We start from the raw sequence: 71,628 nt of genomic DNA, 5'->3' as shown, positions 1-71,628 counted from the left end.
CAAATAGAATCATAGAATTGGCTGGGTTGGAAGGGACCTCAGAGATCATCGAGTCCAACCCTTTATTTTCTTTTTCTGGAAGAAAGGTAAAAAGTTTTTCCCAATGCAATTCCTTTAAGCCAGTGAACTGTCTGGTGAAGAACAATTGCTAGATTCTGAGTAGTGTCTTAGCAGAGGGCAATTTTAGAAATATTTCCAGTTACAGGCTTTCTTCTTGTTTGTAGAGGGGCATTTAAGACTACTTCTGTTGACTTATCTGGAAGTCTTTGTTAAAAAAACAAACCAACCAACCAAACAAACAAAAAACCAAAAGAAAAACCCCCCAAATTGCCTGTGCTTAGTAATGTAATTTCTTTGCAAAGAAAATGCAAGTGAAGCTTGTTGCTTTTAACTAACACTATTGATTTTTTTCTTAATTTGTATGCAAAGGGGAAGCTAGCAAATTCAAGTGTGGACATAAATGTAATGCTGTTATGTTCTGTAATGTCTTCTACATGAAGATCTTCAACCGGAAAAGCCTTAATAAATACGGCTTAAGGAATCCACAAGCATATTATGAGATGCAAGATAAATGAAGGTGGGCAAAGGTGAAGCTGAATGTTACATGAATGGCTAGGTGGTCTAAGCTGCTTTTGGAGCTGAGAATGGACTCTCTAGAAATACACATTGGATTGACAGAATGGCTGTACCACATTTGTTTGTGTTACATGATAAAGTCATCCTTTTCATACCTGAGCTTCCATATTGCATATGCAGGTACTATACAGTTCTGAAGGTCTGCCTGTCTCTTGGGATGTGTTATAATATTGGACTGATGAAGAAGTTCTGCCTTCTCTCCCCTCTCCCAAGGCGATGAACATTTGAAATACGCCAATATTTAGTGCAGGGATCTAGCTATACTCTGGATAAATTGATTCTACCAGATAATGTAAAGGTCTCTCCCGACTTGAAGGAAAAGGATAAAGTTGTGTATTGATTTAACTACAAGTTGTTGTGATTTTAAACCCATCTGGCAACTGAGCACCACAAAGTTGCTTGCTCTCTCTCTCCCCTGGTGGGATGGGGGAGAGAATCAGAAGAGTAAAAATGACAAAACTCGTGAGTTGAGATAAAGACAGTTTAATAGGGAAAACCAAGGCTGTGCACTCAAAGCAAAACCAGGAATTCATTCACTACTTCCCATTGTCAAGCAGGTGTTCAGCCATCTCCAGGTAAGCAAGGTTCCATCATGTGTAAGGGTTACTTGGGAAGACTAAATGCAGTAACTCCAAATGTCTCCTGCTTTCTCCTCCTTCCCCCAGCTTTATACGCTGAGCAGGAAATCGTATGGTATGGAATATCCCTTTGGCCAGTTGGGGTCCGCTGTCCCAGCTGTGTCCCCTCCCAACTTCTTGTGCACCCCCAGCCTGCTCGCTGGTGGAATGGTGTGAGAAGCAGAAAAGGCCTTGACTGTGGAAGCACTGCTCAGCGATAAGGAAAACATCCCTGTGCTATCAACACTGTTTTCTGCACAAATCCAAAACACAGCCCCATACCAACTGTGGTAAAGAAAATTAACCTAGGTCCTAGCTAAAACTGCCACATAAACCTTCAAGGCATAGCTCTCCTGTAATTTGATATTACTGCAGGCGTGTAAATCTGATGCTCCGGTTCTGTTGTTAGGCAGCACTGGATTTATTTGCTAAAGTAAGCTGGATTGAGTCAGACATATGGGTTATAAAAGAGGCAGGCTGGGACTGATTCTCGGGTTACAGGAGAAAATCCAATATCTCAGTTGAGGAATGGTCAATTCATAGTCTTGCCGGATCGTAACACCATGTTCCTTAAAAAAAAAAAAATTATAAAAATCTTGCTTCTTTATCATAGCAATGATGGTCCATTGAGATAGATCTCTCTATGCTGTTATCAGTCTCATATTGTTGCCACTCTGTTGAACCTTTGGAGAGGAAAAGCTGTGGGTATGACTGTTGGATGGTCATGGGGCTCTCTCATCCAGCAGCCTACTCTGGTCTGGTTATAAAACAGAAGTAAGGCTAGATTGCTGAAGCTGAGTCAGATCTGTCAAAATTTTATGAGGAAATTAGGCTAATGCATCTCTGAAGACTGCTTTTGCACATAAAATGAGCTGTTTCTGTTCAGTTAGTCTATCCATTGCTTTGTGTTTCAGTGGTTGCATTCATTACTGTAGCTGCTGAAGAAATTTCTATTATGCAGGAAAAAAGTTTATACCACTGAACAAGACGATATATAGTGTATGACAAAAATTGCAGACTTAAATGGATTTCAAGTAGTAACTTAGAAATAAACTTTGGACTAAATCCAGTTTCATATTATCAGTCCAGAACAACATCCTTAAGGCTTTTATAGTAAGATGAAAAGTTGAATAGGAGTGATTTGATAGGGAGAATTGGGGGAATTAAGATATTGGTCCAAACCTGAGAGAATACAGTTGAGGTTCTTGGGGTAGCTGTGGATTTGGGATTCAGGAAAGTTCTGTTCTGGCTTTATTGCTGACTGAGCTGGATGACTGTGGGGAAAACCATTTCAGCTTTGTCCTCTGTTCCCCACACCTGTGAAAGTGAGATAGCTTTACTGCTGGTTAAGTGCCTTAAACTATTTTGAAGTTTCATAAGAAATCGGCAATGCTGAGGGTATAAGGGTATTTTGCAAAACTACTTTCCACTCAGGGGAAAGATAATGAATGAAAGGTGTGTGTAAGGGTATTAAATTCTTGACAGTGTGAATATTCTGTAGCCTTCTAGATTTTGTTTGAAAGCACTGTCTTTCTGTGGCTACAGTTTCTTTTCCATTTTCTGTTCCATTTGAGCATGAAACTCTAGTTCAGTCTTGAGATGATCTTATCATTGGAAGGCTTGTAATTGTACATGTGTCTGTCACTCCCTTGCAAGTTTCTGGATTTTACTCTGTACATTTGTGATGGAAAGATCATTCTGTGTTTGAAAAGAAGTGTAGGCTTCCAGTCTACCCTAGTTCTTAAACTCCTCTGCTCCAAACTTTACTACAGTGCTGGGAGGGCAAATTTAATTGCTGTCTTACACAGAGAGAAAGCAGACCTTTTCATTATATTTTTTTTTTAAGTGAGGAAGTGTAAATCTTGAAACTAATTTTATATGGAAACAATTGGAATTAAGGTAGGTGGGTGTAGAGGTTATTTTATGATGCTTAGGGATCCGAGTATCTTGTCCTGGTTTCACTGGGACAGAATCACAGGCCAGTCATGGAGGACAGGCCATTAGTAGCCCTGAGTCATCTGGGAGCTCAAGTCAGGGCAGTGGCCTCAAGCTGGCTAACAGGTGTATGCCACACCACTTACCTCATGCTCATTATAGAATGGGGAGGTATGCTGAAGGTGGGGAGTTTTGTTTCCTGGGGCTCCTTCCTCTTGGCCTGCTGCTGCCTCTGCTATTCCTGAGGACTAGGCTGAGTATAAGCTTATATACTTTCTGTTGGTGTTTGCATTAGCTTTGTTATTTCATTAAATCTGTTTATATTTTGAGCCATGGGCTTCTTTTCCCAATTCCCCTTTTTGGCTGGGGAGGGATTCTTGGGTGAGAGAGCAAATTGCTTCATTTTAGCCCTGGATACAGGCTATATGAAGACACTTGTCTGAAAGTAGCTGGTGACTGCTGTGTAGCAGGGAGGGAGAAATGACACCTGTGATGTGGGAGGGCTCCCTTGTGAAGGTGAATGTAGCAACTGGAGCATTCTTGAAAGATTTGTCTCCAGGGTTGGGTAGTTGCTCTGTTTTCCTTCTCAGAAGGTGAGTATTGTCTGCATGTTTGTGTATCTTCACTGCTAGTAACCTTAGCTGTGCCAGTTGCACGCATAGAATGAACCTTGTTAAACAGATGTACTGACTCTCATTTTTTCTCTGTTGCTTGTGGCTTCCATTCTTGAACTTTTCAATCCGTTGTTGGACTGTAGGCTGAACCATATTTCCATTCAAGCAGTCCTAAATAGAAGGACCTTTTCTGTTTAAAAACTCCAAAATCAAGAGATTTCATGGGAAAGATGTTTTTGCTTAGAACTGGAGCGTGCTGCCTTTGGGTAGCGTACATCACTGACGTTTTCTAAAATACAACACAGCAAGCAGCTCATTTATTTATCATGCTCTATTATTGTAATATACCCACTATGGCTGAGGGCAACCTCGGTTTGACTTCTCTGCGCAAGGATAAATTTCTACTTTTCTACACCAGACAAGCTTGCTCTAGACAACTTGACTTCCTGTATTCCCAATGAATTCGGTTTCAGAAACGTACCTGGTGTGAGTACCACAATTTTGGTGGCCCTGTTCAGGTGTTTGCTGCTGTTTTCATATCACAGAATTGTCATGGGTGGAAAAGACCTCTAAGATGACAGCATCCACCAAAAACAAACCCACCAAAAACCACCAAACAAATGAGCACCGCCGCCCCCCCCCTTGCTCCCCATGCCCAGGAGTACGTCCTGAAGTGCCTCATCTACATGGTTTTTTAATACCTCCAGGGGATGGTGACTTCACTACCTCACTGGGCAACCCTTTCCAGTGCCTGAGTACTCTCTCAGTAAAGAAATTCCTCCTAATATCTGGTCTAAACCTCCCCTGGTGCAAGTTCAGGCCATTTCCTCTAGTCCTATTGTTATTTGCTTGAGAGAAGAGGCCAGCACCCACCTCCCTACCACCTCCTTTCAGGGAGTTGCAAGCAATAAGGTCTTCCCTCAGCCTCCTTCTCCAAACTAAATATTCCCAATTCCCTCAGCCTCTCCTCATAGGACTTGTTCTCCAGACCCTTGTCACAGTTTAATGCTGGGCTGGCAATTAACCGAATGACAGGTGCTCTCTATTAATCCCCCTCCCCTCCCTGATAAAGAAAGGAGAGAGAATAAGGGAGAGAGACTTATGGGTTGGAAACTAAACTACACAGCTCTAATGAAACAGTAATGATAAAAAGGGGAAATTACAAAATATATACAAATATACAGAAAACGATACCTCGTTCCTCCCCCTTTCCCCCAATAATTCTCATGTCACCACCGAGGCTGCAGGGCAGCCCTGGGAAAGTCCAGGCTGGACTTCTGGGGCCAGCAGCAGACGGCAGCTGGAGGCAGGAACACACAGAATCAGCCTGGCACGGATCAGGACCACAGGCAGATGAACGGACGGAATCCTCCCAGGATGCCAAAGCAAACAGGGACAGGTGAAGAAGGGCAGAGGCAAAAGGCCAAACAAAGAAGGCAGAAGAAGGGCTTTGACTCTCGTGATCCCTCAAATTTATACCGAGTATGACGTGTATGGGATGGAATACTCTGTTTGGTCAATTTTGGTCATTTATCTTGTCCGCCCCTCCCTTGCAGGTGTGACCTCTCTACTCCTTTTCTCTTTCTGGAGCCCAAAATGTTCCTCAGAACCGAGCAGTGGCCTTGGTTCTGCACACCATTCTCCAGCAGTAACTATAAACATTGAGCGTCATCAGTCCTAGAAGCGGACACTGTCTGAGGAACTTGCTGTTAATTTCAGTAAGTACAGCTACTTAGAGACTTGCCTGAAAGCAAAATTACGTGACAGAAAATTGGCTCTATCCTGGCCCAAACCAGGACAACCCTTCACCTTCACCAGCTTGGTTGCCCTTCTCTGAACTTGCTCCAGCAACTCAATATCTTTCATTGTCATGAGGGGCCCAGAACTGAACACAGTACTACAAGGACATTGAGTTGCTGGGATGGTGTTTGGTTTGGGTTTTTGTGTTGTTTTGTTTTTTTTAATTTTGCATCTGCTGTGCTATATTTAGAATCATAGAATGGTTTGGGTTGGAAGGAGCCTTTCAAGGCCATCTAGTCCAACCTCCCTGCAGTGAGCAGGGCCATCTGCAACTAGATCAGCTTGCTTAGAGCCCCGTCCAACCTGACCTGGAACATTTCCAGGGATGGGGCATCTACCACCTCTCTGGGCAACCTGGGCCAGGGTCTCACCACTCTCATTGTAAAAAATGTCTTGCTTATATCTAGTCAGAATCTCCCCTCTTTCAGTTCACAACCATTACCCCTTGTCTTATCGCTACAGGCCCTGCTAAAAGCTTTGTCCCAGTCTTTCTTACAGGCCCCCTTTAAGTATTGAAAGGCCGTGATAAGGTCTCCCTGGAGCCTTCTCCAGACTGAACAACCCCAACTCTCTCAGCCTGTCTCTGTAGGAAAGGTAAAATAAAATAAAAAAATCAAGCCCCTTGCATTCCAGCTGACCCTCAGATACTAGAGGAGCTGGGGGCAGCTGGGCTTAGATTCTGAGTGATACCCGATTTGGTGTTAATAGTCCAGTTTCACCCAGTACATATACTGGACTATGACGGGTCTGGATGCACTACTAACACTACACTATCCATCCAGTTGTGCTTGTCATGAACTATCATGGCCACCGTTAGCAAGTTTGGTCACATTCAATGAGAACTCTGACGGCTAGATTAATGAATAGTTTGATTTCTTGAAACAACAGCGCACAAGCTCTTTGGATTGCCAGTGATAAAATCACTGTCTGCAAAGTGGCGTGCAAATACCTAGGGTATGGGTAATACAGCCTGGCTACAAACACATTAAAAAGTGATTCTAGAGATTTATAAGATTCCCAGGGAGACGTCCGCTACAGTCAACTGTTTGGATCTTACCCAAAGGCATCTCGATGGGGGGGGGGGGGGGGGGCGGGGGGGAAGAGAGGCTCAGCCCGTCAGGTGGTTCCAGAGATCAGGGGTATGGGGTTGTCCTTGCAATGGTATCTTTCCTAACATCCTTCCTCTCTCAAACTATTGTCATACTATTTTACCTTACAGGTGGAGATGGAGTGACTCTAGTCATACATACCTTTATCATGATTGGTGCTAAGTTCTCTCGCTTTGCATTTAAAGGTATAGGCTAGAGAAAAGTCAGAGCACAAGCTCAGTGAGGGGTGGTTGCACCTTGGCCATGGGTAGCTTTGGGGGATGGAGGTGTGTTTTGGTATTATAATGAGATTATAATGAGCAAAGTTCACCTAAAGATTGGTATTTTGTCAAAAGGTGACAGGTTGTTGGCTCAGGATATCAAACTTGAAGCTGTTTTGTCCCATAGTACCTTTGGACTCCATTGTTGCCACAGAGCGTGGCCACAGTGCCTCCACTCTGCTCCACCCACCATGCAATTTCTCTTAGAGTTAGCACACCAAGTTCCCCTGATATTGCCAACATCTAGGGTTGCCTAGGGAATTGCCATGGTACGAACTTGTACATTAGCTGCATTCTACCCTGCTTCAGTGCTGCACCTTTCCTTAAAATGAGAATATAAGTTTAATTTCTAAGTCACCTCCAGCAATTATTCCACAGGAGGGTCTCCCAAGGGCAGAGCAGAGGGGTAAAATCCCCTCCCTCGACCTGTTGGCCACGCTGCTTTTGATGCAGGTAGGATACAGTTGGCTTTTTGGGCTGCAAGAGCACATTGCTGGCTCACGTTGAGCTTCTCATCAGCCAACACTCCCAAGTCCTTTTCCGCAGGGCTGCTCTCAATCTCTTCATCCCCCAGCCTGTATTGATACTGAACACAGTACTACAAGGACACTGAGTTGCTGGAGTGATTGTCACAGTTTTAGCCAGTAACTAACTGGGTGACAGATGCTCTCTGTTACCACCCCACTACCCTTCCAGGGGAAGATAAAAAAGGGGAATAAGGGAGACAGACTTCAAGGTTGGGGGAAAAAAAAACCCAACACACTAGAATGGGTTTAATAAAGTAGTAAAAATAATTATGAGGGTGAATTACAAATCTATACAAACATGTAAATATGGAACCCACACTCCTCAGTTGGCAATTACTTCCCCAACTGGACTCAGCAACAGATGGGGGTGCCCAAGTCTAGGGTCCCAGTGATGGTCCACAACAGCCTTGGAGTGGCTGAGCCAGTCCCACTCAGGGAGGCAGGGGATGGCAGTCTGTCTTGATGAACAATCCCTCCTGGGAGAGAATGGGATGCAGGAGCAACATGGGGAGGTATGACAAACAAGCAAACCCCAATCCAGCCAGCACCATAGAGGCCAGCAGAGGGTTCTTGAGAGCCATTTTATACTGAGCACCATGGGAAGGAATAATGTGATTGTTTCATTTGGGTCACCTGGCCCATCCTCTCCTCCCCATAGGGGAGCACAGCTGCTCCCCCCATTGTAGCCACCACAGCAACTGGCTGCTGGTGGGGTTCAAGACAGTCTCAGGTCAGTATGATTAGAGGAAATTTTTATCCCGGTTCTCTCAAACCAGGGTAGTGATGTAGCTTTTAGCTACATCTTGAAAAGCAAAGAAAAGATGTAAAGTCATGGGGGGTTTCCTGCTTTTTTGTTTAGATGATCTTTAAATACCTTACTTCCTACTAGTGACTGTTACATGCATGCCATTAGATTTGTTTTCACCAGTGCCCATTGAAAATTGAATGGAAACTCATAGTGGCGTTTGCTTCAAGGAGGGTCTGGTTTGTTCTTGTTGCTAAAAATAGAATATGAACCTTAATGTACCTTGTCTCCTAGATTATAGTAGGACTTGAAAGGAATTACTATAGATATACTTAAAACTTTTTTTTCTCTTAAGACAAGTGGAAGTGATGCTTTCCTTTTCCCCTTTTCCCTCCATTTTTTTCCCTGCAGAAGATGTATTTGCAACATGTCAAATGTAGTTTTACAGCAGCTTTATCCAAAGAGCTGGTATTAGTGGCTCAACATCATTGTGCTTTATGCAAGAGGAGTATCTCTCTGCAGCTGACTGTGCTGATTGTTTGCAGAGCTGTTAGAGGAACGAAGCAGAAGCAGTTGCTGCAGATTTTGGGGTGATTTAATCTATTTGGAGACTGCAGTAAATGAAAATGGGATCTATTTTGTACCGTAGTAAATTTCTGTGATCAGGTTTTTACTGTCAGTCTATGTAAGAGATCTTAATCGTGTAGCAATAATTGAATGCTTACATAGGTGGGAAGCTCTGATATGAGTATCTTAACTTTTGTTTTATTTAAGCAGCAGGCAGCTTCTATTTTTGTTGTATATTTTGTTGAGGCTATATACAGAATCCTTTCAGTTGCATTGAAACAAGTAGTTACAGTAAAAACTTAAACCCCTATCTAAAGCTGGAATACCTGTGATGCGTTAGAAATCAATCACTTGAATCAAACTGTTTTTTCATTGTAAAATCAGAAGTAGTTCATTGATGTAATATAGGCAGCAGAAAAAAACACCTTCTTTTAAAAGAAGTTGTGGGGCTTTTTTGTCTTTGTAGTTTTCAGAGTGAATGGATGCATCCTCAGTTCTGTGTACTTAGACTACACAATGTGTATTAGCAGGCAAAACGGAAGTTGCAAGATCAGGTCTCTCCTCTGAAAATCATAGATGTGCTGAATTGACTGCGGTTGATAACTTGAGGCATTTTGGTTTCCTCTGACCCGTAATAAGCGCATTTCTAATTTATCTGAATCTTAGGTGAGAGTTACTTCAGAGAATTCATGTGGTTTGGATTCTAGACATACTTGCACCCCAAAATGATGGATAGAGCAACAAGAGACCAGTTCTTGACAAATAGTTAAATTGGCTTGAGTTATTACTGAGCAAATTGTTCCAGGTACCGTTAACAGTTGGATGATTCCAGCTTGACCAGTCAGAGCTCTTTCAGAAGAAAATGAATGTACATATAAGCTTCAGGGGAAACACGAATAGAAGGTACACGGAAATAATAATTAAAAAACACCGCAACTCCTCAGCAGCTCCTCGTGAGTCACTCTTGGTAGGGGTTATTTTTTCTCATCTCTTGATGACAATGTCCCTTTCGTATTGCTTGACTGCATCAAGTCACACTTCTCTGCGTTCTTGTTGTCTGGCAGCACAGCTAAGTAGTCGTTCAGGTTTAAGCGTCAATGTCTTGGTCATCTCTATGCTGGCCTTTTGTCTGTCTGTGCCAGGTGTTTCTGTCATTGCTTCCGTTTTGTCACTTGTGTTTCTGCATCTTTGTGTTGGTTTTTTGTTGTTGTGGTTGTTTCCCTGTCCCCCCATTCCCTTTTACAGAATCACAGAATTGTCACAGTTGGAAAAGACCTCTAGGGTCACCACGTCCAACTGTCAACATCCCCCCCTCAATTAAAAAAAAAAAAAAAAAATTAATATCTGTATCACCATGCCCACTAGAGCATGTCCTGAAGTGCCTCATCCACGCAGTTTTTAAATACCTCCACCACCTCCCTGGGCAGCCCATTCCAATGCCTAACTACTCTCTCAGTAAAGAAATTCTTCCTCAGATCTGGTCTAAACCTTCCCTGGTGCAAGTTCAGGCCATTTCCTCTAGTCCTATTGTGGGAAAACAGTCTGCGGAGGCTTAAGGATTCCATGTACACATCAGTATGATTGTATGAAATCGTTTATTAACAACTTGCACTCACTTATATAGAGAAGCCTTGTTTACACCATCATATCATGCAGGTGGCTTTGTACTCCAATTACACATTCCATTCTCACGGAAACACTCTTCTCACATAATTATTTTCCTCTTCTGTTGCCAATTAAGCTATCTCTTTCCCATTAGCTCATTCTCAGAAAGCCTCTAACTAGGCCTCAATAACCATTAACCTAATGTGGCCTAAATTGAAGTAAGTCAGGATTGCTCACAACCTGTATATTTCTGAACTGTTTCTCCAACATCCTATCGTTATTTGCTTGGGAGAAGAGGCCAGCACCCACCTCCCTACAACCTCCTTTCAGGGAGTTGTAGAGAGCGATAAGGTCTCCTCTCATTCTCCTCTCCAGACCCTTCCTCAGCTTGGTTGCCTTTCTCTGAACTCGCTCCAGCAGCTCCATGTCTTTCTTTTAGTGAGGGGCCCAGAACTGAACACAGCACTTGAGGTGCGGCCTCACCGGTGCCAAACACAGGGCAGCATCGCTTCCCTTCTGCTGACCACACCAGTGCTGATACAAGCCAGGATGCTGACGGCCTTCTTGGCCACCTGGACCCACTGCTGTCTCATATTCAGCCCGCTGTCAACCAACACGCCCGGGTCCTTTTCTGCCAGACACCTTTCCAGCCACTGTTGCCTATGCCTGGAGCATTGCCTGGGGTTGTTGTGACCCAAGTACAGGACCTGGCACTTGGCTTATTGAGCTTCATACAATTGACCTCGGCCCACTGGTCCAGCCTGTCCAGGTCCCTCTGCAGAGCCTTCCTACCCTCAAGCAGATCAACACTCCCACCCAACTTGGTGTTGTCTGCAAACTTACTGAGGAAGCACTAAATCCCCTCATCTGGGTTATTAATGAAGATATTGAACAGGACTGAGCCCCGGGGAACACCACTGGTGACTGGCCAGCAACTGGATTTAACTCCACTGACTACAACTCTCTGGGCCCGGCCACGCAGCCAGTTTTTAACCCAACAAAGAGCATATGTGTCTATGCTGTGAGCCGCCGGTTTTTCTAGGAGAATGCTGTGGGAGACAGTGTCAAGGGCTTTACTAAAGTCCAGGTTGACAACGTCCACAGCCTTCCTTTGTCCACTAGACAGGTCAGCTGGTCATAGAACGAGACCAGGTTGGTCAAGCAGGACCTGCCTTTCCTGAACTCATGCTGGCTGGGCCTGATCCCCTGGCTGTCCTGCACTTGCTGTGTGAGTGCACTCAAGATGAACCTCTGTAATTTTTCTAGGAACCGAGGTCAGGCTGACAGGCCTGGAGCTCCCCGGATCCTCCTTCTGGCCCTTCTTGCAGATGGGTGTCACATTGGCAAGTCTCCAGTCACCTGGGACCTCCCTGTTAACCAAGACTGTTGGTAGGTGATGGAGAGAGGCTTGGTGAGCTCCTCTGCCAGCTCCCTCAATACTCTTGGGTGGATCCCACCCGGCCCCATAGACTTGTGGGTGTCCAGGTGCTGCGGCATGTCCTTAACTGTTTCCTCATGGATTATGGAGGGTTGTGCTGCTCTGTCCTCATCTTCCAGCTCAGGGGGCTGAATACCCTGGGGGTGGCTGGTCTGACTAATGAGGATGGAGACAAAGAAGGCATTGAATATTTCAGACTTTTCCTCATCACGCTGAGATCCTCTGCCCTTCTCCTGGGCTTTGGGAGGTGACAAAATGTGGAGGTGATAAATGCTCACAGTGCATCAGGAAGAGCTAGCATGCTATAAACTCAAATGTTACTTGAATCTAAAGTGTGACACTGTCTCTCTCTGGAAATGGTGCATTTCATTATTAGCTTGCTATTGATGTGCCTTAGCTAATTCTATAGTTAAAATAAGATGTTGCAATTGGCAGAGGAATAATTTCTGCCACTGCATTTTGAATTTATTGCAGGTGCTTGGTCTGCACTAGGGTTTTACTGCAGGATTGTCAACAAAAGCAAGATACTTTTTGCCTATGTGGGATATTTTGACACTGAGGAAACGTCCAAAGCTTTATGCAGCTCCAGATTGATATTCTACTGCAAAACTCCCTGGATGCTAGACATTACACATCTTTGCTTCTGTGGGATTTGTACACAATGCTACTAATGTCCCTGGAGCAAATTGATAGTGTCATGGTAACTTAGTGTTCAGATCAGCGTGTGAGATGGTAAACTTAGTATGTCCTTTAGACAGCCTGCTGGACAGAGGATATAAATTATCATTCTAAAAATGATCTCTTTGAATGTTCTTTTCAGTGTCCTTCATGTACAGTCTAGAGTAAGCTGCTTCTGGTAAATGAAGTAGACAGCATAAACTCTATTGCCTGTAGATAACTGGTGCTGCATTGAAAAAACTTTCTTGTCAGTTGAGGTCCTGTCATAGTTTGAGTACAAGGAACTAAAGAAGGAGGGCTTTCAGATTCTGAGAGGGGCGGAAGACAGAGAGGTCAATATTTCCTCCCATTTCCCTCCCATACTCTATAAAGGTCAGGCAGACCAGCAGCCCCCTCTCTTTTTTGCCCGCTCCTTCTTTCGGTGCTGTTCCCCTGTGCTCGTTTACCACCAGCTCGCCACATGCTCTCCAGAATCCACATCCATCGGGTGCTGGGAAGAGCCGTGGACCCCCCCTCTCCTTAGTCGTCCCTACCACAAGGGGCCCTCAGGCACCTATCCCTGCCAGCATCGAGATCGGGTTGTATATATATATATTTGTATACATTTGTATTTTTGTTCTTTATCCCCTATGTTATTGCCTTTCCCCTGCGCTAATAAATCTGTTTCCAATTTTCTTTTAATTTTCCAGCTTTAAGTCTCTCGTCCTTATTCCCCTTTTACCTTCCCTTTGGGAAGGTGGAGGGGGGGGGGGCAATAGAGAATAATTCTGTCCTCTGGTTTTTGGTCCACCCCAACTGTTAAGCCGTGACAGATCCCAAAGTAAGGAGTTTACTTCCTCTCATCATATTTTTGAAAAAATCCTTTAGAAAAGGAACACTTGCTTTTCAGCCTGAGGTAGTAACTAGAAGAAAGACAAACTTGGAGAAATTAAAGGAAGTGCATAGAGGCCTTGTCCCTAGTTCAGCTCCACTGTAATAGTAGTGGATGCTGGGCACCAATAGTACATGCTTGCAGGTGGTGCCTCAGTCTCTGGTGACATACAGAGGACTGGTGAGGTATGTGAAAGCTGTATGATTTCCCACGTGGCCTGGCTTTTCAATAATAACAAATCAAATCGACGTCTTAATTGCTACTCTCATACAGAGGAACTAGCAATGTAGCAGCTTGTCTGACAGTGTGATCTGGGTCTGAAAGGTGCAGCCTATTTCATGTGCTGTAGTCTGCCGTCTGGTCTGGGACTCTGGCACTGGGACTAATAAAGCCCATTCAGCTCTAGTAGTTGATATGCAGCAAGCAGTTGCCAGCTAGTGACAAAACCAGTTCTCTGGCTTAGTGGAGTGGTTTTGGATGTAATACAGCATTGAGATGGTGATGTGCTGAGAAAAACCTGGCAAACATCGAGCAGAATAACACATGGCACTTATGTACAAGGTGTGCCTGGAGTTGCTGGGTGTGACTCACTTCCCCACAGTCTGTTTGCTGTGTTTTGTGAAGTCTGGTTGCACCTGGGTAATCTTATTTGTACAGCTTTGACTTTAAGTGTGTGTTGAATTCCCATTAGCCAGTAGGGTTGGTTCACCTATTGATTTCAACATAATATAGAAAGGGACTTTTGCACAGCAAAAGGTACTTTCCTAAAGTACTTGGAACTGTCTCTTACTAACTCTTCCTGGCTCTGGATGTGTCGGTGGCTGCCAGGAGGAATAGCTAAGCTGTCTGTGTAATCCTTACCTTATGATCCTTTAAGGCAACATTTGCAGTGTGAATCTGCAATGGAAACAGCGAGGCTAAGAGTAAGATCTTGCTTGGGGAATGATGGGTTTGAATGTTAGACCTGCTCCAAGTTGTGCTTTGAGCGCTGCTGGTGGTGGGGGTGCACCAGATAACTTCATATCAGGGTTTAGACCCAGCTGGTACCAACCAGGTTTCCTCTCACTCGCACACCCCCCCCCCCCCCCCCCCCCCCCCCCCCCCCCCCCCCCCCCCCATGGGATAGGGAGGAGAAAATCCACCTAAAGGCTCATCAGTTGAGACAAGGACAGGGAGGTTTTCACTCCCCAATTATGGTCACCAGACAGACTCAACTTGGGAAGAGAAAAAAAATAATCTACCAGGAAAAAGAGAAAACATGACCAGATCTCAATACCTTCCCCCCACCCCTCACTTCTTCATGGGCCCAAATTCCTTCATTCCTGCCTCACTGTCAGCAGCACAGGGGGATGGGCAGTGGGGGTTTAGGGTCAGTTCACCACACATTTTTTCTGCCACTCCTTCCTCCTCAGGGGGAGGGCTCTTCACAGCCTTTCCCTGCTCCAACACAGGGTCCCTCTCTAAAACATTCTGGGATTCTGTGACATAAAGCTGCTGCCAGGGAGTGTCACAGGTGGAAGAGACCTCCAAGATCATCCAGTCCAACCTTTCGCTAACACCACAGTCAACTACTACACCATGTCCTTAAGGACCAGGTCCAAATGCCTTTTAAATGCCTCCAGGGATGGTGACTCCACCACTGTCCTGGGCAGGCCATTCCAATGCCTGACAACCCTCTTGGTGAAAAAATATTTCCTAACATCTAACCTAAACCTCCCCTGGTGCAGCTTCCATCCATTCTCTCTGGTCCTATCACAGTTCACTAAGGAGGCGAGGCTTTTTCCCTCCTTGCTCCAGCCTCCCTTGAGGTAGTTGAAGAGAGCTATAAGGTCTCCTCTCAGCCTCCTCCAGACTAAACACCCCCAGCTCCCTCAGCCACTCCTCACAGGACTTGTGCTCCAGGCCCTTAATGAGCTTCGTTGCCCTTTTCTGGACATGGTCCAGCACTTCTATGTCTTTCTTACAGTGAAGTGCCCAGAACTGAATGCAATATTCAAGGTACATCCTCACCAGAGCTGCGTACAGAGGGATGATCACCTCCCTATTCCTGCTGGCCACTGAGTTCCTAATACAAGCCAGGATGCCATTGGCCCTCTTGGCCACCTGTACACACTGCTGACTCATATTAAGTCAACTGTCAACCAATACCCCCAGGTCCCTTTCCAACTTACAGCTCTCTAACGACACTTCCCCAAGTCTGTAGCTTACCATGGGGTTGTTATGACCCAGGTGTAAGACCTGGCATTTGGCCTTGTTAAATCTCATACAATTAACCTTGGCCCATTGGTCCAACCTGTCTAAGTCCCGCTGTAAGGCTTCCCTACCCTCCAGCAGGTTGACACAGCCACCTAGTTTGGTGTCATCTGCAAATTTACTGAGAGCACACTCAATCCCCTCATCCAAATCATTAATGAAGATACTAAAGAGAAGAGGCCCCAGCACTGAACCCTGGGGGACACTGCTTGTGACCGGGCACCAGCCAGATTTAGTTCCATTCACGGCTACTCTTTCAGCCCGACCATCCAGCCAATTTTTTATCTAATGCAGGGTATATTTATCCAAGCCAAGTGTCATAAGTTTCTGAAGAAGAATGCTGTGCGAGACAGTGTCAAAAGCTTTACTAAAGTCCAGATAGACAATGTCCACAGCTCTTCCCTCATCCACTAGGCGAGTCATCTTGTTGTAGAATGAGATCACGTTAGTCAGACAGGACCTGCCTTTCATAAACCCATGCTGACTGGGCCTGATCACTTTGTTATCTTGTATGTACCGTGTGATGGTACTCAAGATGACCTGCTCCATAACCTTTCCTGGATTGTCCTTTTGGCCCTTCTTGTAGATGGGTGTTACATTTGCCAGTTTCCAATCAACTGGGACATCCCCAGTTTTCCAGGACTGTTGACAAATAATGGAGAGTAGCTTGTTGATCACTTCTGCCAGCTCCTTTAGTACCCTCAGGTGGATCCCATCTGGTCCCATAAGACTTGTGCACATCCATGCAGCACAACAGGGCACTGATCCTTTCCTCCCGGACTATGGGGCTTCATTCTGCTCCCCATCTTGGTCATCCAGTTCAGGAAGCTGGACCCTTAGGGAGCAATTGGCATTGATGAAGACTGAGGCAAAATGAGCACTAAGCAGTTTGGCCTTTTCCATGTCATTGGTCACAAGTTTCCCTCCCAGGTCGAGTAGAGAACCTCTGCCCACCCACTGTGATCTTCAGAGGCTACAGGTCCACATCTGCCCCACCACGGTCCTTCAGGAATTGCTCCACTGTGCTCCTCCATGGGCTGCAGAGAAATCTCTTCTTGGGCAATCTTCTCCCCCTCTTTCCTCACTCACCTTACTGACCTTGGTGTCTTTGCTCTGGCATTGCTCTCATCTCCCCCTCTCCTCTTCTCTGCAGGTCTTTATTTTTGCAGCTTTGTTTTCCCTTTTTTGAATGTGTTACTCGCAGAGGTGCGTCCAGCTTTCCATATCTGCTCAGCCTTGGGCAGAGGCGGGGCCAGCATTGGAACCGGGGGAGCTTCCAGCAGCTTCACACAGCCCACGCACAGCCCACCCCCCAGTCTGTGAGCTGGAGGACTTAAGGAACAAAGGGCAACTCTGATTCTTTGTCATGTATAATGTCAAAGGAGGACTTTGAAAATTCAGTTATTCAAAGAATGATGCTATGGTGTCTTGTGAAAGATCTTGTGATGTACTTCTAATCTAGCAAAAGTACCAGTTATGTTATTGAACATACCGTAAGCTTCCTGGAGCAGGGTTTTAGCTTACAGCCAACTAGACAACTAATTCTATCTTAAAAACAGCTCTTTTCTCAGGGCAGGCCTGCTCTGTGTTAAAAGCTGGGCAGGCACTTCTGTGTTTAACATTCTTGGCCACGTAGCATTTGCATCCAAATTTTAAATGTTGCTAGTAAAATTGTGTGGGCAGTGGATGAGGGCTATTGTTAGCATTGTTTTCCTGTGTGAATAGAATGAAAACTTTCTAATGGTACTATTTATCTAATAACTGTATTGTTGTATGTTTTTTTAGAGCAACAGGGATTAAGCTGAAGAGTAACAGTTCTATTTCCAGTAGGAAGGGTTATTCTTAAAGACAGGGGAGCCCGGGTGTGCTCCATGGGACTGGGATGAAGCAGGCTCTCACAACTGTGATCTGGAACTCTGCCTTGCTGATGAACCTGGTTGTTTCTTGGCTGTTTTTTTCATTTTCTTTGTTTTGCCATTTAGATTGTCAGATCCTGGGATAAGATTTTTGTCTTCAGTCAATTCTCAGAGGTATAAAATTATCTTATCTGCTTATCTCTCTTAGGAACAGAATAAACATCCTCTTCAACATGTCCCATAATCTGTAGATAAGATGCTATAGAACTGCATAGGCTTATGCTGTGCAATATGTATAAAGTTGTTAAAACTGTTTTTAAAATGTTTTGCAGGTTCTAAATGGCTTCTAATAAGTTGGGATCTGACTCTCATGGTGAGTGAAATTTGGTATCCTTGTCTCTTCAATGGATTTTGCTATTGCTGCTTACTAATATCTAAGCCTTAGACTTTCCATAGAGACTAATCTGTTTAACCTTGAGTAGTTTTTGTTAGGAACGAAGTGCCTTGGCTTCCTTCTTTAATAGTTGCTTACTGATGCTGTCTCTCTTCTCTGGTTAAACTGAAATTCAGCCTGTGACTGTTCCCTACATCTTTATGGCAGAATAATACCTCCCACTTGCCCCTTCAAAATCAAAGCTGAACTGCAGTTGTAATACTGATCTGACATTTGCTGAAGTGAACACTAGATCTGTAGCTCCTTTCTCTGAAAGTCACATGAGAAGTTGTATTGAAAGTCAATGTTTTAATTTCATTGAGCTATGCTTGCTTTTTTCTCAGCAATGATGTGTTAGGACTAATCTGATTCAGCAGGCAAGTGAAGAGTGAAGAGCATATAATCTACTATATTTTAGATGTATACTTTCATGCAGATGATTGGTATCATAAAAGATATTTGTATGTATATGTGCTTATCTTTTAGAAAATGAGGTGTAATTTTGGAGGATTAATATTTCTGCTGAACATTGAAGTTCAGTTTGTTATATATAATGTAGCTTCTTCAAATCAGTAATCATTCAAGGCAGTAGTGGGAGGTTCATGTGAAATTTCTAAATCGATTTTTCATGGTATAGAAACTTTTGCTTTTCAAAATTAAGCCTTGGTCTTCCTGGATAATCTTTTATATAAGAGGGTCCTTACGAATTCCATTTTTCCTTGACCTTTATATTCAGTCTTGCAAGTGTAAAGTTGAATTACAGAATAAGAAATGCTTCACTTAAATACATGGTTAAGGGTTAATAAAAATGTCCTTTCAAAACTTACTTTTTAGATCGTCTCCTTTACTGTGGCCCAATGATCCTGCTGCAAGACAGTAAGTTCTTTATTAGATAGTTGCCACCTCTTCAGCAGTTGTTCTCTTGAATCTATGAACATTCCTGAACTGTTGTGAGTGTTTTTATTATCTCTTCTGCTTTCTAAACCAGACTAGCAAAACACTGCTTAGAGCTAGAATTCCACCTGTCTTAAATATTTTCCAAACCAGCAGTGTGGTGTTTCATGCTTCCAACTTCAAAATACCAAAATCAAAACAAATGGTGCTGTAAGCTGGCTGGTTGTCTACTCTTTTGTGTACCGTCTGTTCCTAATGCTACAAGTTACACTGTCACAATACTGTTTCTGAGGAGCAGTGGAACAACTTCCTTGGCTTATTATGTGTTAATAAATCAGCAGGGCAGTTTTTCTCAGTTTTCTCCAGGGTTGTTAAGAGTTAATCCCCCAAGTGTATTTTGAATTACTATAAAACATGTAGACCAACAGCTACCTTCAGCTTAGTGTCTCTGACAGGCTGATTAAATCAGTCAGCATAATTGATGCATCTCTTGTACTTATTGAGCTGCTTAATGGAGGCAAGAGAATTGTTGTTGAATTACAGAACGGTTGAGGTTGGAAGGGACCTTTGGAGAACATCATGTCCAAACTCCCTGTTCAAGCAGTCACCTAGAGCAGTTTGCTCAGGACCATGTTCAGATGGAGATGAAGATGGGAACATAAGGTATGGAGAGGAAGTAACTTTTCCTGTCTAGAAGGGTATTCTTAGCATATACCTAGAACTATGTCTAAGCATGTAACTTCAAATGCTCTCCTGTCATTTGAATAATTGGAAGTTCAGGTTTAAGTTGTAGTGATTAGTGTCATCTAGAAATGCAGCTCTCATCTGTTGCACCAAAGACATGGGTTATACCAAGTGTAGTACATTAATATTGCTGTTGTATTGTCACTGTCATTATACAACATGAAAGCTTTTAACTCCAATTTCTGAAAATTAAATTTGTTTTGTATGACCACAAAAAAAGTTCCACTTGGTTTCAAAACTATTACCTGTTCATAACCAGTAACTGGTTTTACTGAAATATTTCCGTTTTGCTACCAAACTGGAGGATGCTTGCATGAGTTGGACAGTGATTTCTGCATTATGCTAAAGTGGAAAGAAATCTTACTTTCACGCATCTTTGGGCCAGGAATATCATATAGTACATGGTGTCAGAGATCAGACTGACACAGTTTTGCCAGGGCTGTTCTCAGAACTTCCTCAATATGCTTATAACTGCTAAAAGTATGAAGTGGCTAACAGCCATATTAAATAACAGTTAAAAAACCCCTTTAATTACTTCACTTGAACATGTGACTATTGAAATAGTGGCTTGCATAATACTTCCTTTACGTAGGTTTTGTCATTTAAAACAATTTGCACCCTTACCCATCAGTGTGTTTAGGCAGAAGGTCATCTGTTTCCAAAAAGAAAAGGAGTCTTGACTTTCTGGATCAGATTTTAACTTCACTAGAGTAGTACTGTTCCGATTGGGCTGGAACAAAGTGACTATGTGCATCAATGTTTTGCTTCAGAAAGACTTAGCCACCAAATGTCCTAAAACACCTAGTGTGTTTCTTAACATGTGCTTGCAGGTTTTGTAGCAGAGTTGTTTTCAAGATGAGGTTATAGCAGTGGTCAGTATTAAAAATGGTATAATGGGAAGAAACCAGAAGATATTTATTTCTTAGTCTAGCCTCTGAGATTAAACTGGCAGCTGTCAGTGCAGCCCATCTAGTCTAGGTGTGTTTAGGTTTTTTTACTGTACCAAGTGTTGCTATGTAAATAACACAATGTGTGCTTGTACCTACCCTCCATAGCTAGTATCTATTTCAGGCAAACAAGAAGGCTGTGCAAGAGGAGGTGTCTGCCACTTACTGTGTCAATAGGTCTAATAAGACAAGTGTTTGCACACTGAAGAATTTGGGCTATGAGATTGGTTCAGAGAGCTAATCCCGCTTTGCTTGGATCATCCTGCTTAGAGTAGGACTTGTGGCAGTGGGACTAATCAGGGCATAGTAGCAGCAGTCACGCCAGCCTCTGAGCAGTCAGATCTGGTTGTCTTTGACCTGTCCATGATTTACCACTCTTGGCACAAAGGCTGCCACAGTTGCTATTTCTGTATAAGGAAATACTGGTATCTGGGTTTTCAAATTGTCAGCTCAAATATTATTTGTATGCCATATTGTAAATAGTGGTGTTGATGGCTAGTGAGGTGCCATCTGAATTCTGTGCTGTGTAATGCTTGAATGTGTGCCTCTCAGTAAGGATCAGTGAAAATGCTATTATATTCTACCTGGAGCACTTTTTCATCCTGATGGTGAAGGTGGGAGGTAGGTTATTCAGCCTGATAGTTTCAAAGCTGGAGGAAATATCACCTGTGTCCGGCCAGTGTGGTGAGAGCTCAAGTGATGACAGCACATAAACATTTAACTCAAAATTAACAGGATGTTCCTGTTTTAAAAAGCTGTTCTCATCCTTTTGGAGCCTGTGACTGTCTTTTTGTAGATAAGTCAACAGTAAACAAACACAAGCAATACTTAAATAGTCATCTGAATATGAAAATAGGTCAGATAAAAATGGCAAGCCACAGCTCACTGAGTATGAGGTTAGTCACTGAATGCTATATTAATGTTGCCACTAATGTCTTTTTGGATCTGCAACACTCAAAGTTACAAGTGCTAGAGGAATGCTTCAGATTGTTATACATAGCCAGAAACCATGCCAAAAGATTAGACCAGTGATCCAATAAACCCCTTTCAGTTAATTGAGAAACTGAGTGCAATTTAAATTGTTGGGGTTTTAATACTTATTCAGAGTAGCTCAAGGAAAGCAAACCTATAGTCTGACTTCTTGGGAGTGGTTGAGCTCTAAGTGATTCTGACTCATAAGTTTGCAGGATGCTTGAAGGAGTTTTGTCCTAAAACACTTTTTAAATACCACATGTAAGTGACATATAAAGGACAGATGGGACAGATGGAGGACCATGCAATAAGTCTGGGGCCTCTCATTGGAGTGATCATAAATCAGACAGCTGATTAAGTTAGATCACCTTGTTTCAAAAATCAGAATTGCTTTGCTTAATAGTCTTGAGCTATTTCACTGTGTTTTGGTTAAAATGGAGCTTCTAGACTTTGGGTCATTTTGCGCTTGTGACCACTTCTGTCCAAATGTTTCTTCCTACTTGTATGCCAAAACCTGGATTTTAGTTTGTCTTAGATGCTCTAAAGTTGGGTTATTTTAAAGCCCGTTTTGAATATGATAAAAACAATGGATTTTTTTTTTATATAGAGACATAACAAAATACAGTGTTCAGGAGAGTTTCAGGTTCCAGTTATGTAGGTATAGTCTTGTCACAAAGCAAGATAAAATGTTTGGTATATTGACTTTAAAATCTGTTCCATTGTTGTGCTGTGTGTTTGTTCTGTTTGTTTTTGGTTTTTTTAATAGTTATGATCTAGAACATTTTAAAAAACCCCAAACAACGAAACCCACTAAAACTGAGGCAATGAAGCCCAGATTCAGTGTGTTTCTGATTGAGCAACTTGCTTTGTATTGAGTCACCTGATGTAGTTGGGGCAGCAGAGATAAAAATAGCTCCAAAAGACAGAAATTTATTAATTGAATGCATTAAACTTGTAAGGTTTTTTGATTCATTTTCTGCTTCTGATCTTAGGGCCTTTCAGTTATCTTGATGATGTCCCATTTAGAATAGGAGACAAATTCAAAATCCCATCAAAGGTTGGATTGCCCATTGGTTTCTGCCTGCCTGATGCTTCTCGGCTTGTCAGAGAAGCCCTGGTAAGTAGTGTTTTGCCTTTCTGGTCTATTCCTTCTCACCCTTGGCCCCCCAACGTGTGATGCTGTAAATTGCAAGTAGTCACAACTTCCACACGTGTTCAAATGTTAGTCTTGTCAGTCCTGTAGTTTAATTTTGTATGCCAGGAAGTAGTTACAGAAGATCTGTTAGAATGCATAGAAAGATAAAAATATGATAGGCTGTGCAAAAAGTTTCTACTTCGTATCACTTTAAAAAGCCTAATAGCATTTATGCTATGGGATGCATCCAAGAGTGTTGAGAGAGCTGACTGATGCTCTCCATCATTTTCGAGAGATCATGGCAAACAGAAGAGCTGCCTGAGGACTGGAGGAAAGCCAATGTCACTCCAGTCTTCAAAAAGGTCAAGAAGGAAGATTCAGGCAATCACAGACCAGTCAGCCTCATCTCCATCCCTGGAAAAATGATGGAGCAGCTCATTCTGGAGGTCATCTCTAAGCACATGGAAGAGAAGAATGTTATCAGGAGTAGTCAGCATGGATTTACCAAGGGGAAATCATGCTTGACTAATCTGATAGCTTTCTATGATGTTGTAACTGAATGGGTAGATGCAGGGAGACCAGTGGATGTAGTCTGCCTTGATTTCAGCAAGGCTTTTGACACAGTCTCCCATAACATCCTCTTGAGCAAGCTCATGAAATGTGGGATAGAAGAATGGACAGTGAGATGGATTAAGAACTGGCTACACAGTAGAGCGCAAAGAGTGTTGATCAATGGTGCAGAGTCCAGCTGGAGACCTCTAACTAGTGGAGTCCCCCAACAATCAGTGCTGGGTCCAGTCCTGTTCAACATCTTTATCAATGACCTTGATGATGGGACAGAGTGTCTTCTCAGCAAGTTTGCTGATGACACAAAACTGGGGGGAGTGGCTGATTCACCTGGAGGCTGTGCTGCCATTCAGCAAGTTGGGGGCAGACTGGAGAGCTGGGCCAAGAGGAACCTAGTAAGATTCAACAAAAACAAGTGCAGACTACTGAACTTGAGAAGGAATAACAAAATGCACCAGTACAGGTTAGGAGGTGATCTGCTAGAGAGCACCCCCATGGAGAAGGACCTTAGAGTCCTGGTGGACAACAAGTTATCTGTGAGACAACAATGTGCTCTTGTGGCCAAGAAGGCCAATGGTATCCTAGGGTGCATTAAGAAGAGTGTGTCCAGCAGATTGAGGGAGGTTCTTCTCCCCCTTTACTCTGCCCTGGTGAGACCTCACGTAGAGTACTACATCCAGTTCTGGGCTCCGCTGTTCAAGAGGGACAGGGATTTACTTGAGGGAGTCCAACAAAGGGCTAGGAGGATGATGAAGAGACTGGAATACCTGCTTTATGAAGAAAGGCTGAGAGACCTGGGGCTTTTTAGTCTGGAGAGGAGAAGACTGAGAGGGGATCTAATTAATGTGTATAAATATATGAGGGCTGAGAGTCAAGAAGGAAAGGACAACCTCTCACTTGTGCCCTGTGATAGGATGAGGGGCAATGAATTCAAGATAAAGCACAGGAAGTCCCACCTCAACATAAGGAAGGATTTCTTTACTGTAAGGGTTACAGAGCCCTGGAACAGGCTCCCCAGAGAAGTTGTGAAGTCTTCTTCTCTGGAGACTTTCAAGACCTGTCTGGATGCATTTCTGAGTGACCTGTCCTAGTTTTGGTCCTGCTGTGGCAGGGGGTTGGATGCAATGATCTTCAGAGGTCCCTTCCAACCCCTGACATTCTGTGATTTATTTTAGTGTATCTACTTTTAAAAGTACAATGTTTTTGTCTAATAGTTATAGGTCTAAATGTTACCTTGACTGAATTTGAGTAGCATTTAAGAGGAAAATTGGAAAGAACACCCATGCTATATATGGCTTACTTGCAGAATCTTGTTTGAGGGTAACAAGTGTTTCTATGATCATATTTTATGGATTCTCACAATAGTGGCACAAAGAAATAAACTTCCAGTTCTTGTTTTCTGTGTGGTTTTGAGTGAGAATTCTTTTCAAGGTGTAGTGCAAACAAGTTACAGCTTGGTACAGATGTCCTCTAGGTCTTTGGGGAGCATGTCTCTATTAACATAAATTCTTGATAGCATAAAATCAATTCCTTTAACATAAATGGTGAAAGTCTAATCTCCAAATGCAGATTATGATATAGGAAATTTAATTGAATTATGTTTTCTCATTTGGATCTATGATTTTCCTTAGTCCAAACTGATAATTGTTTTCATTTCAGCTGAGACAGATTGCAGTAGACAGTTCTACTTTTTTTTTGTTTTCCCCTGCCCTGCAACTCATCCACCTGAGAACTGAATATATGAATTACCCTATGCCATGATCTTTCCATTATAACAATTTGTGTTGGGTTAGTGTGGTGGTGTTTTGGTAGCAGGGGAGGGGTCCCAAAGTTGGCTCCTGTGAGAAGCTGTTGGAAGCTCCTCCAGCTCCAAAATCTGTCTTTGCCTCTGGCCAAGGCCAAGCTAAAGGAGACTCTAATGTCCTATTGCTGGCTTCCTTGTGTTGTCTCCATTTTCTTGCCAAGTTGTGGCTCAAGTATAGTATGCCCAATTGGACTGCAACATCTTGCATATGATCACAGAACCACAGAATGTCTTTGGTTTGAAGAGAACTTCAAGATCATGCAGTCCAACCTTTGACCGACACTGTAAGCTCACCACTAAGCCATGTCCCTAAGGACCAGGTCCACACACCATTTAAATACCTCCAGCGATGGTGACTCCACCACTGCCCTGGGCAGACTATTCCAATGTTTGTAAGCCCTTTCAGTGAAAAAATGTTTCCTAATATCCAACCTAAACCTCCCCTGGCGTAGCTTCCGTCCATTTCCTCTGGTCCTGTCACACACCACCAAGGAGAAGAACCTGTCTCCCTCCTCACTCCAACCTCCCTTGAGGTAGTTGAAGAGAGCCATAAGGTCTCCTCTCAGCCTCCTCTTCTCCAGACTGAACACCCCCAGCTCCCTCAGCCACTCCTCACAGGACTTGTGCTCCAGGCCCTTAATGAGCTTCGTTGCCCTTTTCTGGACATGGTCCAGCACTTCTATGTCTTTCTTACAGTGAAGTGCCCAGAACTGAATGCAATATTCAAGGTACATCCTCACCAGAGCTGCGTACAGAGGGATGATCACCTCCCTATTCCTGCTGGCCACTGAGTTCCTAATACAAGCCAGGATGCCATTGGCCCTCTTGGCCACCATCCTCTGCTACCCCTTCCACCCCTTATTCCATACCATTTGTGTCATGCTCCAATCATTACTATCTCTTATCCCTAAACATATCTATACACAAATTACTACTATCTCTCTGTGCTAAAATTCACTAAGTAATTCAGTCTATGATTGCAGATGTTCATCTATTGTTGCAGATTCTCAAAACAAGGAGCAATTTTCACAGTTCATGTCCATGGTCCACAAGTTGCAGGTTGCAGATGGTAACTTCAAGGAAGTTATTGGATGCCAGCCGATGAACCTAGTTCTGGTTTCATCACCACAAAATCATCCTGAAAAACACTCATGGAACACTGTTAGTTTATGCAACAATTCACATAACAGTAGTTAATGTGGGATACACGTTCATGACTCTCAAAGATTCCATGCATTACTGATTAAGCTAGACAAGCAGAAATTAGGAATTCTCACCTAGTGTTAGATTCCCTTGTGGTACACATTGTACTTCTCCATCTTTCATCATCACCCACCAAGTGTGTCCAGGCCCTTGAGCGAAAGCAACCGCACGAATGGGTTTGCCTTTGCCCGAGGCAGGATAAACCCGAACTGTTTTCCCTAGCAGATTCTTTTCATGCACCACAGGCACTTTGTCCCCATCTACTGTGTGTAGAAGATCTGACTGAGCAGGACCAGCTCGATTGATGGAACCCCTGGTGTTAACTAACCAGGTAGCTTTTGCCAAGTGCTTGTCCAGTTTTTGAAAGTTCCACCACCCATTGCCTTTAAGGTAGTTTTTAACAGTCCATTGTACCTTTCAATTTTACCAGAGGCTGGTGCATGATAGGGGATATGGTATATGCGCTCAATGCCATGTTCTTTGGCCCAGTTATTTATAAGACTATTTTTGAAATTAGTTCCATTATCTGACTCAATCCTCTCTGGTGTACCATGTCTCCACAAGACTTGTTTCTCTAGGCCCAGGATAGTGTTCCGGGCTGTGGCATGAGGCACAGGATATGTTTCCAGCCATCCTATACTTGCCTCCACCATTGTAAGCACATAGCGCTTACCCTGGCGGGTTTGAGGCAGTGTGATATAGTCGACTTGCTAGGCCTCCCCATACCTATATTTTGACCATCTCCCTTCATACCACGGAGGTTTCAACCTTTTAGCTTGCTTGATTGTGGCACATATGTCACAATCGTGGATAACCTGCGCAATAGCGTCCAAAGATAAATCCACCCCTCGGTCGCGAGCCTATTGATATGTTCCATCCCTGCCTTGATGACCTGAAGCGTTGTGGGCCCATATGGCTAAAAACAGTTCACCTTTATGGTTCCATTCCAGATCTATTTGGAACATTTGAGCAGCCGTATCTGCTTGTTGGTTGTTTTGATGTTCCTCATTAGCTCGATATGAAGGTACGTGGGCATCTATGTGACGCACTTTTACATCAAGTTTCTCTAACCTAGCAGCAATGTCTTTCCAGAGTTCAGCAGCTCAGATAGGTTTATCTCTACGTTGCCAGTTGTTTTGCTTCCACTGCTTTAACCACCCCCATAAGGCATTTGCTACCATCCATGAGTCAGTATAGAGATAAAGTCATAGAATCATAGAATCATAGAATTGGCTGGGTTGGAAGGGACCTCATAGATCATCAAGTCCAACCCTTGAACCACCGTTGCGGTTGCTAGACTATGGCACTGAGTGCCACATCCAGTCTCTTTTTAAATATCTCCAGGGACGGAGAATCCACCACTTCCCTGGGCAGCCCATTCCAATGCTTGATCACTCTCTCGGTAAAGAAATTCTTTCTAATATCTAACCTCAACTTCCCCTGGCACAACTTAAGACCATGCCCTCTTGTCTTGTTGAAAGTCGTTTGGCAAAAGAGCCCAACCCCCACCTGGCTGCAACCTCCTTTCAGGTAGTTGTAGAGAGTGATGAGGTCTCCCCTGAGCCGCCTCTTCTTTAGGCTGAACAGCCCCAGCTCCCTCAGCCTGTCCTCATAGGGTCTGTGCTCAAGTCCCTTCACCAGCTTGGTTGCCCTCCTTTGGACCTGCTCCAAGATCTCGATATCCTTCCTAAACTGAGGGGCCCAGAACTGGACACAGTACTCGAGGTGTGGCCTCACCAGTGCTGAGTACAGGGGCAGAATCACTTCCTTGGACCTGCTGGCAACGCTGTTCCGGATACAGGCCAGGATGCCATTGGCCTTCTTGGCCACCTGGGCACACTGCTGGCTCATGTTCAGCTTCCTGTCGATCCAGACTCCCAGGTCCCTTTCTGCCTGGCTGCTCTCTAGCCACTCTGTCCCCAGTCTGGAGCTCCTCATGGGGCTGTTGTGACCAAAGTGCAGGACCCGGCACTTGGCCGTGTTAAACCTCATCCCGTTGGAATCAGCCCAACTCTCCAGTCTGTCCAGGTCCCTCTGCAGAGCCCTCCTGCCTTCCACCTGATCGACACTCCCCCCCAGCTTAGTGTCGTCTGCAAACTTGCTGCTGATGATGGACTCAATTCCCTCCTCTAAATCATCAATGAAGATATTAAACAGAACTGGGCCCAATACTGATCCTTGGGGGACACCACTAGTGACCGGCTGCCAACTGGATGCAGCACCGTTCAGCACCACTCTCTGGGCCCAGTCCTCCAGCCAGTTCCTAACCCAGCACAGGGTGTTCCTGTCGAAGCTGCGGGCTGACAGCTTTTTCAGGAGAATGCTGTGGGAGACGGTGTCAAACGCTTTGCTGAAGTCCAGGTAGACCACATCCACAGCCTTCCCCTCATCTACCAGGCGGGTCACCTGATCATAAAAGGAGATCAGGTTGGTCAGGCATGACCTGCCCTTTCTAAACCCGTGCTGGCTGGGTCTGATCCCTTGCCCATCCTGCAGGTGCTGTGTGATTGCACTGAGGATGATCTGTTCCATGACCCTGCCAGGCACTGAGGTCAGGCTGACAGGCCTGTAGTTTCCTGGTTCCTCATTCCGGCCCTTTTTGTGGATTGGCGTGACATTCGCCAACTTCCAATCATCTGGGATGTCCCCAGTGAGCCAGGACTGTTGGTAGATGATAGAGAGAGGCTTGGCGAGCTCTTCTGCCAGCTCTCTCATCACCCGTGGGTGAATCCCATCCGGTCCCATAGACTTGTGGGGATCCAAGCATCTTAGTAGGTCACTGACTGTGTCCTTCAGGATTACAGGGGGGCTGTTTAGATTCATGTCACCTTCTATAAGCTGCAGAAGCCATCTGTCCTTTGGGTAACCTGTCTTTCTGTTGAAAACTGAGGCAAAGAAGGTGTTAAATACCTCAGCCTTTTCTTCATCTTTGACAACTATATTCCCACCCGTGTCCAGTAAAGAATGGATGTTTTCCTTGCCCCTTCTTTTGCTGCTGATGTATCTGTAGAAGGACTTTTTGTTATCCTTCACAGAGGTGGCGAGATTCCGTTCACATTGTGCCTTTGTCTCTCTAATTTTCTTTCGACATGACTTAACTATCTTCCTAAATTCTTCCTGAGTAGTTAGCCCTTTTTTCCATAATTGGTAGGCCTTCCTCTTAACCCTAATTTCTTTCAGAGTCTCCCAGTTCAGCCAGACCGGTCGTCTTCCCCACCGGCTCGCCTTTCGGCACACTGGGACAGCCTGCTCCTGTGCTTTCAAAACTTGCTCCTTGAAGTACGACCATCCCTCCTGTACCCCTCTGTTTTCAAGGGCTGTTTCCCAGGGTATACTCTGAACAAGTCTTCTGAATAGGCCAAAGTCTGCCCTCCGGAAGTCCAACGTAGAGGTCTTGTTGACGAACATCCTTGTAGTACGACCATCCCTCCTGTATCCCTCTATTTTCAAGGGCTGTTTCCCAGGGTATACTCTGAACAAGTCTTCTGAATAGGCCAAAGTCTGCCCTCCGGAAGTCCAACGTAGAGGTCTTGTTGACGACCCTCCTTGTATCCGTGAATATTGAAAACTTTATTATTTCGTGATTGCTAAGTCCCAGGCATCCACCGACCACCCCATCTCCCACCAGCTCTTCTCTGTTTGTGAAAAGAAGGTCAAGCGGGGTCCATCCCTGGTGGGCTCATTTACTAGCTGGAGCAGGAAATTATCCTCTATACACTCTAGGAATCTCCTAGACTGCTTCCTCTCTGTGGTGTGGAGTTCCCAGCAGATGTCTGGCAGGTTAAAGTCACCCACAAGAACAAGGGATGACGATTTGGAGACATCCGCCAGCTGCCTGTAGAATAATTCATCATCCTCATCATCCTGATTGGGTGGTCTGTAACAGACTCCCATCACGATATCAGCCTTGTTGGCCTTTCCTCTGATTCTAATCCACAGGCACTCCACCTTATTATTGCTGACCTCAACTTCTACAGTGTCAAGAGACTCTCTAACATACAGGGCTACCCCTCTGCCTCTCCTACCCTGCCTGTTCCTTCTGAAGAGCCTGTAGCCCCCCATGGCAGCACTCCAGTCATGGGAGTCATCCCACCACGTTTCCGTGATAGCGACTACATCATAGCTTTCCTGCTGTACGATGGCTTCCAGCTCCTCCTGTTTGTTGCCCATGCTGCGTGAATTGGTGTACATGCACTTCAATTGGGCTGCTGGTTTGTCTCTTACCTTGGGTAGACCACCCTTAGGCTCCTTTCTGGAGAGCCCAGTTTCAACCCCATCCCCCTTCAAACCTAGTTTAAAGCCCTCCTTATCAGCCTCTCCATCTTATAAGCTAAAGTCCTTTTCCCCTTGTTAGTCTTGGCCACCTTTCTTGTTCAGCAATATCCAAAGCCAATTGGATGGCTTTTACCTCTGCAAATTGACTTGATTCACCATCTCCTTCATCTGTTTCTGCAACTAGTCATGTAGGATTCCATACTGCAGCTTTCCACCTTCTATGGCCTCCTACCAGACAACAGGATCCATCAGTGAAAAGAGCATGTTGTTTCTCATTCTCTGGTAGTTGGTCACATGGTGGGCCTTCTTCAGCCCATTTTACCACTTTTTCTGGTGGCATTCCAAAGTGTTTGCCTTCTGGCCAATGTGTTATTGCTTCTACAATTCCTGGACGATCGAATCTTCCTATCCTAGCTCTCTGTGAGAGTAAAGCAATCCATTTACTCCAGGTAGCATTGGTAGCATGATGGGAAGATTCTCTACCTATGTATATAAAACCCAGTACAGGTAATCGTGGCACTAGGAGGAGCTGTGCTTCAGTACCAATCACTTCTGAAGCAGCTCTAACTCCTTTGTATGCGGACAGTATCTCTTTTTCAGTGGCTGTGTAATTGGCTTCGGAGCCTTTGTAGTTTCGACCCCAAAATCCTAGAGGTCGGCCTCGAGTCTCTCCTGGAGCTTTCTGCCAGAGGCTTCATGTAGGACCATCACCTCCATCTCCGGTGTAAAGAACATTTTTAATGTCTGGCCCTGTTCAAATTGGTCCAAGGGCCATTGCCTGCACAATCTCCTGTTTAATACTCTCAAAAGCAGCTTGTTGTTCTGAGCACCATTTAAAGTCTTTCTTCTTTTTAGTAACCTCGTAGAGAGGTTTCACAATCTGATTATAAAAAGGAACATGCATCCTCCAGAAACCAACAGTTCCTAAGAAGGAATAAGTTTCCTTTTTGGTAGTTGGTGGGGCCATAGCTGTTATTTTGTTAATCACGTCCATGGGGATGTGGCGACGTCCATCTTGCCACTTAACTCCCAGAAACTGTATCTCTTGCGCAGATCCCCTGACCTTGCTCCTTTTAATAGCAAAACCATCCTTTAGAAGGATTTCAATTATCTTCTTACCTTTCTTGTAGACTTCCTTTGCTGTGTCACCCCACACAATGATGTCATCGATGTACTGTAGATGTTCTGGAGCTCCACCCTTTTCCAAGGTATCATGGATCAGTCCATGGCAGATGGTAGGACTGTGTTTCCACCCCTGGGGCAGTCGATTCCAAGTGTACTGGACACCTCTCCAGGTGAAAGCAAACTGTGCTCTGCATTCTGGTGCTATAGGAATAGCAAAAAATGCATTAGCAATGTCAATAGTAGCATACCACCTGGCTGCCTTTGACTCCAGCTCATACTGAAGTTCTAGTATGTCCGGCACAGCAGCACTTAGTGGTGGAGTAACCTCATTCAGGGCACGATAGTCCACTGTCAGCCTCCACTCTCCATTAGGCTTTTGCACTGGCCATACAGGACTGTTGAAGGGTGAGTGAGTCTTGCCGATCACTCCTTGGCTCTCTAGTTGCCGGATCAGCTTGTGGATGGGGATCACAGCATCTCTGTTGGTGTAATATTGCCTTCAATGCACTACTGAAGTAGCAATTGGCACCCGCTTGTTTATAGTTCTCAGCAACCCCACTACAAAGGATTTATCTGAAAGGCCAAACAAAGCATGCAGCCATTCTTCATTCTCAGTCTTAATAGCTGCAGTACCAAAGGACCACTGGTACCCTTTTGGGTCCTCGAAATCACCTCCCTTGAGGTAGTCTATGCCAAGGATGCACAGAGCATCTGGACCAGTCACTATCAGGTGTTTATGGCACTTTATTCCAGTGAGGCTCACATCAGCCTTTACAATACTCAGTTCTTTAGATCACCCCGTCACTCCAGAAATAGTGACGGATTCTGTCCCTTTCTGATTTGATGGCATTAGGGCGCACTGTGCACCAGTGTCCACCAAGGCTTTATACTTTTGTGGTTCTAATGTGCCAGGCCATCAAATCCACACAATCCAATAAATTTGGTTGTCCCTCTCCTCCACCTGGCTGGAGGCAGGGCACCTCTGAGCTTGAGCACATACAACATTGTCAATACGTGCATTACTGAAGTTTGCATCCTCATTACTCACACCTGATGTACAGGGATCTTGAGTCACCAGCATATTTGAATTGGGTAACCCCACACTGGAGACTTGAGCAGCCATCTTTTTAGAAGGACCTCCTTTTGCCTTTGTCTTACTCATCAACTTACATGCTTTGTCCTCTAGGACAGCAGTAGGTTTCTGATCCCACTTTTTCATGTCCTCTCCATACTCACTCAGGAGTGCCCATAGGATTCCTCTTACTGAATTCTGTTTCTCTTGATTCCGTCTCATAGGAGGGCGTCTTCTCTTAATGGCTGCAATGCGGCATCCTCCTTCTGTCCGAGGAAAAAGGGGTGAATGCAGTTTCTCAGATGTTCTCTTTACAGGTGAGACCCAGGCCCGACGAGGGGCCGTGACAGCATCTTCATATTATTGTGCTGTTTTAATCACATCACCCACAGTTCCCTCCACATCTACAGGAACCCATAGCATTACTGATAGTGTATGGTTAAAAGGTGGTGGTGCAGCATGCACAAACCTTTGCATCATAGGCCTAGGGCACGGTATGTGATAAGGATCTTCAATGTTATCATCATTATAGATCGCGTCTCGTACAGCCAATTCTTCCAGATACCTGATAGCTTTTTCAAGTGTGGCTGCTTTGACCTGTGGGCAGTCTATTTCCTCTTTATAGGGATATCTCTCCCTTACAGCTGTCAAGAGTCGCTTCCATAGGCTGGTGGTTCCAGCCTTTTCCCCAAATGCCTGATCAATACCTGCATCTTTGGCCAGGGATCCCATCTGCCTGGCTTTCTTCTGAGTTAATGTTATGGTAGCAGCCCCACCAATCCAGCATCGGAGTAACTAAGGGAGAAGTGGTTCACCTGAAAAACAGCTGTAGTCTTTTCTCAGAGTACGCAAGTCCCTCATGGAATAGGACTGAGCAGATTCTGAGTCTGAGTCCTCAGCTGACTTTGCTCTAGCTGCTCTACGAGGAGAGGCAGTATCCTCTATCTCCTCTATCACCTGTTCGTCTCGTTCAGACTTGGAAGGGTTAAGGCTCATTTCTGATTTCCATTGTTTTCCTTTTCTCCTAGTTACAGTGTCAACAAGTAGCTGCGGTGGCTGAGGGGGAGAGGCTGAGGTGTCTGCAGCAGTAGCAGTGTCTGTGGGGGCAGAGACAGCAGCTGCAGCTGTAGCAGAAACACTGGCGATGCTGGCTGGCCTTATCTGAGTTGTGCCCTTGTGTGAGGGGGGGCAAGAAGCGGCTGCGGAGGCAGGAGTGGGGGTGCTCTCTCTACGAGGAGCAGCTCTCTCTCTCCGAACGGCAACTCTTGGCCTCCGAAAAGGCATGCTCAATCTCATGACTGTGGTTTTTGTTTTATTCCTCACCAAATATATGAGAAAAATTAACAACACCCACCAGAAGATTGAGAAATGAAATGCTATTGTTACTAAAATCTGGTGGAGTCAGCCCGAAATACGATGGAATGGTATAATTTCCCAAATTAAAACTGGGGGTGTAATTACCAACCAAGTTTTTTATCTCTGTATGAAACACGACTGCACCATGCACCATGATATACATCAATATTGAGGACCATATTGCGACGATGGTTCTTAAGCAGCTCTTACGAAGCAAAACCCACATAGTAACACTAATCCCAGCTGCAAAAATACACATCACATACCCTAAATACCAAAGGTATGATTGGTTTAATCTCCAACACTGTGAAATTTCCAAAGAACAAGGTCTGATTCCAGCTCAGCAAAGCCATTCTTTCACTGGAGTTGGAATTCAAACTATTCAGGCAAATTAGTCAAAATTTAAACTGGACTCGAGCCAATTAGCTCGAGCCCCATGTTGGGCGCCAATTAAATCTGTCACGGTTTAACACTGGCCTGGCAATTAAACCGAGTAACAGACGCTCTCTATTAATCTCTCTCTCCTCCCTGATAAGGAAAGGAGAGAGAATAAGGGAGAGAGACTTATGGGTTGGAAAATAAACTACACAACTTTAATGAAACAGTAATGATAAATAGGAAAACTCTCACGTCACCGCCGTGGCTGCAGGGCAGCCCTGGGAAAGTCCAGGCTGGACTCCTGGAGTCAGCAGCAGTTGGGAACTGGAGGCAGGAACACACAGATATGGGCTGGCACAGATCAGGACCACAGGCAGACGAATGGATGGAATCCTTCTGGGATGCCGGGTGAAGGAAGGGAAGCAGGAAGGGCAGGCAGCTTGGCCCTTGTGATGCCTCAAATTTATACTGAGTATGACATATATGGGATGGAATACTCTGTTTGGTCAATTCTGGCATCTATCTTGTCTGTTCCTCCCCAAAGGAGGGCTGGAGGTGGGACCTCTTTCTTCCTTCTGGAGGGTAAAAGTTTTCCTCAGAGCTGAGCAGTGTCCTTGGCTCTGCATACCACTCTAGCAGTAACTATACACATCGAGTGTTATCAGTCCTAGAAGCAGACACTGTCTGAGAAACTTGCTGTTAATTTCAGCAAGTGTAACTACTTACAGGAGACTTAGCTAAAAGCAAAAGTACAAGACAGAAAATCACCTTCATCCTGGCCCAAACCAGGACACTAATATCCAACCTAAACCTCCCCTGGCGTAGCTTCCGTCCATTTCCTCTGGTCCTGTCACACACCACCAAGGAGAAGAACCTGTCTCCCTCCTCACTCCAACCTCCCTTGAGGTAGTTGAAGAGAGCTATAAGGTCTCCTCTCAGCCTCCTCTTCTCCAGACTAAACACCCCCAGCTCCCTCAGCCACTCCTCACAGGACTTGTGCTCCAGGCCCTTAATGAGCTTCGTTGCCCTTTTCTGGACATGGTCCAGCACTTCTATGTCTTTCTTACAGTGAAGTGCCCAGAACTGAATGCAATATTCAAGGTACATCCTCACCAGAGCTGCGTACAGAGGGATGATCACCTCCCTATTCCTGCTGGCCACTGAGTTCCTAATACAAGCCAGGATGCCATTGGCCCTCTTGGCCACCTGTACACACTGCTGACTCATATTAAGTCAACTGTCAACCAATACCCCCAGGTCCCTTTCCAACTTACAGCTCTCTAACGACACTTCCCCAAGTCTGTAGCTTACCATGGGGTTGTTATGACCCAGGTGTAAGACCTGGCATTTGGCCTTGTTAAATCTCATACAATTAACCTTGGCCCATTGGTCCAACCTGTCTAAGTCCCGCTGTAAGGCTTCCCTACCCTCCAGCAGGTTGACACAGCCACCTAGTTTGGTGTCATCTGCAAATTTACTGAGAGCACACTCAATCCCCTCATCCAAATCATTAATGAAGATACTAAAGAGAAGAGGCCCCAGCACTGAACCCTGGGGGACACTGCTTGTGACCGGGCACCAGCCAGATTTAGTTCCATTCATGGCTACTCTTTCAGCCTGACCATCCAGCCAATTTTTTATCTAATGCAGGGTATATTTATCCAAGCCAAGTGTCATAAGTTTCTGAAGAAGAATGCTGTGCGAGACAGTGTCAAAAGCTTTACTAAAGTCCAGATAGACAATGTCCACAGCTCTTCCCTCATCCACTAGGCAGTCATCTTGTTGTAGAATGAGATCACGTTAGTCAGACAGGACCTGCCTTTCATAAACCCATGCTGACTTGGCCTTCCTGTGCTAACTTGGCCCTGAAAGAGCTGATGTTAAATGAGAAAAGCTTGTGGGATCCTGTTATGCCAGTAACTGCAGAAAAATCTGCTACTGCTGGTAACTGTTATCATTGGTGTAGCTTGTGGACAGTGGGTATGTAGTTCAGTGGTGCCAGATCTGGGTGTGATTGTCTATCTAGTAATGCATTAGATTTCCCCCCCATCTCTTGTCTTGAGTGAACATCTTGGGATGATCAGTAGCCCTAAAGCAAAACTAAATGTGGGAAGGAGGTAAAATATATTCTAATCTACACTATAGACTATAGATTTTGCCACTAGAGGCAAAATGAACTACTGGTATCTTTCAGCTTTGCCAGTCTGTAGGTTACAAGAGATACTGGGGAAAAAAATTCTATGTTACTTATGTTGCTGTTAAAGTAATGGCTGTAATCCTTATAATCTTATCTTTTTCTTTCTCCTCCCCTTTCTCCTCCACCCTTGGTCAGTATGACTTCTCACTGGAAAAGAAAACAATCAAGTGGTCTGAAGATATAAAAAAAATTGAAGCTGCCCTGAGAGAAGCTGAACTCAAGGCAGAAGCAGCCCTAGTGAACTCAAAAGCAATTCCAGAGGACAGCAACAAAATGGAGTTCTCAAAGGGACTTTGTCCTGAGGTCATGCCTCCTCCTATTAACCCCCTCCTTGCTAGCCTGCAGTACAATAATATTCTTACTCCCACACCAGCTGACAGCAGTGCTGTGAAGCAAAAGGTTCTTCGTCCACCTTGTCCAAAAGCAGACTTCAACCCAGCTGATTTTGAATGTGAAGATGACCCATTTAACAAACTGGAATTAAAAACTATTGATGATAAGGAGGAATTAAAAAATATTCTTGAAATTCATGTTGGTACTACTGGGCCGGATTTTGCTCAGTTGTTAGTTAATACTTTGCCCAAAGGAGGATCTGAATCTGTGTTGCAAGACGAGGAAATTCTGGCATCTGTAGAAAGGACCACGTTGGATTTCAAGCCCCTTCACAAACCCAATGGTTTTATCACTTTACCACAGTTGGAAAACTGTGAAAAGTTGTCTTTGTCTTCCAAAGTGTCCCTGTCCCCTATCACTTCAGTGAGCAATATCAAATCCCTGTCCTTTCCTAAACTTGAATCTGATGACAGTGGTCATAAATCATCAAAGCTCACAAGCACTTTCCACAGCATTAACTGTCTTCACAATGGCACTTTTCTCAGCTCTTTGCAGACCTTTGCTCAGAGTAAAGGTATTGAACTGAGTGGACACCATATGGTTGGTCTTTCCACTCTAAATGAGGACAGTGGCATGGAGACATCCACGTTATCCTCTTCATCCAGGCTGCCTTCCCTGGCTGGGTCAACAGTTTGTACAGAAGAAGAATCAACATTTCCAAGTACAACAACTATGGTAAACATGCAGTGGATTAGAATTGGGGTTGCTGAGGAGATGTGTACGTGCAGAGGCAAATGTTACTTTTAAAGAGTCCTGTGGTTTTAGGTTCATTTAATGAGAGTGGTGTGTAGACCACGTGGTAGTTCCTCTTCATTTACGTGGCAAATTGATCAATCAAACAGGTCTTCATGCTGTCAGTTCTGAATCTCAGATTATTACTCTGCGGATTTCCTGAAATCTGATATTTTTAGACCAATTATGGTGACTTTTATTTCATCTTTTCAGCTTTTGTTCAGTTACACACCTTTGAACTAAGTATTTATATTCTTTGTACAGTCCTCCATTCTGTCTTATCTGACTGATATATAAGATTCTGAACTGCTCAGATTTTGAGTAAAATCTCTGCTAGATTTGTTTCTTGGCTTGCTTATTTGCTGGAAATAATGGGAAATGCAGGCTTTTCAAGGAATAGAAGCAATAATAGATTAAAAACCACACATGCAGTGTTATTCAGGGAAGAAAAAAGTGCTTGCAGTTGGCCTACAGTGAAAGAAGTTTATTCTTTTTCCATCCTGAGATCTTTTAAAATCTAACCTTTAATATTAAGCATGAAAATTATGGTCATCTGAAATCTGGTATTTACTCTCATCCTTGTAAGTGAGGGTGGAAGTATTGTTTTTTGGATACCAAATGTAGTCTTAAGGATCATCTCAGATAACAAATGTTATGCTTGCTTGCTTACAGCTCTGAGACAGGAGTTTGACACTTCATTTCCTCAAACTTGTAGCAAGTTCTAAAATTACTTTGAGGACACTTCACACCAGCTGTTGTCTTTCTCTCTGTGAATAAGAGCAACTATTTGAGTAAGCTTGTAGACTCTTTTTTTCCAAAGAACCTAAGATCCCAGAATCACAGAATTATCAGAGTTGGAAGGAACCTCTAGAGATGATCTAGTCCAACTCTCCCACTAAAGCAGAATCACCCAGAGCACATTACACAGGAATGCGTCCAGGTGGGTTTTGAGTATCCCCAGAGAAGGGGACTCCACAACCTCCCTGGGCAGCCTATGCCAGTGCCTTGGCACCCTCACAATAAAGAAGGTTTTTCTTATGTTTAGATGGAACTTCCTATGTTCCAGCTTGTGCCCGTTGACTCTCGTCCTGTCACTGGGAAGTACTGAGAAGAGTCCGGCTCCATCTTCCTTGCACCCACCCTTTAGATACTTGTAGGCATTGATAAGGTCTCCCCTCAGCCTTCTCTTCTCCAGGCTAAAGACTCCCAGCTCTCGGCTTTTCCTCAAAAGAGAGATGCTCCAATCCCCCACTCACCTTTATCACTCTCCTCTGGACTCTCTCCAGTAGTTACCTGTCTCTCTTGAACTGGGGAGCCCATTTCCCTGCCCTACTCTATAAAAGACAGGAGAACCAGAAGCCTGTCCCCCTTCCTGCTCCCTTCTTCCTTGCTGCTTCGCTGCAGTCACTTGGAGGTCTTGGAGAGAGGCTCCCACTTTTCCATAAGCTTGCCACACGCTCTGCAGAATCCAAATCCATCGGGTGCTGGGAAGAGCCATGGACCTTGCTCCCAAGCCAGCCTTGCTATGAGGGACCTTCAGACACCTATCTGTGCAATCATCAAAATTGGGTTTTGTATATATTTTGTATGTATTGGTTCCTCATTCCATGTGTTACTGCTCCTTCCCTGTTTCAGTAAACTTGTTCCAGTTTTAATTTCCAACCTTTAAGTCTCTCTTATTCCCCTTATATCTTCCCTTGGGAGAGTGGAGGGGGTAACAGGGAACAATTCTGTCTTCTGGTTTGTGAGTCGCCCTGACCACTGAACCGAGACAGAATATTTTCCACCCCTTATTCCATACCATTCTTGCCATACTTATTCACCAGGCTATGTCTTTATACAACATTTTGTAAAGTCCAGGCTTTGGATTTTCATAAAGTCTCTCAGGCCAAATGAGATTGTATGGGGTTCATGCCCTCGTGCTGCAAGTTCATCCTGAGGTTCCTGGACACCAGTGCATTATCCTAGAGAAGAACACTTAAAATGACTTATCACTATTAAGCAGTAATAAATGCTCTACAACCTGAAACTAAATGCTCTCAACCAGTTAAACTCTCTTGTGGTACACACTGGACTTCACCATCTTCTGGCATACCCACCAAGTATGTCCACAACCTTGAGCAGACAATCCCACAGATAGGTTTGTCTTTGCCCAAAGCAGGATAGACCCAAACAGTTTTCCCCAACAGGTTCCTTTCACATAAAACGGACTTGACCGTTGAACCCCTTCCACTATATGTAAAAGGTCTGATTGGGCAGGGCCAGCTTGATTGATGGATCCCCTGGCATTAAATAGCCAAGTGTTTGTCACAATTTTTGAAAGTCCCACCACCCATTGCTTTCAGGGTGGTTTTCAGCAAGCCATTGTAGTGTTCAATCTTTCTGGATGCTGGTACATGATAGGGAATATGGTATATCCACTCTACACCATGCTCTTTGGCCCAATTGTTTATTAGCTAATTGTTTAGTAGTTGTCCCACTTCCATCCCTTTAGCCAAGCCCACAAGGCATTTCCTGCCATCCATGAGTCAGAGTAGAGGTCATGTACCGGCCACTTTTCCTGTTCAGCACGGCCAGCTGGATGGCTTTGACCTCTGCAAGTCAGTTTGATTCACCTTCTCCCTCCTTTCATAGAATCATAGAATTGGCTGGGTTGGAAGGGACCTCATAGATCATCGAGTCCAACCCTTGAACCACCGTTGCAGTTGCTAGACTATGGCACTGAGTGCCACATCCAGTCTCTTTTTAAATATCTCCAGGGACGGAGAATCCACCACTTCCCTGGGCAGCCCTTTCCAATGCCTGATCACTCTCTCGGTAAAGAAATTCTTTCTAATATCTAACCTAAACGTCCCCTGGCACAACTTGAGACCATGCCCTCTTCTCTTGTTGAAAGTCTTCTGGCAAAAGAGACCAACCCCCAATTGGCTACCACCTCCTTTCAGGTAGTTGTAGAGAGCGATGAGGTCTCCCCTAAGCCGCCTCTTTAGGCTGAACAGCCCCAGCTTCCTCATTCTCTCCTCATAGGGTCTGTGCTCGAGTCCCTTCACCAGCCTAGTTGTCCTCCTTTGGACCTGCTCCAGGACCTCGATATCCTTCCTAAACTGAGGGGCCCAGAACTAGACACAGCACTCAAGGTGTGGCCTCACCAGCGCTGAGTACAGGGGAAGAATCACTTCCCTGGACCTGCTGGCGACACTGTTCCGGATACAGGCCAGGATGCCATTGGCCTTCTTGGCCACCTGGGCACACTGCTGGCTCATGTTCAGCTTCCTGTCGATCCAGACTCCCAGGTCCCTTTCTGCCTGGCTGCTCTCCAGCCACTCTGTCCCCAGCCTGTAGCGCTGCATGGGGTTGTTGTGGCCAAAGTGCAGGACCCGGCACTTGGCCGTGTTAAACCTCATCCCATTGGAATCAGCCCAACTCTCCAGTCTGTCCAGGTCCCTCTGCAGACCCTCCTGCCTTCCAGCTGATCCACACTTCCCCCCATCTTAGTGTCATCTGCAAATTTGCTAATGGTGGACTCAATCCCCTCATCTAAATCATCAATGAAGATATTAAACAGAACTGGGCCCAACACTGATCCCTGGGGGATACCACTAGTGACCGGCCGCCAACTGGATGCAGCTCCATTCAGCACCACTCTCTGGGCCCGGCCCTCCAGCCAGTTCCTAAGCCAGCACAGGGTGCTCCTGTCGAAGCTGCGGGCTGACAGCTTTTTCAGGAGGATGCTGTGGGAGACAGTGTCAAACGCTTTGCTGAAGTCCAGGTAGACCACATCCACAGCCCTCCCCTCATCCACCAGGTGGATCACCTGATCATAAAAGGAGATAAGGTTGGTCAGGCATGACCTGCCCTTTCTAAACCCATGCTGGCTGTTTCTAATCCCTTGCCCATCCTGCAGGTGCTGTGTGATTGCACTGAAGATGATTTGTTCCATGACCCTGCCAGGCACTGAGGTCAGGCTGACGGGCCTGTAGTTTCCTGGGTCCTCTTTCCGGCCCTTTTTGTGAATTGGCGTGACATTCACCAACTTCCAATCATCTCGGATGTCCCCAGTGAGCCAGGACTGTTGGTAGATGATAGAGTGAGGCTTGGCAAGCTCTTCTGCCAGCTCCCTCATCACCCTTGGGTGGATCCCATCCGGTCCTATAGACTTGTGGGGATCCAAGCATCTTAGTAGGTCACTGACTGTGTCCTTCAGGATTACAGGGGGGCTGTTTAGATTCTTGTCACCTCCTATAAGCTCCAGAAGCCGTCTGTCCTCAGGGTAACCTGTCTTTCTGTTGAAAACTGTGGTAAAGAAGGTGTTAAATACCTCAGCCTTTTCTTCATCTTTGATAACTATATTCCCACCCGTGTCCAGTAAAGAATGGATGTTTTCCTTGCCCCTTCTTTTGCTGCTGATGTATCTGTAGAAGGACTTTTTGTTATCCTTCACAGAGGTGGAGAGATTCTGTTCACATTGTGCCTTTGTCTCTCTAATTTTCTTTCGACATGACTTAACTATCTTCCTAAATTCCTCCTGAGTAGTTAGCCCTTTTTTCCATAATTGGTAGGCCCTCTTCTTAACCCTAATTTCTTTCAGAGTCTCCCAGTTCAGCCAGACCGGTCGTCTTCCCCACCGGCTCGCCTTTCGGCACACTGGGACAGCCTGCTCCTGTGCTTTCAAAACTTGCTCCTTGAAGTACGACCATCCCTCTTGAACCCCTCTGTTTTCAAGGGCTGTTTCCCAGGATATACTCTGAACAAGTCTTCTGAATAGGCCAAAATCTGCCCTCCGGAAGTCCAACGTAGAAGTTTTATTGACGACCCTCCTTGTATCCCTGAATATTGAAAACTTTATTATTTCATGATTGCTAAGTCCCAGGCGTCCACCGACCACCACATCTCCCACCAGATCCTCTCTGTGAAAAGAAGGTCAAGCGGGGCTCCATCCCTGGTGGGCTCATTTACTAGCTGGAGCAGGAAATTATCCTCTATACACTCTAGGAATCTCCTAGACTGCTTCCTCTTTGTGGTGTGGAGTTCCCAGCAGATGTCTGGCAGGTTAAAGTCGCCCACAAGAACAAGGGATGACGATTTGGAGACATCTGCCAGCTGCCTGTAGAATAATTCATCATCCTCATCATCCTGATTGGGTGGTCTGTAACAGACTCCCATCACGATATCAGCCTTGTTGGCCTTTCCTCTGATTCTAATCCACAGGCACTCCACCTTATTATTGCTGACCTCAACTTCTACAGTGTCAAGAGACTCTCTAACATACAGGGCTACCCCTCCGCCTCTCCTACCCTGCCTGTCCCTTCTGAAGAGCCTGTAGCCCCCCATGGCAGCACTCCAGTCATGGGAGTCATCCCACCACGTTTCCGTGATAGCGACTACATCATAGCTTTCCTGCTGTATGATGGCTTCCAGCTCCTCCTGTTTGTTGCCCATGCTGCGTGCATTGATGTACATGCACTTCAGCTGGGCTGCTGGTTTGTCTCTTATCTTGGGTAGACCACCCTTAGGCTTATTTCTGGAGAGCCCAGTTTCAACCCCATCCCCCTTCAAACCTAGTTTAAAGCCCTCCTTATCAGCCTCTCCAACTTATAAGCTAGAGTCCTTTTCCCCTTGTTAGTTAGATGAAGCCCATCTGATTTGAGGACACTAGGTAACATGGAAGTTGTCCTGTGGTTGAAAAACCCAAAGTTCCGCCGGTGGCACCAATCCCTTAGCCACCTATTGATCAGAGAAGTTTTCCTAGTTCTCTCCTCATTCAGGTCTTCTACTGCTGGAACTTAGGCGACTTTGCTTCTGCAACTGCAGCTTTCTACCTCTACTGACTTCCTAACAGCAGGATCCGTCAGTGAAAAGGGCAATTTGCTTCTCATTATCTGAGAGCTGTTCCAATCCCCCAATCATCTTTGTTGCCTTCTCCTGGACTCTCTCCAGTAGTTCTCTGTCTCTTGAACTGGGGAGCCCAGAACTGGATGCAGTATTCCAGCTGTGGCCTCACCAGGGCAGAGTAGAGGGGAAGAATGACCTCCCCTGACCTGCTGACTACACTCTTCTTTATACAGACAAGGATTCCATTGGCCTTCCTGGCAGCAAGGGCACACTGCTGGCTCATGGATAATTTGCTATCTATCAGGACCCCAAGATCCTTCTCCTCCAAACTGCTTTCCAGCAGGTCCACTCCTAACCTATGTTGGTGCTTGGGGTTCTTCCTCCCCAGGTTCAGGATTCTTCACTTGTTCTTAGAGAACCTCATCAGTTTCTTTTCTGCCCATCTCTCCAGCCTGTCCAGGTCATGCTGGATGGCAGCACAGCCCTCTGGAGTGTCGGCCACCCCTCTCAGCTTTGTATAATCAGTGAACTTGCTGAGGATACATTCTGTTCCCTCATCCAGGTCGTTGATGAACATGTTGAACAAGACTGGACCAAGTATTGACCCCTGGGGGACACTGCTGGTAACAAGCCTCCAACTCAACCCTGCACCATTGATCACCATCCTCTGAGTTCTGTTATACAGCCAGCTCTCAATCCACCTCACTGTCCACTCATTTAGTCCACAATTCCTGAGTTTCCTAATGAGGATGTTATGAGAGACAGTATCAAAAGCCTTGCTCAAGTCAAGGTAGATAACACCCACTTCTCTCCCCTCATCTAGCCAGCCAGTAATGACATCATAGAAGGCAATCAAGTTGGTCAAGCATGATTTCCCTTGGGTGAATCCACGCTGACTTCCGTTCTGGACAACAATACTCATGAAGCCTAGTGGAAACTGTGTAGTCAAATCCTTTAGCTGGCTCTAAAATAATCTGACTACTTCTGTCCAATATAAATGGTTCTGTGGCTTTACTGGCATACTGTATGTAGGTTTTCATGTAACACTGTCACGGTTTAACACTGGCCCGGCAATTAAACCGAATAACAGACGCTCTCTATTAATGTCTCTCTCCTCCTTGATAAAGAAAGGAGAGAGAATAAGGGAGAGAGACTTATGGGTTGGAAACTAAACTATACAACTTTAATGAACAGTAATGATAAATAGGAAAAATTACTAAATATATACAAATATACAGGAAAATGGAAACCACATTCCTCCCTCCTTTCCCCCAATAACTCTCACGTCACCACCGAGGCTGCAGGGCAGCCCTGGGAAAGTCCAGGCTGGACTCCTGGAGTCAGCAGCAGTCGGGAACCGGAGGCAGGAACACACAGATATGGGCTGGCACGGATCAGGACCACAGGCAGACGAATGGATGGGATCCTTCCAGGATGCCGGGTGAAGGAAGGGAAGCAGGGAAATCAGGAAATCCAGAAGTCTGGAAATCTGGCTTGCCCCTCGTGATCCCTCAAATTTATACTGAGTGTGACGTATATGGGATGGAATACTCTGTTTGGTCAATTCTGGCATCTATCTTGTCTGTTCCTCCCCAAAGGAGGGCTCAGGTGGGACCTCTTTATCCTCCTGGACAGTAAAATGTTTTCCTCAGAGCTGAGCAGTGTCCTTGGCTCTGCATACCAGTCTCTAGCAGTAACTATAAACATCAAGTGTTATCAATCCTAGAAGCACACACTGTCTGAGAAACTTGCTGTTCATTTCAGCAAACACAACTACTTACAAGAGACTTAGCTAAAAGCAAACAGTACAAGACAGAAAATCACCATTATCCTGGCCCAAACCAGGACAAACACCATGAGCTCTGAAACAAGTGACACTGTGCTTTCTCCTCTTTTCAGGCTTGGGTAAATGCATTATTAATTGTAAAATATTCTGGCAACTAGCACAGCAGAACAGATGTTAATTGATCACTAGAACAAATTTAATACAGTAAACTGGCAGAAGCAGTAATGCACTGAACAACTGCTCACTGCTGTGGATCACAGGTTTGAGAGGCAATTGTAGCTCAGAGGTGAACCCGCAAAGTATCAAATCTCTAGGGATTAGCATGAAAGGTCACTTACAAAACAAGATAGATGAGCATTCAGATGGCCAAATTTTCACTATATATAAATCTCTATATGCTGGATTAAAACTTACTAAAGACTGTCATGGTTGCACCAGACAGCTGTTCATTCACCCACACCTCAACCTCCCCACTCCCAATAGAAGAATTAGAAGAAGGGGAAACCTTGTGGGTTGAGATAAGAACGGTTTAATTGAGCAACACAAGGAAAGAAGAAATAATAAAACAATACTAATAAAAATATATTAAATGAGTAATGCACAATGCTCTCCACCTGGAACCTGATGCACAGCCATATTCATCCTCCCCCCCCCCCAACTCCCCCAGTTTATATACTGTGTTATACAATTATATGTCCCAGTGTATTCCACAATGATTTTATATGATTATATTTTTTTCTCATGAGACTAGAAATTTTAACTCCACTTTCCACTGGAGTTTATGCTTTACCAGTGAATTAGATCTAGGTTTCTTTGGATGGAAATAAACTTGTGGTATCTCTGAGGTTGCACTGATTCTGTCCTGGGTGGTCCCCTCTGAGGGTTTTGGTTTTTTGTTTTTTTTTTAAGCTCACTGGTTTGCTTTTTTCAGCATTGGCAGAGGAAGAAATGATTAGTGAAGACAGCAGGTTGGAATTAAAGCTGGTCAGAGACCTGATTAGTGTGATACATTTTATTTAGAGAAATCTCTGATTATATGAGGATGGGATACTCCTGGTGGACTATTCAGAATATATACTGCTGTACTAGTGTGATGTGTGCGAGCACACCAGCTGCAGGCAGGACTCCTGGCCTCTCTATTAAATCCCTTAAAGTAGGCACAGTGCACAAGCACATACTGAAAGCATTTTATTTCTGCTTCTTGAAGGGTACTGAAATGCAAGTTTGAGACGTAAGGGAGTGCAGCTGCTGAGTGACTAGTTCTGGCTTTATCTCCTACAATTCCTTTAGGTGTTTCCCTCCTCTGCTGAAAGTCATTGACTGCAAGCACAGATTATCAGTCTCTGGTGTCAGAAGCAGTTTTGGTTTTGTGAAGGGCTTTGAACACCTCTACCACCATGAGAAGAGGTTTTTGGGTAGGCAAGTCCATCAGATTGAACATGGTTTCTCAGGCTTTGACTCCTAGAAGATAAATTCTTACGCTGGAGACGAGAATGTGAAGAAATGCAGAACTAAACCTGCTTTTTCTCTCCCCCCAATGGAATTTACCAAAATCCTAATATATGTTATCAGAAATTTTTTATATAAATAGATTTTTATTGCTGTGGGGTTTGGGGGTTTGTTGGTTTTGTTTTGTTTTTTTTTCTTCCTGTGTGGGTTTTTTGTTGGTTCATTTTGTTTTTTGTTTGGTTTTAGTTTCGCCCCAAAGAAGGCTTTTCTGAAAGAAGTGGATAAGCTTTCAAGCAATCTATGTTGGCTTAAAAGGTATTAAGGAAAAGCAATAGAGGCTCTTGGTCTGAAGTAATTTATTGTGATCTTTTCTAATTTGATTTAAAATGCAGGAAGACTTTTAAAAGGATTAATTGAAATGTGTGGATTTGATGGCAAAATTCTGAATTTGCATTTCTGTTACCTTGTGCAAATTAGTATAAAGCAGTGGGTTGGTTCTTCCCTCTGGCAGCCTGCTTCTGCAGAAATGCATCAGGTGTACAGCAGTAAAAGTAACCCAGTCTTATTGGTGTACTGGGAATAGGACTAAGTGTTGTCTATTGGTAGAAAAATCTCATGCTTTTTTTTTTATCTTATGTGCCACATTGCTCATATATTCCCACTGACTGGAAAAGGGGAAACAGAACCCCCATTTTCAGAAAAAGGAAAAAAGGAAGACCCAGGGAACTACAGGCCAGTCAGTCTCACCTCTGTGCTTGGCAAGATCATGTAGCAGACCTTCCTGGAAACTATGCTAAAGCACATGGAAAATAAGGATGTGATTTGTGACAGCCAATATGGCTTCACCAATGGCAAATTGTGCCTGACAAATTTGGTGGCAATTTATGATGGGGTCACAGCGCCAGTGGACAAAGGGAGAGCAACTGACATAATCTACCTGGGCTTATGCAAATCAGTCAACCATGTCCCGCATGACATCCTGATCTCTAAATTGGAAGAATATGGATTTGATGGATGGACCACTAGGTGGATAAGGAACTGGCTGGCTGATCATGCTCAAAGAGTAGCAGTCAACAGCTTGATGTAGAAATAGAGACCAGTGACCAGTGGTGTTCCTTGGGTCGGTATTGGGACTGGTGCTGTTTAACATCTTTGTTGGAGACATGGGCAGTGGGATCAAGCGCATCCTCAGCAAGTTTGCTGACAACAACAAGCTAACTTGACACACTGGAGGAAGGGAGGCCATCCAAAGGGACCCTGACAGGCTGGAGAGGTGGGCCCATGCCAACCTCATGAAGTTCAACAAGGCCAAGTGCAAGGTCCTGCACCTCAGTCAGGATAATCCCAAGCACTGTTACAGGCTGGGTGGAGAATGGATTGAGAAGAGCCCTGAGAAGGACTTTGGGGGTGTTGAGCAATGAGAAGCTCAACATGAGCCAACAATGTGCACTGGCAGCCCAGAAGGCCAACCTCTACTCTGCTCTTGTGAGATTCCCCCTGCAGTGCTGTGTCCAGTTCTGGAACCCCCAACACAAGAAGGACATGGAGCTGTTGGAGTGAGTCCAGAGGAGGCCATGAAGATGATGAGAGGGCTGGAGCAGTTCTGCTCTGTAGACATGCTGAGAGAGTTGGGGTTGTTCAGCCTGGAGAAGAGGAGGCTCCCAGGGAGACCTTCTAGCACCTTCCAGTGCCTGAAGGGGCTCCAGGAAAGCTGGGGAGGGAGTTTGGGCAAGGGCATGGAGTGATAGGACAAGGCAAAACAGTTTCAAGCTGAAAGAGGGGAGATTTAGATGAGATCTTAGGAAGAAATTCTTTGCTGTGAGAGTGGTGAGCCCCTGGCCCAGGTTGTCCAGAGAAGCTGTGGCTGTCTCCTCCCTGGCAGTGTCTCAGGTCAGGTTGGATGGGGCTTAGAGCAACCTGGGCTGGTGGGAGGTGTCCCTGCCCATGGCAGGGGTGTTTGAACTAGATGATCCCTTCCAACACAAACCATTCTATGATCCTATATATGGCATATGAAATGCAGTGCTTTGAGAGTAGAAAAGGGCTAAATGTTCCTCTTGCCCCTTCTCATTGTCAAAAAAAATCAAGGGAAGTCTCTAAGAAATGACTTTAAAATTATCACTGTCATTCATGCAAAGTAGCACTAGGTCAAGAGCTGAACAGGAGCCAATGTGCTACACTTATCTGTATGAACATGTAGCAGTCACAGAGACAGAATGAACAAACTTACAGTTATTGTGAGAGGACACACATCCTTCTTGGAGTGTGATTGGTTTTGTAGAGTGCTGAGATAAACAGTCCTTATAATGGCTATTCTATAACTACACTTAACTGCATAACATCTGTGTCTCGCAAGTGGAAGCCTGATCATACCACAAATCTCTCTAGTATGGTGGAATTACTCAAAGATTTCTCCCATAAAACCCTTCTCCTCCAGCTGTAGCAAATTCTGCTCACTGTTGCATAATATTTGTAGTCATCTTATTCCTATGTTTTCCAGGTACACCCAGACTTCAAGGAAATGGAAATCCCTCTGGTAAGTTTCCAAATACCTGTGTGCTTGCACTGGATCATGTTTCTGAAAATCTTCAGAAGTAGTATTAATTTGAGTACAGAAAATCATAGGTGATGAGTGAACTTGGAGTTAAGTAAGCAATCTTCATGCTTCCTCTGAGGTTCAGGGTTTGGCTATATTATAAGGACCTTCACTGTTGCAAAGGTTTGGTATTGAAAGATTTTCATTCACTTGTAGGAGAGGATGTATTGCAAAGAATCTGAGTTGTTGATTGGGGTTTTTTTGAAGGTAAAAAGAGTATGGTGGGAGTCAGACTATGTGCACTGCTTGTTTTCATACTAACAGTAACTTCCCAAGGGCAGTCTAGAAAGGCTCTCAGGTTAATTACATGGGATATCCTGGTTCTGCACTAGCCAGAAACAGGATGTGGGGATGCTGATGATGACCATCACCTCAGCCTCTGGGTTTCCCCCTTTAGGTAACACACCAAAATTTCCCAGTGTCTAAAGTGCCTGTTAACACCATCTGCACAAAGCAGTTGGGTGGCTCTGAACTACAGCAGGTCCTCTCTGCTAGTGAGAGGCAGTGCGTAGAGACGGTCATCAGCACGGGGTACTCGCCTGAGAATGCCCTGAAAGCCATAAAGAAGAAGGGACAGAACATCGATCAGGTAAGAGCTTGTGCAATGGAGAAAGAAACCCTTGATTTGATGCTGATTCTGCTGAGAAACAACCTTGGGTTTGCAAAACGGATGGGGTGAATACTTTTATTCTAACAAGGGGTTGCAGCCTGTAGCCACTGCAATATTAACCACTGGAGAAGTTGATGAGAGACTGCTTGAGTGAACCACATCTGTGGATGCTGGGTCAGAGCTGTGCTGAGCTTGGAATGGGCCCTTACCTCCACGTGAAGCTGGGACAGGTACTGAGTCTTCCCAGGAGCCACAAAACTACCTGAAGGAAGTTTACTGTGGCTCTACACCATGCTTAGTGCTGTGTGATAAAAAAACCAGCCAACTTCCATTGTTCTGAGCACAGATTATGATGCTGATGTCTCCTTGTAGAGAGATTGGCCCCTGCAGGCTTATGACAGTTCTGACAGGCTCTTCAAAGGCAGCACTGACCAAATTTTTTTTTTGTGATCTGGTTGTGGTGCTTCCTGCCTCATGGGTTGCATCAAATGCTTGCTAAAGCCAGTTCTCATAGCATAAAGTGCTGCAGGATGAAGTGTGGGTCTAGGTCTTGAATCCACTTCAAACAAATATTTTGAAGTGGAGAGAGTGTGGCCAAACTTTGCGTGCTAACCCTAGGCAGGCTGTGTGCTGCACTGAGCATTGTCTGGTGGGACTCTGCCTGTTGCCTGGGGAGGAGGTGTGTTCCAGTGACTTCTTCTTGTGGAGCTGATATGCTTGTCCACTACCTATGCATCAAGAGCAGTTTAACCTTTGTGCTGGAGTGAACTGTAGTATCAAATGGAAATTATGTCCCTTAGGAAGCTGGTTTTAAATCCAGGCTGTGTTCTTTTACCTTCCTAGCATTACCTATCTAAACCTTTCCTTGTACCTCTCAAAGCTGAGGATGGATAAGAAATTTGGCAACTATTTCTGAGCATGTGAGCTGGGATTTGCAGCTCATTCACCAGTATGATGATTTGATCTTAAAAGGCTGACTGCTTTCAGATTGCATCAGGTCTTGCAGCTGTCTGAGAGGAAGTTAAAAGCTGACACATCTTGACCTACAGCTTTGTTTTAAAAATTTGTAGTATAGGAAGCACAGTTAAACTTCTGCCTTCTGCTCAGTGATCAAGCATGAAAGGCTTCTGAGACTGTTTTGAATAGAGTGGGCTTGTTTGTTTTCTCTGGATGAGTTCTTGCGGCAAGAGCATCTCAACTTTAATAGGAAGGAGTTTATCTCAGCCCTTGCTGAACGCCGGGGTACAGTTGTGCTCAGTCCCTTTGCATGTACAGAGATGGTATTCAACCGTGTGTTGCAAATGCCACTCTGCAAACTTAGTTTATTTTCTTAATTCCCCACAGGTTTTGGATTACCTGTTTGCACATGGACAGCTTTGTGAGAAGGGCTTTGATCCACTTCTTGTTGAAGCAGCTTTGGAAATGCACCAGTGTTCAGAGGAGAAGGCAAGGGTACAACATGCTAAGGAATAAAGAGAATGTGCCATGATGGGGAATTCCAGCAGCAGTTCCCCCGGCTGATGTATTTCTGACTTTTATGGTAATGCCTTGTTTCCAAAACTGCTGAAGGACATCCTTGTGATGATAAAGTAAATATGTGTAAAAGCATTAAAATTTTTCTGTGTTCCTTTTATCACACTCACTTGCATGCATTTTTATGGAGACAGGATTTTTTAAAGACCCTGCTTATTCTGGTTTTAATGTTTTGAACCCAGAGTTCTCTTCTAGGTGAGGTGCTTGGTACAGAGACAGTTAATTTCAGATACACCAAATTATCTTTCAAAACCTGCCAGCCTGCCCTGGCTGTGAATTTTCTCCCTTGTACAAACGTATCTGCCTAGTTGCTCAGCAAGTTGGGTTGGTAGTTCTCTTTCTGGAGGAAGATGGAAAATATGTTTTTTGGAGTCTGGCTCATTGTCTAACTGCTTTATGAGCAACAAAAATACAGAGGCAGGAGCAGTAGCCAGGGCAGAGGACAGCAGGATCTTTTAAAGTTTGCCATCCTCTTTTGTGCCAATATGAAATCTTTAAAGGTACAACCCAACCCTCCCAGACATATATGTCTCTTCCTGCCTTTCTTGGACTTAGTAATGACCTTGAAAACAGAGGAACAACACTGTGAAGATGGGAGAAGTGACTGAGTTCAGAAAATGCATTTTCTACTGACTTAACCCCAAAATTGGAAATGGCTAATCTCCTGATTGTCCTTTTCAACCTTTTGTTTTGGGTTTTTTTTTGGTTTGGTTTTTTTTTTTTTTGGTGTCCATTCCTCCCCTTGAGTAGAGCGGAGGCCCTGTAAATGGTAGATGGTTCATATAAGTTTGATCAATTAATTCACTTCTTGTTACTTTATTTTTTCAAAGCTCTGGGAGAATTTGTGGTTGATGTTGGTAGTATTGTACACAGTGTGTCCAATAGGATTTGTGCCTAGATCAGAAGAACCATTTGATAGCAAGGGCTAGTGTACTGTTCCCAAAGTAACTTTAAAAAAATTCAGATGCAACAGTTAACTACTAGATGGGGTAGCAGAGTCTGAATTAGGGCAGGCTGATAAATTTCCTACTGGGAGACACACACCCACAGACTGAGCTTTGCTACCCTTTGCTGAAGAGGATTTTGGGAATGCAGGACTGCAAACACAGGGGATTCAAAGTTTAAAGTGAATAGAATAGAATCATTAAGGTTGAAATAAGTGAGACTCCATGGACTACTCTACCCAGAGCTCTGCCAGCTCTTGTATGAGTGGAATTTCTCCAAATGGAGCTGGAACAGGTTGTGCTTGGGGAGTAGGAATCTACCCCATGGGGTGCCCAGTCACTGAAGATTGGCTCTGTGTTAAACCTCCACCAAGCACTGATCCTCTTTTCTCTTGCAAATAATCGACTGTCTGTCTCTTTCAGATCACAGAACTTCTCCAATTAATGAGTCGATTTAAAGAAATGGGCTTTGAAATAAAAGACATTAAGGAGGTCTTATTATTACATAACAACAACCAACACAACGCTTTGGAAGATCTAATGGCTCGTGCAGGAGCCAGCTGAAATCCAGCCAGCTGGATTCTTGGTATGCAGTGGAGCAGGTCCAGCCCCGTCACCTTCATATCCAGTGTGACTTGCTCTCAGAAGGAAGGAGTCCAGCTTTTTCCATATATGGGAAAGTGACTGAGCAAGCCTGCCCATGTGCATCACTAGCATTTCTCTTTCCAATGAGAACCAACTTTCTTAATTTAAATTTTTAAATGTCCTTTCCTACTTTTCCATCTTGGCCACGGAGTATAGACTGCCCAAAATGTACTGGATTTATACATAGGTAGAGACAGGAGTGGTTTCTCATTGTTGCACTGGAGTAGGATAGAAGAATACTTAGTTCTGAAACTAGGATGCCCTGGTTCTTTGAAGCTGCTTTCATGTATCCTTTTACTGGACTGTCACAGTCCAGATTAATTGGTTAAATTTTACTTTTAGTGCAATGGAGTTTTACTTTTTGGTTGAAATTTAGTCTGTAACTTAGTAAAACACTGGTTCAGAAACTGTCATTATGCATGAAGAGAGAAGTTGTTCCTCTCCTATTTTAGTTTGGTTTGTTTTTTTTATCCATGCATCCAACACTTCTTCCAGACATGAGTCTCCAATGCTGAGTGGTGTGTAAGTTCTCTTGAAACAGGTAAGCTATGAACTCTACCTGAACCTGAAGGCAGAGAGCTGGGGCTCAGTATTCTTAATCTCCCATGTTTGTAGACAACGCTCTGCTAGGAAATCAATTATCTTTTTGTTTTAAATAATACTTGGTGTGATGCAGGAGTTTTCTTTCAAGTAGTTTAAAACAAATGTACTCACTGCATTAATTCCATTTCTCACACTGTTATGGAATTGCATAATAACACCTAGTATCAGAAATCAGGTTTTGGGTTGTTTTCATAGTTCCAAGTATTACTTGGTATATTGTTCAAGTTCTAAATACATAAAATATCATCTGTCTTGAGGAATCTTTGAATCAGTTTGCTAAATGTTTTGATTCTGCAGAAGAACAACTAATAAAATCCTCAAAGATAACTCCCAGTGTCATGGTTCTCATCTCTCATGCTCTTAGGCTTCAGCAGATGAAGAACATGTTGGATCCTGCCTGTTCATGTGCTATCTGCTTCTGTTGGCATGCAGTTGGTGGGTCAGCAGCTGCTGCCTCTGTGGGTACAGGTAAAACAGTTGCCCATCTTTCCTTCCCAGGTGAGAAATGCTAAAGTTTGAAACAAGGAAATGGGGTTCCTGAATAGTTAAAAAAGCAAAACTCTCACTGAGAGCATTTGGTTGTGTTGCTTGTTTCAGTTTTCTCAGAATTAATATGCAAACAAGTCCATGTCTGGGACTAGACAGTCCTGAAGAAGGGGTAATAAGTCTTGCCAGTGAAGATACATCAATTTAGACCAAACCTCTGAATAAAATAACCTCTTTGGTTGTGTTAGTATGTTTTTTCACAGTCCTCCCCACTACAGTGACCACTCAGCTTATGGAGGCTCTTGTAGAGGTGAGAACAGAGAGGTGAAGACAGGAAGTGATACCTGTAAAGCTGGTATCCTCCTTCTAGAGAGACATATCCATCTGTGTCTTCCCTGGTGGCGCTGCTCTTGCTTTGCCAGTCAGATTTCTGGATTTACATCTGTATTGGGTTTTCATGGACAGGTTTTGGTAGCAGAGGAGCTACAGGGGTGACTTCTGTGAGATGCCAGAAGCTTCCTCCATGTCTGATAGAGCTAGTGTCAGCTGGTTCCAAGACAGCTGTTCAAAGCTGAGCCCATCAGCCGTGGTTTTTGAAAAGGAAAAAAATTGCCATGGAACAGCAGCTATAAGAGAGGAGTTGAGAATATGTGAGAGAAACAACTCAGCAGACACCAAGGTCAGTGAAGAAGAAGGGGAAGGAGGTGCTCCAGGTGCCAGGGCAGAGATTCCCCTATAGACTGTGGAGAAGTCTATGGCGAGGCAGGCTGTTCCCATGCAGCCCATGGAGGTCCATGCAGCTTGTGGAGGACTGCATGCTGGAGCAGATAGATAGGCCCTGAAGGAAGCTGTGAGCCTATAGAGAGCCCATGCTGAAGCAGGCTCCTGGCAGGAGCTGTGTCCCTGTGAAGAGAAGAGCTCATACTGGAGCAGATTTGCTGGCAGGACTTGTGACGCTGTGGGGGACCCACACTGGAGCAGTCTGCTCCTGAAGGATTGCACCCCATGGAAGGGACCCACACTGGTTTCATGAAGAACTGCAGCCTATGGGAAAGATCCATGTAGGAGAAGTTAATGAAGGACTCTCCTGTGGGAGGGACCCCACGCTGGAGCAGGGGAAGAGTGTGAGGAGTCCCTCCCCTGAGGAGGAAGGAGCGTCAGAAACAGAGTGTGACAAACTGACTGCAACCCCCATTCCCTGTCCCACTGTGCTACTTGTGAGGAGGAGGTAGAGATATGTCCCTGCCCATGGCAGGGGGGTTGGAACTAGATGATTTTAAAGGTCCCTTCCAACCCTGAAAATCTTATGATTCTATAATATCTGGAGTGAAGTTTAGCCTGAGAAGAAAAAAGGGTGGGGGAAGGTGTTTTAAGATTTGCTTTTATTTCTCATTATCCTACTCTGATTTGATTGGTAATAAATTAAATTCCCTAAGTCGAGCCTGTTGTGCCTGTGATGGCAATTGCTGAGAGATGTCTCTGTCCTTATCTTGACCCACAAGCCTTTTTTATTTTCATGCCCCTATCCAGTTGAGGAGGGGAAGTGATAGAGCGATTTGGAAGGGGATTAACCTGGTGGCTTAGGTTTTTTGGGGGGTTAGTGTTGCAGAGTTTTGGTATTGGGAGAGGGACCCACAGGAGTGGCTCCTCTGAGAAATTGCTGGAAGCTCCCCAGGCTCCAAAGCTGGACACACCTCTGGCCAAGGCCTCCCTCATGGGAGGGAGTCATGTCAGAGGGGTTCCTGAAGGACTCTCCTGTTGGAGGGACCCTGCACTGGAGCAGGGGAAGGCTGTGAGGAGTCCTCCCCCTGAGGAGGAAGGAGTGGCAGAATCAACATGTGGTGAACTGATCTTAAACCCCCACTGCCCATCCCCTGTGTCTCTGAGGGGGAGGCAGGAGTGAAGTAATTTGGGTCTGGGTTCAAGAAGGGAGAGGTGGGGTGAAATGTATTTAAGATCTGGTCTTGTTTTCTCCTTCTCCTGTTCTGGTAAACTGATTTTTTTTTTTTTTTAGTTTGTTTTGCCTGGACCATAACTGGGGAGTGAAAACCTCCCTGTCCTTGTCTTGATTAATGGGCCTTTAGGTGGATTTTCTCCTCCCCATCCCACAGTGGGGAGAGGGATGAGTGAGCAGATGTCTGGTTCTTTGTTGCCAACTGGGCCTAAACCACGATAAGTCTTTTACCCAAGCTGGCCATTTCTGGAGAAATTGGCTACATATGGATTAGACTGTTGTACTCTTTGGCCTTGGCCAGCCAGGCAGATTTTTACCCATCAAAGAGTTGTGGTGAAAGGAGTTAAATCCAGCTGGTGGCCAGTCACCAGTGGTGTTCCCCAGGGCTCAGTGTTGTTAATGTCTTTATCAGTGATCTGGATGAGGTGATTGAGTGTAACCAACCAGAAAAGGAGCTTTGGTAGATCTTATTCTCACCAACAGAGAAAGGCTGGTGAGCGATGTAAAAGTAGGAAGTAAGTAAAGTAAAGTAAAGTAAAGTAAAGTAAAGTAAAGTAAACTGATGACACTTTATTTTAAAAGGGCAGACTTTAGTCTCTTCAAGGGTCTGCTTAGTAGGGTAGAATAGGATAAAGACCTGGATAGGAAAGGAGCCCAGGAAAGCTGGTCCATATTCAAGGATGACCTCCTGCATGCCCAGGACCAATGTGTCCCAGTGAAGAGGAAGGCAGGCAGGAGTGCCAGGAGCCTGGCGTGGATGAGCAAGGAACTACTGGACACACTTAGGGATAAAGACAAAGTTTACAGAGGATGGAAGCAAGGACAGATACCCTGGGAGAAGTACAGAGAAGTAGTCAGAGAAGCAAGAAATCAGGTTAGGAAAGCAAAAGCACAGAGAGAATTTGATCTGGCAAGGGTGGTTAAGGACAACAGGAAAAATTTCTATAGGTATGTCAATGATAAGGGGAAGACTACGGAAAATGTGGGCCATCTCCAGAAGGAAACGGGAGAGCTGGTCACCCAAGATGTAGTGAAGGCCAAGATACTCAATGACTACTTTGCCTCTGTCTTCACCGGCAAGGACTCTGTCACACCCTCCATGTTACAGAAGCCAAAAGCAGGGACTGGGAAAAGGAAGATCCTCCCACTGTAGATTAAGAGCAGGCTCAAGATCACCTAAAGAACCTGAAGGTGAACAAGTCCATGGGACCTGATGGGGTTCACCCATGGCTCCTGAAAGAATTGGTGGATGAAGTTGCAAAGCTACTGTCCATATTTGAGAAGTGGTGGCTGTCTGGTGAAGTTCCCGCTGACTGGAAAAGGAGAAACATAACCCCCATTTTCAAAAATGGAAAAAAAGAAGACCCAGGCAACTACATGCCAGTCAGTCTCACCTCTATGCCTAGCAAGATCATGGAGCAGATCTTCCTGAAGGCTCTGCTAAGGCAAGCAGATAACAAAGGGGTGATTGGTGACAGCCAACACGGCTTCACTAAGGGCAAGTCCTGCCTGACTAATTTGGTGGCCTTTTACAATGGGGTCACAGACTCGGTGGACAAAGGCAAAGCAACAGGCATCATCTACCTGGACCTGTGCAAAGCATTCAGCACTGTCCCACACAAAATTCTGGTCTCTAAACTGGAACAATACGAATTCAATGGATGAAGCACTCATTGGATAAGGAACTGGATGTATGGTTGCAGCCAAAGAGTTGTGATCAGTTGCTCAGTGTCCGAATGGAAATATGTGAAGAGTGGTGTCCCTCAAGGGTTGATACTGAAACCAGTGCTGTTTAACATCTTTGTTGGTGACATGGTCAGTGGAATCAAATGCACCCTCAGCAAGTTCACCAAACTGTGTGGTGAAGTCAACACACTGGAGGGAAGGGATGCCATCCAGAGGTACCTTGACAGGCTTGAGAAGTGGACTCATGACAGTTGAAGTTCAACAAGGCTAAATGCAACGTTCTGCACCTGGGTCAAAGCAATCCCATGCACACGTACAGGTTGGGAGGAGAAAGGATTGCAGACAGCCCTGAGGAGAAGGACTTGGGAGTGATGGTGGACCAGAAGCTTAACATGAGCCATCATTGTGTGCTTGCAGCCCAGAAAGCCAAATGGGTCCTGGGCTGCATCAAAAGAAGCTGTCATCGTTTAACATGAGGAACTAAAGAAGGAGGGCTTTCAGACTCTGAGAGGGGAGAACACAAAGGGAGGGGTCTATTCCTTCCCATTTCCTGCCCATACTCTATAAAGTTCAGGCAGACCGGCAGCTCCTCCTCTCTTTCTTTGTGATCACTCCTGGCTGTACTGCTTTTCCCCTGTGCTCCTTTACTACCAGCTCGCCACATGCTCTCCAGAATCCACATCCATCAGGTGCTGGAAAGAGCCATCCCATGCCAGCTTGGATGTAATTTTGCTGATTCAAGAGTAATTTTTTTTATTTTCAGTCTACTGTGGTGTCTATGAAGTTACATTTTGAAAAATAGAAATCGAAAAAAGAAAAATGGGTTTCAAAATGGAGCGGGTGACAGACTTGTTATTTACTGCCTTTTTCAATTTACTCATCCATGCATGTTGTTTTGTATGGTCCCATCTCCCAGCCATGTTACTTTTCTATGCTGTTAAAACAGTGCTTTCTGCGGGAATCAGTTTGGTTGGGAATTTGATTGCAGAGTTTGGGGGCTCTTTGATAAATGCGTTCACTATGCAAAATGATTCTTCTCTGTTCTGTGGCAAGTTCAACTCACCAAAGTTTGGAGGCCTCGGTGATGGTTGGTGTTCCTTGTTTTGCTTATCTCTCTGCCTGAATGTGTTCCAGGCGTGGTTCAATGTTTGATATTTGTGCGGGAAAACTGCCGCCACTTCTGCCGCCACTGCCAGCAACACCTCCCTCGCTGGCTTTGAACCAGCCCTTGTCACCCTTGTCACAACCCCCAGAAAGCATCTAAAGAAGTTGGACCACCTGGTGAGGGGTGATGATGATTCAGAGACAGAGACAACAGAAAACCCTGATCAACAAGAGAGTTGTCCCGAGGCAAGAATGGCACAGGAGAGTGATTCAGAACCTGAGATAATTGTCCAATCTATGTCTCTGAAAGAGATACAAAATTTAAGAAAGGATTATTCTCGTGATGAAGGTGAATCACTGACTGTTTGTATACTGTGCTACTGGAACAAGGGAGTAGATATGGTAGACCTGGAGGGCAGAGAGGCGTGGCAGCTGGGATCCTTAGCCAGAGATGGGGGCATTGATAAGGTAATTGGGAGAAAAGCCAGTACTTATAGTCTTTGGAAGTGTCTTGTGTCTGCGGTAAAAAGCCGATACCCTTATAAGGAGGATATCGAATGTTGCCCTGTTAGATGGAAAACTGTGGAAAGAGGTATCAAATATCTGAGGGAGCTGGCAGTTCAGGAGGTCATCTATGGTGATGGGGAAACACGTGAGGATGCTGACGAAATTCCATGCAGGAGGCCTCTGTTTAAAAAGCTCACACAGAGTGCCCTTCCTAGGTACTCTCACGTTTTGGGGGAAGGGTCTTTGGGGGAGATGATGAAACACCACCAACTGTCGGTTAATTTATTAGCCAGCTAAGACAGTAGAAAGACAGTGTCTAACCCCTTACAGGCTCATGTCTCAGCTGTGGAAAAAATGGCTGAGAAGTTCAAAATCACGGCTGAGGAGTTAAGAACCTCTTGAGAATCTGCATGATAAGTTATCCAAGATGGAGATGGAGAGTAACAGTCATTTTTCTCCTGAATGGATTCATGTATCAGCTATCAAAAATAGGTGCTTCCCTAGGAGGCCAGCTAGGTAATACCACTGGGGGTATTGTTTCGAGATGGATGGGTGCTCCAGTCTCCCAAGAAACACCCGCTGCTGGCCCCAGCAGATGGGTCTCCAACCCAACTGTGAGTCAAGGAAGTAACTCAGAGTCCAGTTTGCCACACAAACCCTTCTGTTCTGTGTGGGCATTCTACTCAGCAGTAGAGGGGCCCTGCCTCCAGCCAGGTGGAAGAGAGGGATAACCAAATTTACTGGACAGTGTGGATTCGGTGGCCTGGCACAGCAGAACCACAGCGATACAGAGCCCTGGTAGACACTGGTGCACAGTGTACCTTGCTACGGTCAAATCACAAAGGAACAGACTCTATTACCATCTCTGGAGTCACTGGAGAGTCTCAAGAACTGACTGTAGTGGAGGCTAAAATGAGCCTGACTGGAAATGACTGGGAGATCCACTGTACAGTGACTGGCCCAGATGGTCCGTGCATCCTTTGTATAGACTTTCTATGGAAAGGGTATTTCAAGGACCCAAAAGGGTATAAGTGGGCCTTTGCTGTAGCAGCTGTGGAAATGGAGGGCATTGACCAACTGTCTGCCTTGCCTGGTCTTTCAGATGACCCTTCTGTGGTGGGCCTGATGAGCATAGAGGAACAGCAGGTACCAACTGCTTCTAACACAGTACATCGTCGGCAGTACCGTACCAACAGAGACTCCCTGCTCTCTATACAAAATCTTATTCGCCAATTAGAGATCCAAGGGGTGATTAGCAAGACTCGCTCATCTTTCAATAGTCCTATATGGCCAGTACGGAAGCCTGATGGAGAATGGAGATTAAGTGTGGAGTACTGTGGTCTAAATGAAGTTACACCATCAATGAGTGCTGCTGTTCCACATATGTAGGAGCTTCAATATGAACTGGAGTCTAAGGCAGCCAAATGGTATGCAACTATTGACATTGCTAATGTGTTTTTCTCCATTCCCATAGCAGCAGAGTGCAGGCCCCAATTCGCTTTCACCTGGAGGGATGTCCAGTACACCTGGAACCGACTGCCTCAGAGGTGGAAGTATAGTCCCACCATCTGCCATGAACTGTTCCCCACTGCCCTGGAGAAGGGTGGAGCTCCAGACCATCTTCAATACATTGACAATATTGTTGTGTGGGATAGTACGGCTGAAGTCTTTGAAAAAGGCAGGAAAGTAATCTGCATACTACTAGAAGATGGTTTTGCTATCAAGTGAAACAAGGTCAAGGGATCTGCCAGAGAGATCCAGTTTCTGGGAGTTAAATGTCAAGATGGGCACCAGCACATCCCTATGGATGTGGTCAGCAAAATTGCAGCCATGTCTTCACCCACTAATAAATAAGAGATGCAGACCTTCTTGGGTACAGTAGGATTTTGGAGGATGCACATTCCCAGGTACACTCAGATTGTAAAACCCTTTTATGACATCACCGGGAAGAAAAATGGTTTTACATGGGCCCCTGAACAACAGCAGGCCTTTGAGCAGATAAAATGAGAGATAGTCCATGCAGTGGCCTTGGGACCTGTCCAAACACCACAGGAGATTCAAAATGTGTTCTACACTGCAGCTGGTAATAATGGTCCCATCTGGAGCCTCTGGCAGAAAGCACCCTGTGGGGATTGGTGAAGATGTTATAAGAATGGTGACTCTGCAAAGACTTTGGAGCAGAAACAATGATCCTCTAATTCCTAACAAGACATGGGAGAGGAGCTGAGCTATGCCTGATAAAAAAAGCAGACAGCTTTGCACTGATAAGAACAATAATCTTGTCTCCACAGAAGAAGATGAAAAAATCCAAGAAAGCTGTGGAACAGTACGAGAAAACATTTGGGAGCAAGGCTCGGTGGGGAGGCTTGGCTATAAAATACAGCTTGCGAGTTAATAAACTTTGATTCAGATGGTGTCTGTGAATCTCTGTCCGTGCCTTAATACACCACAGCACCCTATGAGATTCGAGGTCGACCCCTAGGGTTTTGGAGTCAGCAGTATCAAGTTTCAGAGGCCAATTACACTCCAACTGAAAGAGAAATATTGGCTGCCTATGAAGGAGTTTGAGCCGCTTCAGATGTGATTGGTACTGAGGTACTGGATGTTCAAGGGGAGGATCTCTTTTACACACCATGCCCCTGATGTCACCTGGAGTAAGTGGATTGACACAGTGAGGTAGAATAGGGGGCCCTGATCATCCAGGCATCGAGGAGGTGATTACAAAGTGTCCAGTGGGTAAAGATTTTGGAATGTCACCAGATGAGATAGTGAAATGTGCTGAGGAAGCCCCTCCATATACTGAACTTTCAGATTATGAGAAGTTTGCTTTCTTCACTGATGGATCCTGCCATCTTGTAGGAAGTCGGTGGAGGTGGAAATCAGCAGTTAGGAGTCCTACATGCCAAGTCACTCAAGCAGCTGATGGGGATGGTGAATCAAAGCCAGTTTGCAGAGGTAAAAGCCATACAGCTGTCCCTAGACATTGTTGAATGGGAAAAGTGGCCAGTGCTTTACCTCTGCCCTGACTCATGGATGGCAGCCAATGCCCTGTGGGGGTGGCTGAAGCAATGGAAACGGGATAACTGGCAGCGTGGGGGGAAGCCTATTTGGTCTGCCATTCTGTGGCAAGATATCGCTGCCTGGTTAGAGACACTAACAGTAACAGTACGGCATGTGGATACCCATGTACCTAAGAGTCGGGCTAGTGAAGAACAGCAGCAAAACCATCAAGTGGACCAGGCAGCTGAAGTGTTTCAAACAGATTTAGACTGGAAGCACAGAAGTGAACTGTTCTTAGCTCGCTGGGCCCATGACACTTCAGGTCACCAAGGGCAAGGTGCAATGTACCAATGGGCCTGTGACCAAGGGGTGGATTTAACTTTAGACATTATTACACAAGCTATTCATGATTGTGATGTATGTGCAGCAATCAAACAAGTTAAACGGTTAAAACCTTTGTGGTAGAGGGGATGTTGGCATAAATAAAAGTATGGAGAGGCCTGGCAGATTGATGACATCACACTACCTCAGTCTCACCAGGGTAAGCGCTATGTGCTCACAATGGTTGAAGCAAGCACTGGGTGGTTGGAAACGTACCCTGTGCCTCGTGCCACTGCCCATAATACTATTCTGGGGCTTGAAAGGCAAGTGCTGTGGTGGCATGATACCCCAGAGAGGATCGAGTCAGACAATTGGACTCATTTCAAAAACCACCTAATAACTGAGACAAAGAGCATGGTATAGAGTGGATATACCATATTCCCTCTCATGCACCAGCATCTGGAAACATTGAACTCTACAATGGCTTGCTGAAAACCACCTTGAAAGCAATGGGTGGTGGGACACTGAAAAATTGGTATAAGTATTTGGCAGAAGCCACCTGGCTAGTTAACACTAGGGGATCTATCAGTAGAGGTGGTTCTGCTCAATCAGACCTTTTACATACAGTGGCTGGGGATAAAGTCCCTGTTGAGTGTGAAAAGAACTTATTGGGAAAACTGCTTGGGTCTATCCTGCTTTGGGCAAAGACAAACCCATCCATGGGGTTGTCTCTGCTCAAGGGCTGGGACATACTTGGTGGGTTATGCAGGAGGATGGGAAAGTCCATTGTGTACCACAGGGGAACTTAACTCTAGCTGAGAGCATTTAATTTGACTTTGTATAGTTTTAATTGTTATATAATACTAATTAGTTGTGTTAAGTTTTTTTTCCCCTAAGATGATGTAGTGGTGTCCAAGAGTCTCAGGAAGAGCTTTCAGCATGTGAAGGCATGAACCCTGACAGACTCTGTACCATCTGTGCTGCCTTGAGAAACTGCCATGATGAGGATCTGCAGCCTGGACTTAAGTCTTGTTTAAAGACACAGCATCGCTGTCTGAATGAGTATGGAGAGAAATGGAATGGAAAAAGGGGTGGAGTGTCATTGTTTGAACATGAAGAACTAAAGAAGGAGGGCTTTCAGACTCTTGAGAGGGGTGGAACACTAAGGGAGAGATCTATTCCCTCCCATTTCTTGCCCATACTCTATATAAAGTTAAGGCAGACCAGCAGCTCCTCCTCTCTTTCTTTGTGCTCACTCCTGGCTGCACTGATTTTCACCTGCGCTCCTTTACCACCGGCTCGCCACATGCTCTTCAGAATCCACATCCATCAGGTGCTGGGAAGAGCCTGGACACCCCTCTTTAGTCCTCCCTGCCGCAAGGGCCCTCAGGCATCTATCCCTGCCAGCATCGAGATCGGGTTATATATATATATATTTGTATACATTTTTATTTTTGTTACTGTATCCCTTGTGTTATTGCCTTTCCCCTGTGCTAGTAAATCTGTTTCCAATTGTTTTCAGTTTCCCACTTCAAGTCTTCAGTCTTTATTCCCCTTTCATCTTCCCTTATGGGGGGCAATAGAGAGTAATTCTGTCCTTCAGTTTGTGGTCTGCCCAAACTGCTAAGCTGTGACAGAAGCATAGACAGCCGGTTGAGGGAGGTGATTCTTCCCCTCTACTCCACTCTTGTGAGACCCCACCTGGAGTACTATGTCCAGTTTTGGAGTACCCAGCATAAGGACATAGAGCTCCTGGAACGTGTCCTGAGGAGAGCCACAAAAATGATCAGAGGGCTGGAGCACCTCTCTTATGAAGCCAGGCTGAAGGATTGGGGTTGTTCAGCCTGGAGAAGAGGAGGCTCCAAGGTGACCTTATAGCAGTTTTCCAATACCTGAAGGAGGCCTACAAGAAAGCTGGGGTAGGGCTTTTTACATGAGTGTGTTGTGAGAGGACAAGAGTAAATGGTTTAAAACTCAAAGAGAGATTTAGCTTAGACATTTGGAAAAAAATATTTCCTGTGAGGGTGATGAGACACTAGAACACATTGCCCAGGGAAGTTGTGGCTGTCTCCTCCCTGACAGTGTTGAAGGCTGGGTTGGATGGAGCCTTGAGCAAACTGATCTAGTGGGAGGTGTCCCTGCCCATGCAGGGGGGTTAGAACTGGATGATCTTTAAGGTCCCTTCCAATCCAAACCATTCTATGATTCTATGATCCTTGTTAAAAATGCTGACTCGATGTTTCAACAGTAAAACTTTTTATTGAGAGAGATATAAGCAAAGCTGGGCGGCTGGGGAGCTGCAGCTTTACCACCGGCTCACAAATTTGATAAGGTAAAACCAGTCTCTTATAAGTTTATCATTGGTTCTCGTTTCGCAGGCTCTCCCAGCATTGGTTCTTGCTTCGCAGGCTTCATTCTGTTGCTGAGGGAAATGGTCACCACGTCCCTGTTTCGCGGGACCCCTCCTCCTATTTTTCTGACTTTTCTTCCTTATAAGTACGCTTAAACATACACCCCAAAACAGGATACAACATGCTACCTCAACAAACAGCATAAGCAAACATTATTAAATTGAAAGATACACTCAACAAAACAACAAATTACAATTTTAAACCCTTATTTTTCACAATTCCCCCCTTTCAATTTTTATTGTTTTGTTGCATTCTCAATGGTAGAATGTCGGAGGGCCATAATATAATGACAGGACATAACAGAGGGGATATTAGAGTAGTCAGCCAACTATTCACAACCCAAATACGCACAGTAATAATGTCCAGGATAGTTGCAATAAGGCCTACCTGCATAAGCAACAGGGCACCAATAGGATTCTAATGTCTGCACATTAGACACCATTACCGGTATTAAAACCCCCATCCTGTGATTCCCCACCATATGTACTCTTCTGCCTCTCTGTCGGCTGTTCTTTGGCAAGGAACGCCGGGAAATGTTATCTTCTTGGCAGCAAGCAGTACTCTTCAAGGGATACAGGACAAGAGAGGTTTTTTTTACCCGGCTCGTGGGGTGAGTCTTGCAGTCTTGGGACACTTGATAGAAATCACCTGCGTGAGATTCTGCAAGGCGATCAAAAGTATAGCGAGGAAGGCAATCAGGACAGACATGCGCACCGCTTTCCCCCATTTGCAAACTTCCTCGGCTATGCCGATAGGATTTTCTGCATTTTCCACACAACAATTCCACAGAGTATTCACAAAAGAAGGATCCAAAATCACAACCACGGGATTTACAATGTTCTATAACAGGGTGCTTATAATACTGGAGGCGATTTTTAAAAACAGAAAAAGCAAACTCTAACAAATCTACAACCAGTAATTTTAGGAAGGCTTAAGAAATTAAGGCAGATTTCTTAACCAGCAAGATAGGTGCTTTATGAGGAGACATACAAGGCTCCAACAACCCTTGTGTTAACAGCCTCCGAACAATAAGCTGCAATCCTTTCCTCCCTTCCCGTGAAAGGGGGTATTGTTTAACTCTTAAGTGGGCAATCAGGGTACGCCCAACCGAATCAGGAGTATACCAAACCTCAGGGTTAATTTTCTTTTCTGCCCTGACCAAGAGCTGTGCCTGCCGCTTTTACTGAGTTTTTAGCAAAGCCTGCCCTAAGGGCGTATCAGGGTCCTAACCCTGGTATAGCTGCAAACTTCTTAATCTTTCTAGCCATTCGGCAGGGTTTTTTTCTTTCTTTTGGCACTCGTTTAGGCACCGGCTGAGGCGGGGCGCCGGCCCGGGGGGAGTCCCCGGGGCCGCTCCTCGGCTGAACCGCGTGCCGCTGCCAGCAACGGTCGCGCCGCCTCTTCTGTTCCTGGGGGAAGTCCCCCAATACTTCAGCATGAGCCCTAATGGGCTATCAGGGGGAATATCAAGAAGATATTCATTCACATCCCCCTTGGGATACCGAAAGACTTCTCAAACATGGGCTTACTCTCCTTTTGGCCCATCTTCCAAGGTACCTTCTTTCACACAGTTCAAACGCTTCCCTCCGTTCGTGGCTCAGTCCCTCGCGGGCTATGAAAACCGCACTACAAGGAGGTCCGCACTCGCTTCGTTCTACAGGACGTCTCACTGACTCAAATCTCAATCAGTAGCAACTTTGGAAACAGTCGTCCCCAACCGGAGGAACCAATCTTCCCCGGCCGGAGGAAATCACCTCCCCAGCCGGGGGAAACCGTCCCGGGCCAGAGGAAATCAATCCTCCCCAGCCGGGCGAAACCGTCCCCTGCCAGAGGAAATTAATCCTCCCCAGCCGGGGGAAACCTTCCCCAACCGGACAGAACCGCCTTATACTTACTCGTCTCCTGCGAGTCTTTGCCTGGGGTCTTCGTGCACAAGAATTACGGGGGAATCCTACAATATTCCTTTACTTATATCTCTCTCACTTCTCGGTATGATCTCTGAGGTCTACGGCACGGAGCTAAGCCCCCGGGTCCACTCACAGAAATGTGGATGGGGGCGCCTACCCAGGAGAAAAGCTCCGCAGCACAGAGTCTCAGGATCCGAGTCACGGCACCAATTTGTTAAAAACACTGACTCGATGTTTCAACAGTAAAACTTTTTATTGAGAGAGATATAAACAAAGCAGCGCGCTGCGGCGGCTGGGGAGCTGCAGCTTCACCACCGGCTCGCAAATTTGATAAGGTAAAAGCAGTCGTTTTATACTTTTCGTAAACCCCTTCCCCTTAGTCTGTTATCAGTTTATCATTGGTTCTCGTTTCGCAGGCTCTCCCAGCATTGGTTCTTGCTTCGCGGGCTTTGTTCTATTGCTGAGGGAAATGGTTTCATGTTTTACGGGCTTCATTCTGTTGCTGAGGGAAATGGTCACATGGCATCCCTCTGTGAGTTTGACCTCACTGATTTACAATTGTCTCAAAAGAGCGATTTTAAAATGAATAGCCCTGGCTAGGGTGGAGGACCTGTCTGGCCAGAGCTGAGCAGGGGTGACACCTCTGGATGTGATAAGAGCTATTGGGTAGAGGCTGTTCCTCTTTTCTGAGCACCAGCCTTCAATGCTGGGACATCCCTCCAGGCACGACTAAGCCACCTTGATTGTACTTTTGAAGTACTTGGCTAAGGGGGGCTGGAGCAGAGCAAGGATGACATCAGGAAGAAGATAACTGTTGAATGGGTGGAGACTACTCCCCTTTTTTGAGGGCCAACCTTCAATGCTGGGACGCCCCTGGAGGCACGATGTACCTGATTAAGTGGCTGGAACAGAGGAGGAATGGCTTCTGGAAGAAGATAAGAATTGATGAGTGGGTGGAGGACTACACCCTTCTGCTCTCCTCCAGGCAGCCTGCCTTCAAACGACCCTGGCTGATTGACAGCTGCCCCTTTGGAACAAAAGGACTCAGGGGTATATATGGCTGTCCATGCTCTGACTGTGGTTGTCTTTTGACCCACCGCCATCTCTGCACCGGACCCTGTCCAGGATCAGTGCCATCCTGAAGAACCTCGCTGGACAGCTGGACCCCTGGTGGTGACTCTCTCTATCTCTCTCTCTCTCTCATTCTTCCCACTCCTACCCTTTATTTCTCCTCTCTTCTCTCACATTCTTTCTTACCATTTTCTTACTCATTCTTTTCTCTCTCTTTCTTATATCTTCTTTTGCTCTCTACCTCTTTTCTACATTTTTTGCCTGTGTCAATTGTCAAATAAAATCTGCTTGCACTCGACCATTTTCTATGGTTGGACTTTGTTTCACGTATCCAAAACAAAAATAAATTTTAATGTTACCTCGGACCAAACAGTCCCTGTTTCGCAGGCCCCCGCGGTTGGCTCCTCCTCCTATTTTTCTGACTTTTCTTCCTTAAAAGTACACTTAAACATATACCCCAAAGCAATAGGATACAACATGCTACCTCAACAAACAGCCCAAGCAAACATTATTAAATTAAAAGATACACTCAACAAAACAATAAACTACAGTTTTAAACCCTTATTTTTCACAATCCTCAGTAAGTTTGCAGACAACACCAAGTTGGGTGGGAGTGCTGATCTGCTCAAGGGTAGGAAGGCTCTGCAGAGGGACCTGGACAGGCTGGACCAGTGGGCCGAGGTCAATAGTATGAGCTTCAACAAAGCCAAGTGCTGGGTCCTGTACTTGGGTCACAAGAACCCCAGGCAATGCTCCAGGCTTTAGGCAGAGTGCCTGGAAAATGCCCAGCAGAGAAGGACCTGGGGGTGTTTGTTGACAGCTGGCTGAATATGAGCCAGCAGTGTGCCCAGGTGTCCAAGAAGGCCACCAACATCCTGTCTTGCATCAGCACTGATGTGGCCAGCAGAAGGAAAGTGATTCTCCCCCTGTGCTGGGCACTGGTGAGGACACATTTTGAATCCTGGGGTCAGGCCAAGAAGGACATTGAGGGGCTGGAGCGTGTCCAGAGGTCAGTGGAACTTGGGGAAGGGTCTGGAGCACAAGTCTTATGAGTAGCGTCTGAGGGATTTGGGATTGTTTGAAGAAGAGGATGGTGATGAAAACCTTCTCACTCTCTCCACCTCCCTGAAAGGAGATTGGAGCCAGGGGTGGGGTTGGTCTCTGATCCCAAGGAGCAAGCGATAGTACAAGAGGAAATGGCCTCAAGTTGTACCAGGGCAGGTTTTAGATTGGATATTAGGAAAAATTTCTTTACTGGTCAAGCATTGGAACAGGTTGCCCAGGGAAGTGGTAGAGTCACCATCCCTGGAGGTGGTCAAAAAACATGTAGACATGGCACTTTGGGACATGGTGGTGGGTTGATGGTTGGACTTGATGCTCTTAGATGCCTTTTCCAACCTTAATGTTATGATTCCTTTGTCCAGTTTTGTGGCCTCTGCAGCAGTTTCTTGCCAAGAGTAGTTGGATTGTCACAGCCAGGGCTGCTTTTTTAATTTTTATTTTAGTCGGGTTTCACATTCAGTAGGGAAAAATAAACTTCTGAGAACAGACTCATAATAAGAACTCACATTTAACAAGGTATATAGTCTTCTTTTTTGGCTGGATGGCTCTAGTTTAAAAAAGATTGTCAGACCTTGGAAAACTGCTTTTTTGTTTTGTTTTGGGTTTTTTTGTTGTTTCTCAGTGTTCCTGGTTATTCCTTCAAGGAGCAAATAGTCTCTGCTCTGGGAACTTGCATTAGGGATCAGATCTGCCATGCAGACTTGTCTTTTTCACAGTAGACTGGACAGGAATCACAGGTGGTGCAATTTTGGTAGAGGACTTAACTCCCATATCCTCTGCTCATGGAAATTTTTTGTCACTCATCTGTCTTGTTACAACTCAGATCACAAACGGCAAGGCAGTGACACTGAGGACTATTATGGAGTCTGAATGGGGAATAATGAAGCAGTAGTTTAAGGGAACATAATAGAAATTTACTAGTTAACTGACATAAGTAGAGATAATATAGTATGTGGGTATTACAGAATGGAATTTGTTTACCATAGCAAACCTAGCACTGAGAAAACATGGGAGCCTCAAGGTTGCTAAAGAAGGCAGAAGCAGCAAAGTTGGGTGGAACTAGTTCTGCAGTTTCAGAAGGCCAGATAATGAAGAAAACTGTTGCAACTCATCCAAAGGGCATGGTGATGAAGAGGAAGGTGATGAAGAAACGACCACCCAAGGGCTTGGAGACCACCGGGAGGCTGTAATGTGTGTAGGGGAATGGGTGGCAACATAGGTGAATGAGTTCTCAGAAAAGTTGTGAATGTTAATAGTTTCTTGAAAAGTCATGAATATGAATATCGTATCTTCATAAAGGCTATGTAAAAGAATGCTACTGGCATGCACATTAGGAGGAGTGATCCCCTGTGTGCCCAGCACTGCAATAAAGAATACCTGCTCAATAGGCTGCCTACTGAGTATATATTGAGTCTTTATTCATCCTTTCATGGAATCATTTTGGCACCCCAATTGGGACCATATCTGCTCGACTGCAGGACCCACTGAAAACAGTACTCCCTAGGGTATCTCTGGGATTTCCCAGAGGGACTCCTTGCTTCATCCAGATCACTGTGGGAGCAGACAAGGACTATCTGGACCATCTGATCATCTTTATATTTGGAACTGGGACCGGTCATTGGAAGGGGTTCCTGTAAAGCGTAGGAGGCATCCTACATGGGGAGGTGTCCCCCTCTATCTGTAATAGCTTATTAGCATTTGCATTGCACCTGCACTGGGAGTACTGTGTAAAAGGGATCATTTTTTAATTGTGGGCAGTACAAGTTCTACGGGAATTCATTTGATGTTGTAGGTTAAACTTCCACTACAATATGATATATTGATGTTATCTGTATTTGTCATTTGCTGTTGTCTGTTCTGGTAACAGTGGTCCAATGTTATTTTAAGTGTGGAATTGCACTTCGTTGTCATGTATTGTGAAAAATGATTGATTTGTAGTTGTGAAAGTGTGAGACGTATCATTGACACAAAGCAAGTGCGGAGTCTGGATCTGCGGTTCTGTTCTCATGCAGGGAAAACGGCCAGAGAATCATAAGATCTTCAGGGTTGGAAGGGACCTTTAAGATCATCTAGTTCCAACCCCCTTGCCATGGGCAGGGACACCTCCCACTAGATCAGTTTGCTCAGAGCCCCGTCCAGCCTGGCCTTAAAAACTTCCAGGGATGGGGCTTCCACCACCTCTCTGGGCAACCTGTTCCAGTGTCTCACAACCCTCATGGTGAAGAACTTCTTCCCAATATCCAATCTAAATCTCCCCTCCTCTACTTTGAATCCATTCCCCCTTGTTCTATCACTACCTGACATCCTAAAAAGTCTCTCGACAGCTTTCTTGTACAGGCTCTTCAGATACTGAAAGGCTACAATAAGGTCTCGTCAGAGCCTT

General features: G+C 45.1%; 1 protein-coding gene across 4 annotated transcripts; it reads left to right on the top strand.

Annotated features, from left to right (window-relative positions):
• Window positions 1-17,838: 17,838 nt before the first annotated feature.
• Window positions 17,839-53,399, top strand: LOC103535135 (ubiquitin-associated protein 1). Of its 4 annotated transcripts, XR_003988826.1 has the most exons (8): window positions 17,839-17,884; window positions 18,779-18,820; window positions 22,494-22,618; window positions 36,749-37,681; window positions 49,306-49,341; window positions 49,799-49,990; window positions 51,356-51,551; window positions 52,912-53,399. XR_003988826.1 is itself a non-coding variant. In XM_030468395.1 (7 exons), exons 1-7 carry the CDS (start codon window positions 17,851-17,853, stop codon window positions 51,482-51,484), a joined length of 1,491 nt encoding a protein of 496 aa, XP_030324255.1. In that variant the 5' UTR covers window positions 17,839-17,850; the 3' UTR covers window positions 51,485-51,588. The 4 variants fall into 4 exon arrangements, 2 of the variants coding, with proteins under 2 accessions (XP_030324255.1, XP_030324256.1); XM_030468395.1 differs by lacking the exon at window positions 52,912-53,399 and having other exon boundaries at window positions 51,356-51,588; XR_003988827.1 differs by lacking the exon at window positions 18,779-18,820 and having other exon boundaries at window positions 17,840-17,884.
• The last annotated feature ends 18,229 nt before the right edge of the window (window positions 53,400-71,628 follow it).

This window comes from Calypte anna, chromosome W (assembly GCF_003957555.1).
Source record: "Calypte anna isolate BGI_N300 chromosome W, bCalAnn1_v1.p, whole genome shotgun sequence".
Classification (NCBI taxonomy): Eukaryota; Metazoa; Chordata; class Aves; order Apodiformes; family Trochilidae; genus Calypte; species Calypte anna.
Note: the sequence above shows the minus strand (reverse complement) of the source record. Positions and strands in the feature narration are given on the sequence as shown.

Bases quoted from the DNA above. Each gene is read 5' to 3' on its own strand.
- LOC103535135 (XM_030468396.1), top strand. From the start codon at position 17,851: ATGGCTTCTAATAAGTTGGGATCTGACTCTCATG. The intron at 17,885-22,493 runs GTGAGTGAAATT...TTCTGATCTTAG, and splicing joins GTTGGGATCTGACTCTCATG to GGCCTTTCAGTTATCTTGAT. The intron at 49,342-49,798 runs GTAAGTTTCCAA...TTCCCCCTTTAG, and splicing joins AGGAAATGGAAATCCCTCTG to GTAACACACCAAAATTTCCC.